Consider the following 72,089-nt stretch of genomic DNA (forward strand, 5'->3'; position numbering starts at 1 on the left):
TCACTTTTAGTATTCACGTTAAAGTTTCATCCTCAAAAAGTGCGTGTTTGTCTCAGGTTTGCCGTGTGTGCCAATGTGATCCTTACGCCGTAAGGGAGTGACGTCACCGCCCACTCAAATCTATTCGGCTCCATTAACCCTTTCCTACCTAACGCACATTTTGGAACGATTGGGTTGAATTCATTCTTCCTATCATTGTACGGTATGTTTGCCTGTGTTGTTTATGTTATTCTAAGCTAATATAGAGTCATGTGAGCATATGATGTAACATATTGTACAATGTTAGTTATGTTAGTTATCAATGTTTAGTGAATGTTCTCTGCTCTCCTTTGCAGAGACCACACACCCACAATCAAACATAGAACACACACAGAACACACAAACACAGAAACACACACACACCAACCCAGATAAATAAATAGAACATTATATACAAATAAAGAGTGGCATGAGCGTGTGCATCGTCTTTATGTTCTGGCCGGACAACCTGATAAGATTGAGGATCCTCTGAATCAGTCAAGTACAGTCCTTTCAAGGAGGTCACAAGTTTGGACGCTACTCCGACACCTCCATTACAGGTGTGATTCAAAAACATGCAGGATACAAGCCCTCGAGGACTGGAGTTTGACACCTATAGTTTAGTTACACAAAGTAATCCATTTCCCATGTTGCCATCGGGCGGCCATCTTAGACCACTGAAGACTCCAACTCCAATCTGCCCTCATGGGCGGCCATCTTGGATATTTTATTAGACGTCTCATTACCTCTCACTACTGCTTCCACCTAGTACGGCATCTGGCTTGGTTAACTCAGCTTGATTCATACGTTTTAGTTTTTTTCAGTTTTTCAACTCTGTATTATTCACATTTCTTCACTGTTTCACATCAATCCACCTCATTCAATCCACCTCATTCAAATGATAAGCTCATTAGCAGGAGTTTAAAACTCCAGTCCTCGAGGGCTGATATCCTGCATGTTTTTGAATCACATCATTCACTTAACATTAGGCCTAATGTCACAGATTCACATTATTCCAGTTCAACTTTTCTCAGTTTGTTAACTATGTAGGATTCATAATTTTTCACAGATTCAAATCATTCTACAGTTCAACTTTTTTTCAGTTTTTCATTCATCTTCAAATTCCACGGTTCAACTTTTTTTCAGTTTTTCAACTTTGTATTCATATTTCTTCACAGATTCACACCATTCAATCGTTCCACATCATTCCACTTTTCAACTCCCAAACCTTCAACGGTTTCACCTTCACACGCAATTTCTTCAGAAATTGCACATTTTCTAGTTATTATTATTTTTTTTTTTTTTTATTCCGACCGTTTTTTAGGTACGTTTCAACTCATTCCCAGTTCATCCAATTCATGCCGTTCAAACTTCATATCATTCCACATATTCATGTTTAGTGCGGGTCTATTTTTCAAGTTTCAACTTTTCATCGTTTTCCTACAATTTAAGTTTTTGTACCGTAAAAATGGCCTAATGTTAAGTGAATGGGCTGGTCTTCGTGCTTTATTTTTAAACTTTAACGTTTTCGATATTTCCCATGTCTCCGTAGCTCATGGGATTTGTGTATCGCGTTCGCACTTCATGTTCGTGGGTTCAATCCCAGGCTGCGTCATTTTTTAGTTGTGTGAGTCTTTTTTAGTTAGTGCGGGTCTATTTTTCAAGTTTCAACTTTTCATCGTTTTCCTACAATTTAAGTTTTTGTACCGTAAAAACGGCCTAATGTTAAGTGATTGGAGCGTTCATCCTACTTCCTTTTAAAGCGTTCACGGTTTCGTCATTTCCCGTGGCTCAGACGTTCTGATGACGTATATCTACTACATGTTCGTGCGTTCGATCCCCGCTGTGTCTTTTCACACATGCAGTGTTTTTTTTCAGTTAATTCAGTATTTTTTTTTTTGTTTCAATTCCTTCCCAGTTCATCCAATTCATGCCGTTCGAACTTCATATCATTCCACATATTCACGTGAAGTGCTTTTTTATTTTTCAAGGTTCAACTATTCATCGTTTTCCTACAATTTACGTTTTTTATACTATTCATATTTAAAGAATTTAGCCTTTTCAAACTGTTCTTACTTTCATTTCATCTTTTCATTCCACAGTTGAACTTTTTTCAGTTTTTTAACTTTGTATTATTCGTAGTTCTTCATAGATTCACGTTCAAAAATACTTCATTCCCTAGTGTGGTCTTACACTGCCCCCCAGTGGCCCAATGGTAGAGTGGTCATCTTCAACATGTCCGTGTCCCGGTTCGGGCAAATCGCGTTTCACGTTTACAGTTCAACTTTCAGCTACAATTCAAGTTTTTGTACCGTAAAAATTGTCTAATGTTAAGTGAATGGTGTTGTTAAGAAGTTTCTGATTATACTTAACGATTTCGTGTTTGAATCGTTCTGTTATTACTATTTACGTATGGACATGTTTCTCCTGTGGTCATGTGATCTTCCTAGCAACCGCCTAGCAACTAATCACAAGTTATGTTTCATTCCTCCACTACCAATCAGGACTCTGTTTACACTATCATAGGTTGTTTTGCTCTTTCACGGGTCAGTCGGCAGGTATCGTTGTAACGGACAGTCATTTTTTCTGCTTTCTATCATTCTGTGGATTATCTAATTCCTTTCATTATTATTCCGTGCGTCCATGAGAATGTAAGTACAGTTTGAATATGTTGTCCGTTCGTGGTTTTGGATACATGTTTACGTTTGCACTGCTTCACTTTGTCCATTAATGTCTAAGTTGTTATTGCACCTAAGTTTGGTATAATTGCTAAAGGCAGATATACTGTACTTTTCATACTTCACTTTTAGTATTCACGTTAAAGTTTCATCCACAAAATGTGCGTGTTTGTCGCAGGTTTGCCGTGTGTGCCAATGTGATCCTTACGCCGTAAGGGAGTGACGTCACCGCCCACTCAAATCTATTCGGCTCCATTAACCCTTTCCTACCTAACGCACATTTTGGAACGATTGGGTTGAATTCATTCTTCCTATCATTGTACGGTATGTTTGCCTGTGTTGTTTATGTTATTCTAAGCTAATATAGAGTCATGTGAGCATATGATGTAACATATTGTACAATGTTAGTTATGTTAGTTATCAATGTTTAGTGAATGTTCTCTGCTCTCCTTTGCAGAGACCACACACCCACAATCAAACATAGAACACACACAGAACACACAAACACAGAAACACACACACACCAACCCAGATAAATAAATAGAACATTATATACAAATAAAGAGTGGCATGAGCGTGTGCATCGTCTTTATGTTCTGGCCGGACAACCTGATAAGATTGAGGATCCTCTGAATCAGTCAAGTACAGTCCTTTCAAGGAGGTCACAAGTTTGGACGCTACTCCGACACCTCCATTACAGGTGTGATTCAAAAACATGCAGGATACAAGCCCTCGAGGACTGGAGTTTGACACCTATAGTTTAGTTACACAAAGTAATCCATTTCCCATGTTGCCATCGGGCGGCCATCTTAGACCACTGAAGACTCCAACTCCGATCTGCCCTCATGGGCGGCCATCTTGGATATTTTATTAGACGTCTCATTACCTCTCACTACTGCTTCCACCTAGTACGGCATCTGGCTTGGTTAACTCAGCTTGATTCATACGTTTTAGTTTTTTTCAGTTTTTCAACTCTGTATTATTCACATTTCTTCACTGTTTCACATCAATCCACCTCATTCAATCCACCTCATTCAAATGATAAGCTCATTAGCAGGAGTTTAAAACTCCAGTCCTCGAGGGCTGATATCCTGCATGTTTTTGAATCACATCATTCACTTAACATTAGGCCTAATGTCACAGATTCACATTATTCCAGTTCAACTTTTCTCAGTTTGTTAACTATGTAGGATTCATAATTTTTCACAGATTCAAATCATTCTACAGTTCAACTTTTTTTCAGTTTTTCATTCATCTTCAAATTCCACGGTTCAACTTTTTTTCAGTTTTTCAACTTTGTATTCATATTTCTTCACAGATTCACACCATTCAATCGTTCCACATCATTCCACTTTTCAACTCCCAAACCTTCAACGGTTTCACCTTCACACGCAATTTCTTCAGAAATTGCACATTTTCTAGTTGTGTGAAGGTGAAACCTTCACACTTATGTTTTTCTCCACCTTTATTGTGTGAAGGTGAAACCTTCACACTTATGCTTTTCTCCACCTTTATTATTATTATTATTTTTTTTATTCCGACCGTTTTTTAGGTACGTTTCAACTCATTCCCAGTTCATCCAATTCATGCCGTTCAAACTTCATATCATTCCACATATTAATGTTTAGTGCGGGTCTATTTTTCAAGTTTCAACTTTTCATCGTTTTCCTACAATTTAAGTTTTTGTACCGTAAAAATGGCCTAATGTTAAGTGAATGGGCTGGTCTTCGTGCTTTATTTTTAAACTTTAACGTTTTCGATTTTTCCCATGTCTCCGTAGCTCATGGGATTTGTGTATCGCATTCGCACTTCATGTTCGTGGGTTCAATCCCAGGCTGCGTCATTTTTTAGTTGTGTGAGTCTTTTTTAGTTAGTGCGGGTCTATTTTTCAAGTTTCAACTTTTCATCGTTTTCCTACAATTTAAGTTTTTGTACCGTAAAAACGGCCTAATGTTAAGTGATTGGAGCGTTCTTCCTACTTCCTTTTAAAGCGTTCACGGTTTCGTCATTTCCCGTGGCTCAGACGTTCTGATGACGTATATCTACTACATGTTCGTGCGTTCGATCCCCGCTGTGTCTTTTCACACATTCAGTGTTTTTTTTCAGTTAATTCAGTATTTTTTTTTTTGGTTTCAATTCCTTCCCAGTTCATCCAATTCATGCCGTTCGAACTTCATATCATTCCACATATTCACGTGAAGTGCTTTTTTATTTTTCAAGGTTCAACTATTCATCGTTTTCCTACAATTTACGTTTTTATACTATTCATATTTAAAGAATTTAGCCTTTTCAAACTGTTCTTACTTTCATTTCATCTTTTCATTCCACAGTTGAACTTTTTTCAGTTTTTGAACTTTGTATTATTCGTAGTTCTTCATAGATTCACGTTCAAAAATACTTCATTCCCTATATTTCAAGCTTTCACAATGTGGTCTTACACTGCCCCCCAGTGGCCCAGTGGTAGAGTTGTCATCTTCAACATGTCCGTGTCCCGGTTCGGGCAAATCGCGTTTCACGTTTACAGTTCAACTTTCAGCTACAATTCAAGTTTTTGTACCGTAAAAATTGTCTAATGTTAAGTGAATGGTGTTGTTAAGAAGTTTCTGATTATACTTAACGATTTCGTGTTTGAATCGTTCTGTTATTACTATTTACGTCTGGACATGTTTCTCCTGTGGTCATGTGATCTTCCTAGCAACCGCCTAGCAACTAATCACAAGTTGTGTTTCATTCCTGCACTACCAATCAGGACTCTGTTTACACTATCATAGGTTGTTTTGCTCTTTCACCGGTAGTCGGCAGGTATCGTTGTAACGGACAGTCATTTTTTCTGCTTTCAATCATTCTGTGGATTATCTCATTCCTTTCATTATTATTCCGTGCGTCCATGAGAATGTAAGTACAGTTTGAATATGTTGTCCGTTCGTGGTTTTGGATACATGTTTACGTTTGCACTGCTTCACTTTGTCCATTAATGTCTTAAGTTGTTATTGCACCTAAGTTTGGTATAATTGCTAAAGGCAAATATACCGTACTTTTCATACTTCACTTTTAGTATTCACGTTAAAGTTTCATCCACAAAATGTGCGTATTTTTTCGCATGTTTGCCGTGTGTGCCAATGTGATCCTTACGCCGTAAGGGAGTGACGTCACCGCCCACTCAAATCTATTCGGCTCCATTAACCCTTTCCTACCTAACGCACATTTTGGAACGATTGGGTTGAATTCATTCTTCCTATCATTGTACGGTATGTTTGCCTGTGTTGTTTATGTTATTCTAAGCTAATATAGAGTCATATGAGCATATGATGTAACATATTGTACAATGTTAGTTATGTTAGTTATCAATGTTTAGTGAATGTTCTCTGCTCTCCTTTGCAGAGACCACACACCCACAATCAAACATAGAACACACACAGAACACACAAACACAGAAACACACACACACCAACCCAGATAAATAAATAGAACATTATATACAAATAAAGAGTGGCATGAGAGTGTGCATCGTCTTTATGTTCTGGCCGGACAACCTGATAAGATTGAGGATCCTCTGAATCAGTCAAGTACAGTCCTTTCAAGGAGGTCACAAGTTTGGACGCTACTCCGACACCTCCATTACAGGTGTGATTCAAAAACATGCAGGATACAAGCCCTCGAAGACTGGAGTTTGACACCTATAGTTTAGTTACACAAAGTAATCCATTTCCCATGTTGCCATCGGGCGGCCATCTTAGACCACTGAAGACTCCAACTCCAATCTGCCCTCATGGGCGGCCATCTTGGACATTTTATTAGACGTCTCATTACCTTTCACTACTGCTTCCACCTAGTACAGCATCTGGCTTGGTTAACTCAGCTTGATTCATACGTTTTAGTTTTTTTCAGTTTTTCAACTCTGTATTATTCACATTTCTTCACTGTTTCACATCAATCCACAATCCACCTCATTCAATCCACCTCATTCAAATGATAAGCTCATTAACAGGAGTTTAAAACTCCAGTCCTCGAGGGCTGATATCTTGCATGTTTTTGAATCACATCATTCACTTAACATTAGGCCTAATGTCACAGATTCACACTATTCCAGTTCAACTTTTCTCAGTTTTTCAACTTTGTAGGATTCATAATTTTTCACAGATTCACATCATTCTCCAGTTCAACTTTTTCAGTTTTTCATTCATCTTCAAATTCCACAGTTCAACTTTTTTACAGTTTTTCAACTTTGTATTCATATTTCTTCACAGATTCACACCATTCAATCGTTCCACATCATTCCACTTTTCAACTCCCAAACCTTCAACGGTTTCACCTTCACACGCAATTTCTTCAGAAATTGCACTTTTTCTAGTTATTATTATTATTTTTTTTATTCCGACCGTTTTTTAGGTACGTTTCAACTCATTCCCAGTTCATCCAATTCATGCCGTTCAAACTTCATATCATTCTACATATTCATGTTTAGTGCGGGTCTATTTTTCAAGTTTCAACTTTTCATCGTTTTCCTACAATTTAAGTTTTTGTACCGTAAAAATGGCCTAATGTTAAGTGAATGGGCTGGTCTTCGTGCTTTATTTTTAAACTTTAACGTTTTCGATATTTCCTATGTCTCGGTGGCGCATGGGATTTGTGTGCGGCATTCGCACTTCATGTTCGTGGGTTCAATCCCAGGCTGCGTCATTTTTTAGTTGTGTGAGTCTTTTTTAGTTAGTGCGGGTCTATTTTTCAAGTTTCAACTTTTAATCGTTTTCCTACAATTTAAGTTTTTGTACCGTAAAAACGGCCTAATGTTAAGTGATTGGAGCGTTCTTCCTACTTCCTTTTAAAGCGTTCACGGTTTCGTCATTTCCCGTGGCTCAGACGTTCTGTTGACGTATATCTACTACATGTTCGTGTGTTCGATCCCCGCTGTGTCTTTTCACACATTCAGTGTTTTTTTTCAGTTCATTCAGTATTTTTTTTTGGTTTCAATTCCTTCCCAGTTCATCCAATTCATGCCGTTCGAACTTCATATCATTCCACATATTCACGTGAAGTGCTTTTTTATTTTTCAAGGTTCAACTATTCATCGTTTTCCTACAATTGACGTTTTTTATACTATTCATATTTAAAGAATTTAGCCTTTTCAAACTGTTCTTACTTTCATTTCATCTTTTCATTCCACAGTTGAACTTTTTTCAGTTTTTTAACTTTGTATTATTCGTAGTTCTTCATAGATTCACGTTCAAAAATACTTCATTCCCTAGTGTGGTCTTACACTGCCCCCCAGTGGCCCAGTGGTAGAGTTGTCATCTTCAACATGTCCGTGTCCCGGTTCGGGCAAATCGCGTTTCACGTTTACAGTTCAACTTTCAGCTACAATTCAAGTTTTTGTACCGTAAAAATTGTCTAATGTTAAGTGAATGGTGTTGTTAAGAAGTTTCTGATTATACTTAACGATTTCGTGTTTGAATCGTTCTGTTATTACTATTTACGTCTGGACATGTTTCTCCTGTGGTCATGTGATCTTCCTAGCAACCGCCTAGCAACTAATCACAAGTTGTGTTTCATTCCTCCACTACCAATCAGGACTCTGTTTACACTATCATAGGTTGTTTTGCTCTTTCACGGGTCAGTCGGCAGGTATCGTTGTAACGGACAGTCATTTTTTCTGCTTTCAATCATTCTGTGGATTATCTCATTCCTTTCATTATTATTCCGTGCGTCCATGAGAATGTAAGTACAGTTTGAATATGTTGTCCGTTCGTGGTTTTGGATACATGTTTACGTTTGCACTGCTTCACTTTGTCCATTAATGTCTTAAGTTGTTATTGCACCTAAGTTTGGTATAATTGCTAAAGGCAAATATACCGTACTTTTCATACTTCACTTTTAGTATTCGCGTTAAAGTTTCATCCACAAAAAGTGCGTGTTTGTCGCATGTTTGCCGTGTGTGCCAATGTGATCTTTCCGCCGTAAGGGAGTGACGTCACCGCCCACTCAAATCTATTCGGCTCCATTAACCCTTTCCTACCTAACGCACATTTTGGAACGATTGGGTTGAATTCATTCTTCCTATCATTGTACGGTATGTTTGCCTGTGTTGTTTATGTTATTCTAAGCTAATATAGAGTCATGTGAGCATATGATGTAACATATTGTACAATGTTAGTTATGTTAGTTATCAATGTTTAGTGAATGTTCTCTGCTCTCCTTTGCAGAGACCACACACCCACAATCAAACATAGAACACACACAGAACACACAAACACAGAAACACACACACACCAACCCAGATAAATAAATAGAACATTATATACAAATAAAGAGTGGCATGAGAGTGTGCATCGTCTTTATGTTCTGGCCGGACAACCTGATAAGATTGAGGATCCTCTGAATCAGTCAAGTACAGTCCTTTCAAGGAGGTCACAAGTTTGGACGCTACTCCGACACCTCCATTACAGGTGTGATTCAAAAACATGCAGGATACAAGCCCTCGAGGACTGGAGTTTGACACCTATAGTTTAGTTACACAAAGTAATCCATTTCCCATGTTGCCATCGGGCGGCCATCTTAGACCACTGAAGACTCCAATTCCAATCTGCCCTCATGGGCGGCCATCTTGGACATTTTATTAGACGTCTCATTACCTGTCACTTCTGCTTCCACCTAGTACAGCATCTGGCTTGGTGAACTCAGCTTGATTCATACATTCAGTTTTTTTCAGTTTTTCAGTTTTCAACTTTGTATTATTCATATTTCAAGCACTAAAAAAACTGAAAAGTTTGCTTAGGGATCATTTTTTAACTCCTGATAATGAGCTAATCATTTGAATGAGGTGGATTTGAATGAGGTGGATTGTGGATTGCTTGAAACAGTGAAGCATTGTGAATAATACAAAGTTGAAAAACTTTGTATTTTCTCTTCTGCTTTTACTTCGGATCATCCACACTTTTTTACGATTCAAACATTCGTTTTTTTTTTCAGTTTCTCAGTTTTTCAACTTTGTCGGATTCATAATTTTTCACAGATTCACTTCATTCTCCAGTTCAACTTTTTCAGTTTTTCATTCATCTTCAAATTCCACAGTTCAACTTTTATTCAGTTTTTCAACTTTGTATTCATATTTCTTCACAGATTCACACCATTCAATCGTTCCACGTAATTCCACTTTTCACCTCCCAAACCTTCAACGGTTTCACCTTCACACGCAATTTCTTCAGAAATTGCACATTTTCTAGTTATTATTATTATTTTTTTTTTTATTCCGACCGTTTTTTAGGTACGTTTCAACTCATTCCCAGTTCATCCAATTCATGCCGTTCAAACTTCATATCATTCTACATATTCATGTTTAGTGCGGGTCTATTTTTCAAGTTTCAACTTTTCATCGTTTTCCTACAATTTAAGTTTTTGTACCGTAAAAATGGCCTAATGTTAAGTGAATGGGCTGGTCTTCGTGCTTTATTTTTAAACCTTAACGTTTTCGATATTTCCAATGTCTCGGTGGCTCATGGGATTTGTGTACGGCATTCGCACTTCATGTTCGTGGGTTCAATCCCAGGCTGCGTCATTTTTTAGTTGTGTGAGTCTTTTTTAGTTAGTGCGGGTCTATTTTTCAAGTTTCAACTTTTCATCGTTTTCCTACAATTTAAGTTTTTGTACCGTAAAAACGGCCTAATGTTACGTGATTGGAGCGTACTTCCTACTTCCTTTTAAAGTGTTCACGGTTTCGTCATTTCCCGTGGCTCAGACGTTCTGTTGACGTATATCTACTACATGTTCGTGCGTTCGGTCCCCGCTGTGTCTTTTCACACATTCAGTGTTTTTTTTCAGTTAATTCAGTATTTTCTTTTGGTTTCAACTCCTTCCCAGTTCATCCAATTCATGCCGTTCGAACTTCACATCATTCCACATATTCACGTGAAGTGCTTTTTTATTTTTCAAGGTTCAACTATTCATCGTTTTCCTACAATTTACGTTTTTTATACTATTCATATTTAAAGAATTTAGCCTTTTCAAACTGTTCTTACTTTCATTTCATCTTTTCATTCCACAGTTGAACTTTTTTCAGTTTTTTAACTTTGTATTATTCGTAGTTCTTCATAGATTCACGTTCAAAAATACTTCATTCCCTATATTTCAAGCTTTCACAGTGTGGTCTTACACTGCCCCACAGTGGCCCAGTGGTAGAGTTGTCATCTTCAACATGTCCGTGTCCCGGTTCGGGCAAATCGCGTTTCACGTTTACAGTTCAACTTTCAGCTACAATTCAAGTTTTTGTACCGTAAAAATTGTCTAATGTTAAGTGAATGGTGTTGTTAAGAAGTTTCTGATTATACTTAACGATTTCGTGTTTGAATCGTTCTGTTATTACTATTTACGTCTGGACATGTTTCTCCTGTGGTCATGTGATCTTCCTAGCAACCGCCTAGCAACTAATCACAAGTTGTGTTTCATTCCTGCACTACCAATCAGGACTCTGTTTACACTATCATAGGTTGTTTTGCTCTTTCACCGGTAGTCGGCAGGTATCGTTGTAACGGACAGTCATTTTTTCTGCTTTCAATCATTCTGTGGATTATCTCATTCCTTTCATTATTATTCCGTGCGTCCATGAGAATGTAAGTACAGTTTGAATATGTTGTCCGTTCGTGGTTTTGGATACATGTTTACGTTTGCACTGCTTCACTTTGTCCATTAATGTCTAAGTTGTTATTGCACCTAAGTTTGGTATAATTGCTAAAGGCAAATATACCGTACTTTTCATACTTCACTTTTAGTATTCGCGTTAAAGTTTCATCCACAAAAAGTGCGTGTTTGTCGCATGTTTGCCGTGTGTGCCAATGTGATCCTTACGCCGTAAGGGAGTGACGTCACCGCCCACTCAAATCTATTCGGCTCCATTAACCCTTTCCTACCTAACGCACATTTTGGAACGATTGGGTTGAATTCATTCTTCCTATCATTGTACGGTATGTTTGCCTGTGTTGTTTATGTTATTCTAAGCTAATATAGAGTCATGTGAGCATATGATGTAACATATTGTACAATGTTAGTTATGTTAGTTATCATGTTTAGTGAATGTTCTCTGCTCTCCTTTGCAGAGACCACACACCCACAATCAAACATAGAACACACACAGAACACACAAACACAGAAACACACACACACCAACCCAGATAAATAAATAGAACATTATATACAAATAAAGAGTGGCATGAGAGTGTGCATCGTCTTTATGTTCTGGCCGGACAACCTGATAAGATTGAGGATCCTCTGAATCAGTCAAGTACAGTCCTTTCAAGGAGGTCACAAGTTTGGACGCTACTCCGACACCTCCATTACAGGTGTGATTCAAAAACATGCAGGATACAAGCCCTCGAGGACTGGAGTTTGACACCTATAGTTTAGTTACACAAAGTAATCCATTTCCCATGTTGCCATCGGGCGGCCATCTTAGACCACTGAAGACTCCAACTCCAATCTGCCCTCATGGGCGGCCATCTTGGACATTTTATTAGACGTCTCATTACCTCTCACTAGTGCTTCCACCTAGTACAGCATCTGGCTTGGTTAACTCAGCTTGATTCATACGTTTTAGTTTTTTTCAGTTTTTCAACTCTGTATTATTCACATTTCTTCACTGTTTCACATCAATCCACAATCCACCTCATTCAATCCACCTCATTCAAATGATAAGCTCATTAACAGGAGTTTAAAACTCCAGTCCTCGAGGGCTGATATCCTGCATGTTTTTGAATCACATCATTCACTTAACATTAGGCCTAATGTCACAGATTCACACTATTCCAGTTCAACTTTTCTCAGTTTTTCAACTTTGTAGGATTCATAATTTTTCACAGATTCACATCATTCTCCAGTTCAACTTTTTCAGTTTTTCATTCATCTTCAAATTCCACAGTTCAACTTTTTTACAGTTTTTCAACTTTGTATTCATATTTCTTCACAGATTCACACCATTCAATCGTTCCACATCATTCCACTTTTCAACTCCCTAAAGAATACTAAAGAATTTAGCCTTTTCAAACTGTTCTTACTTTCATTTCATCTTACTTTTCATTCCACAGTTGAACTTTTTTCAGTTTTTTTAACTTTGTATTATTCGTAATACTTCACAGATTCACGTTCAAACATACTTCATTCCCTTTATTTAAAGCTTTCACAGTGTGGTCTGACACCGCCCCCCAGTGGCCGAGTGTTAGAGTTGTCATCTTCAACATGTCCGTGTCCCGTTCGGGCAAATCGCGTTTCACGTTTACAGTTGTTTTTTCTCTTCTGCTTTTAGTTCGGATCATCCACACTTTTTTTTATAATTCAAACATTCGTTTTTTTTTAGTTTCGAACTTTGTGTTATTCATATTTGTTCACACATTCACATCATTCCACAGTTCAACTTTTTTCAATTTTTCAACTTTGTATTATTCAGATTTCTTCACATTAACATTATTCATCTTTCAGCTACAATTCAAGTTTTTCTATCGTAAAAAATGGCCTAATGTTAAGTGAATGGTGTGATTCAAAAACATGCAGGATACAAGCCCTCGAGGACTGGAGCTTGACACCTACAGTTTAGTTACACAAAGTTCACCATTTCCCATGATGCAATCGGGCGGCCATCTTAGACCACTGAAGACTCCAACTCCCATCTGCCCTCATGGGCGGCCATCTTGGATATTTTCTTAGACGTCTCATGACCTCTCACTTCTGCTTCCACCTCGTACAGCATCTGGCTTGGTGAACTCAGCTTGATTCATACATTCAGTTTTTTTCAGTTTTTCAACTTTGTATTATTCATATTTCAAGCAGTAAAAAAACTGAAAAAGTTTGATTAGGGATCATTTTTAAACTCCTGATAATGGGTTTTCACACATTCAGTGTTTTTTTTCAGTTAATTCCGTATTTTCTTTTGGTTTCAACTCCTTCCCAGTTCATCCAATTCATGCCGTTCAAACTTCATATCATTCCACATATTCACGTGTAGTGCTTTTGTATTTTTCAAGGTTCAACTATTCATCGTTTTCCTACAATTCACGTTTTTTAAACTGTTCATATTTAAAGAATTTAGCCTTTTCAAACTGTTCTTACTTTCATTTCATCTTACTTTTCATTCCACAGTTGAACTTTTCTCAGTTTTTTAAACTTTGTATTATTCGTAAATCTTCACAGATTCACGTTCAAACATAAGTCATTCTCTTTATTTAAAGCTTTCACAGTGTGGTCTGACACCGCCCCCCCCCCGTGGCCCAGTGGTAGAGTTGTCATCTTCAACATGTCCGTGCCCCGGTTCGGGCAAATCGCGTTTCACGTTTACAGTTGTTTTTTCTCTTCTGCTTTTAATTCGGATCATCCACACATTTTATAATTCAAACATTCGTTTTTTTTTTTTCAGTTTTCAACTTTGTGTTATTCATATTTTTTCACACATTCACATCATTCCACAGTTCAACTTTGTATTATTCATATTTCTTCACATTAACATTATTCCACAGTTCAACTTTCAGCTACAATTCAAGTTTTTCTACCGTAAAAATGGCCTGATGTTAAGTGAATGGTATGATTCAAAAACATGCAGGATACAAGCCCTCGAGGACTGGAGTTTGACACCTATAGTTTAGTTACACAAAGTACTCCATTTCCCATGATGCCATCGGGCGGCCATCTTAGACCACCGAAGACTCCAACTCCCATCTGCCCTCATGGGCGGCCATCTTGGATATTTTCTTAGCTGTCTCATTACCTCTCACTACTGCTTCCACCTAGTACAGCATCTGGCTTGGTGAACTCAGCTTGATTCATACATTCAGTTTTTTTCAGTTTTTCAACTTTGTAGTATTCATATTTCAAGCAGTAAAAAAACTGAAAAAGTTTGATTAGGGATCATTTTTAAACTTCTGTTAATGAGCTAATCATTTGAATGAGGTGGATTGTGGATTGATGTGAAACAGTGAAGAAATGTGAATAATACAAAGTTGAAAAACTTTGTATTTTCTCTTCTGCTTTTACTTCGGATCATCCACACTTTTTTATGATTCAAACATTCGTTTTTTTTTCAGTTTCTCACAGATTCACAGTCTTCACAGATTCACATCATTCTACAGTTCAACTTTTTTCAGTTTTTCATTCATCTTCAAATTCCACAGTTCAACTTTTTTTCAGTTTTTCAAGTTTGTATTCATATTTCTTCACAGATTCACACATTCAATCGTTCCACATCATTTCACTTTTCAACTCCCAAACCTTCAACAGTTTCACCTTCACACGCAATTTCTTCAGGAATTGCACATTTTCTAGTTAAACGAGCGGTCCATCGGACCTTAAACGTGCGGTCCATCGGACCTTAAACGAGCGGTCCATCGGACCTTAAACGAACGGTCCATCGGACCTTAAACGGCTGGTCCATTGGACCTTAAACGTACAGTCAATTGGACTTTGAACAAACGGCCTGACTTAAAAAAGAGAAAGTTTAACATCCGGTGCACAGTTACTGATCATTTCTGTGATGTATGAGTGTGGAATGAATGTGGAGTGGTTGTCCTGAGTGACGGGAAATCTAAAACTGGTGAAACGGTCGTGAGTACAAACACCTGGGGATATCCGCTTTTCGAGGTAGAAGCTCGGTATCCGACATGACACCAGGCACGTAGCATTTCTCCCGTGACGAAGGAAACATAGTTAATCATGAGAAGAAAAAAAAAAAAAGTCCTCCGAGGCCGCAACTCGGCCCAAGGAGGCAATATGGGAAAAGGAATGTTGTTGTTTTGTGGATGAATTGAAGGAAAATGTACGTCGGGCAGACAGATAGATAGATAGCAAAGGAAGTACTAAGTATGTGGAAAAACGGAAATTCCAATACGGTTTTTCAGGAGACGTGGATGATTGTGGTGGATTGGAGAAAGTGTTGCGGAAGTTGTCATTGAAGGACAGGGAAAGGATTGAAAACAGTGATGATTAACAGTGGTTTAAATGCAAGGCTTTAGTTGATAGAGCCAAACCGAAACGAGTATAGAAGGTGGCTGAGAAAAAAAGGAAAGCAGATGATGATTTGACCGCAGCCACTAACCTGTCGGCAACTAACACAGCCAGACAGTAAACCCAAATTAACGGTGGAAAACAGACACCAACAATTCGTACCTGAGTTTACCACCATGTTCTTAAACCCAGACACCTGAGGTTTTCAGAGGCGGAGTTGACAACCAGGCAAGACCGTGGCCACGGCAGTAAGACCCTTTTCGGGACTGGGTCTCAGCTCCACATCTGAGTACTGAGGGTTGACATGAAGCCAAAGGAGTGATGCCATTTGAGAAGTTGTGTGCAAAACATGTGTCTTGTACGTGCTTAACAAAGTCCGCATATATGTTGTAAACTGCATGTTGTGTGATGTGGATCTGCGTGTGTATCTGTCAGTTTGCTGGTGTGTAACTATTGGTGTGTTACATGTTTGTATATTAGATTGTTAGAAATAAACAATGATATTTGATGAAATTTGGCTAAAATACATTGTTAGATCGGGCTTGATCTAGTCTGCATGGTTAAAAGTCAAAATGACAAATTTGAGATGGTTTCAAACCTGAGGTTTGTGGGCAGAAACTGGTCCATTCACAGGGTTAATTCTCAGCACACAGGTGAAATGAGAAATATGGAAAAATATATTATGGGATCAGTTGAGACTAAATTAAGAATTAGGATGTTTTCAAATGCTAGATTAACTGGCAATGAATAATTAATGGTTGATACACAAATAAAATACACAAAGTTGTTGTGTTATATGTGAGGCTATGCCAGGGGTGGATAGCCAGATGACGTTGAATTATAAATGTTGTGTTTTCATAGCTTAATAACATGTAGGCATGTTGTCGTATGATAGCAAGTTTTGGAGACTGTGGTATGAAAATGAGAAGTGATTGTGAGTGTAAGCCTGTGAAGCTTGCTCTGTTGAAATTTTCACACAGTTTGCTGCATGTGTTGCTGTTATTGTTGTTGTCACAGTTGTGAGAATTGTCGTTTTTGCTAAAGTTGATTTTGTTGTTGTTGCTTTTGTTGTTCTTCAAAGTGGAAAATATTTTAAATTGGCAAATTGATAGAGACCACTGAATTTGTTAGAACAAAGCTGAAGAAAAATTTCAAATAGCAAAATCGATAAAAGAGAAAAAGTTGAATCTGGAATTGTTTGGAGAGATTAGCATGATAGGATCAGATCTTACAGTAAAATAGATTCAACTGTGCAAAATGAGGATGAACCAGTTGATATGTTAATTGTTTGATATAGTATAGTTTGCAAGAGTTTTCTAAAAACAAATCACGTTCAAAAATCAAATCATTATGGTAGATAATGGATAAACAGGCTGAAAATATTGACAGCAGCTGAAAAAATGCAAGGCTAAATGGAACTATACTACAAACAAAAATGTAGATGTGAGTGACCTCCAACACTCAGAGATTAGATAAATCGAGTACTCAGCTGAGAGTGGAGTAGAAGAAGAAAAGTAGAAGAATGTAGGGGAGAAAACAGACATTCTGGTGTGATGGAGAAGAGGAAGTGCATTGTGTTGGAAACAGGAATTGTGGTAGCGGAAAAGAAGGATGTAAGAGAGAGTTGAAAGACAAAATTGAATGCATTAGAATGTTGGCGTTGTGGCAAGAAAGATTTTCGGCAAGTGGAAACAAATGGAAGAAGGTTGGCAGAACTAATGAGATAAGGATGGCAGAATTGTTACTGACAGACAAAAGGAGGCCATTGCAAAAGCCCAAAAACACAGACTAAAAGACAAATGATGTCATTTTTGAGGCTGAATAATTATTGTAACATATGGATTCAAAAAATTGTTTTGAATTGACTAGGCCACTGTTTGATCTCAGTTATGAAAAAAGCTGACGAGGCATTTGACAGCGTGAAATTGGTATTGGTTTAATTCATCCGTATTGACACTACCGGATTACAGCAAACCATTTGAGCAAAGAGTGACCGCTAAACAGGGATTCATGACTTCAGTTTTGTTGCAGAAGCATGACGGGAAACTGAGGCCAGTCAAATTTTACTCTGAGGAATTGGATGCAGTTGCTGGGCCAACCCCTGAAGGCGTTCAGGTGGTGCTGGCCGCAGCATTGGCAGTGGAGGCTTCAGTGGAGGTTGTGTTGTTTCACCCCCTCACGTTGAGGGTTCCCTATGTATTTGTTTTGTTGCTGGACCCCCCCCCCCCAAAATGACACTCTTATCGCCTGCATGACATTTATATTGCACCGCGTTACTTGTATCACAGGGACACATTATAATTGTTAGATGTGGAGCATCAAACCCAGCGACACTTTTGCCCACACCTGTAGACGGCACCCCACACGACTGTGGAAGCCACGCCCAAATTTCCACCAAACCAAGACCTGACCTGAATGACACCCCTCTCCCGACTGGAGAAGTTGTGTTTTTTCTTGACGGTTCAGCTAGCAAAGGGGAAGACGGCCGCAAAAGGGTGGGATATGTATTAAATTTTGTTTTGAGGAACATTAAAATCGACATGTTAATTGCAAGCAGATGAATTGGCCGTGCTAATCAAAGCGTGTGAAATTTTTGAAAGCAAAGATGTTACAATATGGACAGACAGCGAGTATGGCATGTGTTTTATCATCTTTGGGCTAACTGCGGCTTCCAAATCTTAACAAGAAAAGAAATGACCAAATTACAGCAGGAAACCGATTAGGCAAACAAAGCAGCCAAAGAAACAGTCATAGGTGTGCCCACAGTTGCCAAAGCACAAGACAGCCGCGTTGAAAACACTACATGATGAACAAGACACACAGACCATCTTGATATCAAGGAAAACATCAGCTCCTAAACTGTAGCAGCAAAAATGGCTAAATAAAGGAGCATAACAAGATGTTGAGGAAAAAAGTAGATTGGCGGTTAGAAAACCATGGTTACTAAAATTTTCATTTGAATGAGCAGCAAAGTTGACACATGAGCTTGGCCATGTGTCAACAGGGGGGAATATGTATGATCAGTTGTATATGGATTCACCTTTTATACTCAAAATGTTTGTGTTTTTTGTAAATGTTGTGATACCTGTTTTTGCAATAATGCGCAAGTTTATTTGTGACCACATAGAGGCAAATTTCTAGAACCACCCGAAGCATTTCATATGATATATATGGATGAGAGTAATTAGAAGTGACAATTGATTACATTTTGTGAAAAAAGCTGTTACAAAAGTTAGAGAACTGTTGAATATCAGGAGGGCTTGTTGAAAGAACGAATGGGACAGTCAAGGCCATACGCATAAAAACAATGCAAGTGATAAAGAGACAGCGACCAGATTGCATTCTTATTGTGGCCACAGAAATGAGATTTGTTCCGCTGAAGAAAAAACTTTATCACCATTTGAAATAGTATATGGAGGACCATATGGACTAGCAGACTTAACCCATGACCAGCCACCTAGTGGATGTTCTTTTCCAGTTCACATGAAAAGACTGTTTGGCACAAGGGAGATGCATAAGCACAATGACTGGCCAGTGTGTTCTATCCCACAGAAAACCCGGGTCCAGATCGGAGACCATGTGTTCCTCAAGGTGCTGACGACCTCGTTGGGACAGTGAATGCTGGGATGGCCCGTTCCAGATGATCGCAGCGACACCAACTGCGGTGAAAGTTGAAGGACGCGACGGGTGGATCCGCCAGTCGCAGTGCAAGATCCTTCGACCCCCTGCTGACGGGCCTAGAGACGGCAGTCCCTCGAAGTGAGGATCAGCACCCCCGAGTGCACGGACGGTGCACCAACGAAAGACCACAGTGGGAGAAAGGGTTTTTGTGGTAAACACACCCCTCTCAGGAGAATGGCCTGTCCGCCAGCACTCCTCCGAGCAGCATGCTGCTTGATGCTGGGCGGCGCTCTTGTGTCCGGACGACCAACAACGCCTACCTCAGACAGACAGCGTTTGCCCACCAGCGTCATGGGCAACCTCCAGCTCCAGACGGACATCACGGGAACAGCGATAAACGCTACGTTTGTTTCAGTGTTGAGAACTCCACCCATTGGTCCAAATGCAACACTGACAAACCACCAGTCCCAATCACCAGACAAACTTCCGTCTTTTTTTGATGTGATTGGCAAGCCTTGGAGCATTCCTGACAAAGACAAATTGATTGACAAAGCAAATGCAGCGGGTTCGCATTTGCCATATTTGGTGCTCTATTTCCAGTGACTGTGTACAAACACACCGATTTTTTTTCAATGATGTCAATCATAAAGTATACTCGTCGACTGATATAACGGACGCACCTTATAATTATACCTTATAACGCACACAGCTTCACAACTACATGCTACTTCACTTATGACTATTCAAAACAGACAGGCACTCGACATGACTGGCAGAAAAGGGTGGCGTGTGCAAGCTTTTGCCATCAGGTGAATGTTGCGCATTTATTCCTTCACACACTTTGTCTAATGGCTCGTTGTCTGAGACACTGACACTGCTCAGGGAGTGCAGACTGAGGACTCTTAAGTATGGAGGGAGTTGAAGCTCAACCCCTTCCTGCAGTGGTTGCAGGACTTCTTAGGCAAATAGAAGGGTGTGGCTGTAGCCATTGCTTCTGTCATCATCTGCATTCTCTTGCTGTCATGTCTGCATAACCTGCCGTGTGCCCTTGTGTAAGACCTGTGCCACCAAAATCATGGATGCTGTTGGGGTTAGCAACGCAAGTGACCGTGACCATGACTGACTATCAACCTATTGACTCTGACGACGATTCAACAACTGTCTGAACCATTCAAGATGCACCTACGGAAAAGATTTTAGACATAGGATGTTGATATGGTTTGTGATGTGTATATACATGTATTGGACCAAAAGGAGCTTTAGCTTTTGCTTTTTCTATTTTTCCTTGTAACAAGCTCTTGCTTGGGAAGGGTTTCTACCTTTTTCCTACTGGGTTTTTGGGTAGTTTTCTTCCCACTCAAGCAATAGCTTTCGACATCGTTTGATGTGTTTTAATAATGATAATCAGGGGGGATATGTGAAGGGAATCATATATTAGGTTGTTATCATTATGTGCTTATTTCATTGTTACCCATTTATGCAATCCTAGTTCATCTTGACCCTGTCCTTAGATAGAGCTGTTGACGCACGAAAGTGTGAGCCGGGACCTTGGCCCAGCTGCCGGTGGCGCCCGGCTGGCTCTTTTGTTGTGTCTTGTAATCTGCTATGCTTTTGCTCAATAAAAGCCAGGGGGGGGACGGCTGGGCAGTGAAATTAGCGTTGGAAGACCCACAAGTTCATTTGCCCAAGCTTTTTCCCCTATGCCCGGCATAAAAAAGTCAATCTTGGCTGGTCTGAGTTACTCTTTTTGCTGTTTAAGCAGCTAGGCTTGTCCTAGTCTTCTTTTCTGAGATTTCTCTGACAGATACCTCCTTTTGTGTTCAACCTATACTAGTCGTTCCAACTTAAGGTGCTTCCCATAATTGGTAAGTCTGCTTAGTACACCCATTCATGAAAAATGTTCAATTTTTTTCCCCATTGTTTTACCCATAATTCCTTCATTGTTCTCACCAACATTTTGTAATCATCTATCTTCGCCATTCTTCATCTGATTCTGACCATTCAAACTTTAATCGATCCCGACAATTCATTGGGTGTCTCAATTTTCCTCTTCCCATGATTCCAAATTTTCCCACAATTCCACATTTTGGAATCGTTGGAATCATAACGAACCAATTCATTTTCAATTAGGTCATTCTTTGTGTGTGCGTTCAGCCTTTGTGGAAGACTTTAGCCACACAAAGTACTCCATTTCCCATGAGGTTGTCAGGCGTCCATCTCGGACACTTGACTACATACACTGAGACTCCATTTACCAACAACCATCAGAGGCAGCCATCTTGGACATCTGATTAGACGTCTCAAGAGCGCTCAGCCCCACTTCTACCCAGGATGGCAGCCATCTTGGTTAACTCAGAACAATAAAAACGACTCTCTCCAAATGTTGAACATCCAAACTATTAAATATAATCCCCCAAAATTCAGAATTTGAACATTTATAGTACTTTTTTCTTTTAACTTCTATACTATACTTCATATTTGAAACTTGTTTCTTCATTATATTTTCTAATAATTACCATACCTTTATATTAAGGGATTCATTTAATTTGATTTTGGACTGCATTTTTTTTGTCCCCCCCTCTCTCTTTCTCTCTCTCTCTCTCTCTCTCTCCTCTCTCTCTCACTCTTTCCAATTTTCTATTTTTTAGAGCGAAATTGCATCATCAAGACCTTGAATGACTGGCAACTAGTGATGTGAGAGGAAGCCCTCTGAACCTTGGAAACTATCAACTAATTGAAACCACACGTACCAACACTTCATTATGTTTTATTTACTATATGGTGCCATCAAAACTTCAATTAAGGCAATTAAGCCAGCAAAGCTATACTGTAGTGTCATTTTATTTTCTAATGCTATTTTTGACTAATTAATAGGCAGCAACCTGTTTGGGGTGAATTGACACGGTTTGTTATAAAGACGTGTGCAATTGCTCGAGAACCAGTGCCAATAAATGAGAAAAATTATGTTTTTGCCGTTGCTAACGCCACAAGCTCTGTGGGGAAATCCATCGCGTTTTGCAGCGCTCTTTATGCTTTATACCAAGTTTTGTGCTCTCATTGTAGTATTTTTTTGTTGTTGAGAAGTTACATGTTTACTGTGTGCCAAGGTGTCAGTTTGGACGATGTTTGTCTTCCCGCTCGTGATGGACTACAGACAGTCGAAGTTCCGCCTCATGAGCTGTAACTCAGAAAGCAGTTCTCAAGTCACTGCACCGAGGCGTGGTTTGGTCGCATGACATCTAGATACATAATATTTTGTACTACATGATATTTTACACTATCATCACCAGTAATTTAAGTAAAAGTAAACAGAATAGGAATTTCATCGTGAAGTATTAATTTGCATATGACTATAAAACTCACTCGTATGCTCGAAAGTCCACGTCGATCGGTTAAATGTTTTTCATTGAACGTAAGGAGTTGTGTCGTTTTTCAGATCGATGTTTCATTTTGTTTCCTAATCGATTGATTGCATTGCATAATAAGACAGAAACAGAGATAATTTTATAGATATTTAAAGATAAATAAATCAGAAAGACATATAACTATATGGATATTTATATATAGTGAAAGAAATATATCGACAGACAAATGTATAGACTTATATGTACAGTATATATTATGAATTTGTTACAAGTCCCAAAGGCCTGGGATATCGTCTAATAATTAGCACCTGAAATTACAGGTAATAGGGAGGAAGATGAAGACACGACGCGGAGTGGTTGTCATATCCTAATTTCCTCTCGACTCGAGTATTGTTGTTATTAATATGATCATCTTTTTCCCCCAAATACATTGTCTTGCAACAGTAATGCTCTTTTGCGTCACCCACGTTGTTAAAAGTAGCGGTTAATCAAGTAATGACATCAGCAACCGCATAACGTCCATTTTCCCCGACGCTTTACATTAACATATGGCGCACAAATGTCACGGATGTCGAAACTGCTCACGTGACAGTTGAAATGACAGCTTTTTTTTTTTTCTTTTTCAGTTCTTTGTTGCTGATACAAAGCAACCGACGTTATGCGGTTTCCTGCATTGTCAGAAGTATTAAATTACTGTAATTTTCATTTACGTGCATGCATTTTTAAACCACCACGCGACCAGAAGAGAGCGTGAAGACGACAGGAAACTATTAAGAGCATAAAGCAGTTGCAGCGATGTCGGGCGGGTGTTGAGGCAAAAGAAATAATCATAAAATGAGACATTATCCCACTTCGTGGTTATCCATTTGACAAGAGAATTGTCACTGCAAAGGCAGAGAAGATTGGGTTTTGACAAGTGGAGCTGCATTTGTGGCGATGTCGTTTAGCAAATGACATCCAAATCTTCGTGCGAACTACAGTACTGTACTTGAGTTAGTACAGTTCAGGAAGCGTGGAACATCACATATTTTATTACCGACCCACGCTTTTAACACTTGCCGCTCTACTGTTTTACACTTTCATGTCTTTGTTCATTTTGCCCATCATTTTTGGCAACAAATCTAAATAATATATTGTTACAAATGTTTTCGCGTAGCTACAGTGCAAAGACGCTTCGAAAAAAAAGTTTTCAAGACTTTCCAAGAGTCAGCGAAGGCAACATCAAAACGTCACTATGTGCACGTTCTTCCTGTTCCGGTTCATTGTCCCCGGGCAATGTGAGAGGTAAGTGAAGTACTTATAAGCTGTTGCGATATTAATATTGGGATATGCTCTATCTACACTGCCCTAACTTACTGTAAACAGTAACGTTTATGTTCTATAAGCACTTTGTTGTTATTGTAATGAGTCAATATTAATTGAACTTTGCTATGTTTTTAATGCGATATGCTACGATGTTGAAGCCACGTGTGCTACAGGTGCTAATTTGATGACGCATTTTACTCGTTATGCTCCATTTTTCATCGGTTTGCACTCAGCAAGTAACTTCGCAGTGTGTTGCCTTGTGTGCCAAGTTTCTGCCATGCCTTGGGGAAATTTCTACAAAATGTCATTAACTTTATTTTAGTTTATTTTTATTATCATTTTAACTTATCAAGCCATGACGCCTCGTTTATCTACTGCTGGTTTTAAAAAAAGTGCAATAAATACACGATTGACAAAAAATGATGAATAATTGGGATTTAAATAGTGACCAAAATAATTGTGATAATTATTTTGGACATTATCGTGCAGCCTTTTGATGATGAGTGTCTTATTGTGTAAATGTTTTAATTTATCTGGCAACGTTACAAAAACAAAAAGTGCATCAAGATTAAAACCTTCAATGTATTTTTGTGTAGATTGTGTCACGTGTTCATCATTCTACTGAGCACAGGTGTGTACAATTGGATTGGAATTTCATCCACACAATCTTAAAAAAAAATACTTGCCATTGGTATTGATGAACTGAACAGTTAAATGTTGTCTCTGTTACCATCAGACCAAAAAAAACAAAAAACTTTATTTCGACTGAAAAAAATATCTTGTGTAATTTCACAAAGTGGCCCAAAAATGTAGATATGATGATGATATTGATGTGTGTCTTATTGTAAAAATGTATAATTTATATCACTTAGGTTTAAAAAAGGTGTTTGAAGGTGAAGCGCTCCCAATGTATCAATAATGTAGTTCTGCTCTGTATGGTTTGTGTCACATGCTCATAAAGGAATGTACGGAGTGACTGAAGAGGCCATCTGTGTGTCTTGAATTGATTGGCTCTTTTTAAAGTACCTAAACATGTCTGTCGGTACTGATCATCCTTCACATTGTCTGTGATGTAAGTTAAAGATTGCATCAACTGGTCCAAGACAGATACTAAATGCTTTCAATTCCATATGAAACTTAATGCATGTAGTAGTGCTACACGTATTGCACGTGACCGTATCAAGGTGAGGTTTTTTACAATACATTGTGCATTTCTAGTAAAAACACACATCTGTATTTTGAGTAAAATATTATGCAAGTTATATCTTAGTCCTTTGCGTCTGCAGAATTAGCTGTAGGACTTCTGACCTGCTTTATGAAAACAAGATATTGCTCCTACATTAATGTGTGTTAAATATACAGTAGAGATGGGTTGATGACGACTTGTTGATTTGAAAACAGTCAAAGGTAAAACCTCTTAGAAATTTTAGGATTTTGAAGTTTTTACTATCAAATTTTAAAGTTTTTAAGCCTTGCCACCGTCTGATAAAGAAGAAAACAGCAATGTAGTCAACAGTCAATTCTGCCAACCCTCATAAAATAGCCACATTAAGGACATCTTGTGATCAAATTGTCATAGCACTTAGTTTACATTCTATAACATTCACTCTTCCATTTATGTCTGCCTAATTTATCTGACCAAGGGTACTGACAAGTAGGCAGATTGTCAGTGGGTTTTCACCTTTATTTTCAGTGATTGTCTAATTGCATACCAGACTTCATATTTTGGGGAAATTATTTTAGAAAAACATTTAAAAAAGGTGAAAATTAACATTTTTAATTCATTACTGACATGGTTACGAGATGTGTATTGTATCAACGTTAAGGTCTGCTTACAAGCTAAAGTATTTCTGTACTCTCACTGGCGATGTGATTTATGCAATTGCAAATGCACTTGCTAAAGTACCTGGAGGTCTGTAGTTCTTGATAACACATCATTTTTGAGCCCATAGATACAGTTGCCTTTGCATTGGATGGTGATGCCCATTCAAGATTGCATCAGTTGGTGAACGTCAAAGAAAAGCATACAATTACAGAACAATGAAACTAGATGCATGTTTATGTGATACATATATTGTATGTGACCTTATCATAATGAGTATTTTGTGCAAATATATTGCGCAGCCCTAGTAAACAATCTAAATATGTGTTTTGAGTGAAATGTTCCAGAGTTCATGTCTGTGTTGCTTTATGTGTCTACAGAGCCTGCTGTTGAATCCAGTTTTTCTCCCAACTTGAGGTGTGTGCAAATTACTTAACCATGTTCTGAACAGACTGTTGTGGCAACTATGGTGATGTGCCATACAAAGGTCATGCGGTATTCAAAAAAGACATTGTTCATGTTGAATGAGTGTTATGTTTGAATGTACACACTAAGCATTTTTTCAAATGACCACACATACGGTGCAGAAAGCGCGATTATGTTAGTCCACTCTGTTTACCTGTTATTCAACCTCTTGTGCAGAGGTGTCAAACTCATTTTTGTCGCGGGCCATTTTGTAGCGAGAACTTCCTTCATTGGGGCGATATATTGATGAAACCAAGTCGATTTTAAATGGTCTCATAGTATTTTTACTGTTCACAGCAAATTGATGGCTTAGTTGTTTTGAAACTAGAAGTAAAGCAGTCTAGTACGTTTATTTATTGTTTACATTACTGTAACAGAACAAACCTAAAAATTTCAACTTTATTTTTCATTATACATGACAAGCCAAAGTTTTGGAACAGAGTTTAGCAAGGGTCATGGAAACTTACACGATTTGCTTTCGCGGGCCACATAATATGACGTGACGGGCCGGATTTGGCCCCCGGGCCTTGAGTTTGACACCTGTGCTCTTGTGTATAAGTGATGTACAATAAGATTAGTGTTCACACACTTGAAACATCCATTCATTTCTGTAGCTGATTTTGTGTCAGGCATCGACTGATAATAGATTCTGATGGTATGATAACCTTGCGCAAAAATATCACAGTAGCAAATTTACACCTCTATTTATTTCCTTTGAATACCAATCATATTTTATTTTTTACAAAAATTAATTGCATATTCAGTAAATTGAGAAATATGTACCATGTTTAATACAAAAATTAAATGCATAAATATTTTAATATGGCAGTGTTTGCTTTTAGTTCCCCATCAGTGGTAAGCTATTAAGAGGCTCCACCGCACTGTCATTAATGTTCACTGTGAGGCAAGTTAAAAAAAAATTATCCTGTATAATGAAATTTGTTTTCTAGAAAGCTATCAGCTCTAAACCTTAAAATCATACAATAAGCAATTTTGTTTTATTGACTTCATCATAAATTCACTGTTTGGATCACAAATGATCATTTGTCGTTGCCTTATTGAAGTCGTGGAAGGCGTGGTGTCAATGTTTTACATTGTTAGCAATCTTAAATTTCCCAAAAGTGGGCGATATAATCAAAATTCAGCATATATATTAGTTTACACACGCAAACGTGCCATTTTTTCCAACATGTTGTTTGTTTTATCATTCTTTTTTTTACCTTGCCCACAAGGTAAAAACAAAACAAAAAAAAACTAGAGCTGCAAGCAGCTATAACGGGCCCTCGCAGACATGAGCACGTTGAAGGATGAACAGTTCCGAGGTATGGACAAATTTGGGTATGAATGTATTTGTGCATATGCAGGCGAACTGTAGAGGTCAATGTTCTAGAAAAGGTAACATTTTTATTGTCTGTGGTGATTCTGAGGTGATTCTAGCACTACGATGGAATATATGTTTGTTGATGTCTGAAGGAATTGACTTTCAATCTACGTGTGAAGTCGTGAAAAGATGAGATCATCTGGGACAAACTGCATCAGCATTTACTGTTACGATAAATGGATGAGCACTGCTGAATAGGCCACGGCCATGATCAAGACATCGTAATATTTGATGGAAGCCACCAGGTGGCGCCCGCACTACGAGCAAAAAAAGTGTGTTTGGCATTGTACTCCCAAAATGAAATTTAAAGAAGATCATCTTGGTCCAATTACATTAAGTTTTACCGGTCTGGCTAGACATCGGACTTTGAGGCAATGTAAAGGCCAGGCCCAAATTTGAAGTAATGAAACTTGAGATTCATAATGTTCGCTTTGTCTCAATATTCTCCTGATAAATTTTCTGTGAATTTGCTGAAAGCAGCAAAGCAGAGAACATGAAAGTGTAAAAACTATCTCTTTTGTCAGGCACCAGGTGTCGCTATTGGTACCATTAAATTGCTCAAACAGGATTAGCACAGTGCAAAAACTGAAATATTAAGCTTTTTAACACTTTTGGCATAGGAAGTATGATTCAAGTATTTTGAAGGCCCGCCCCCATCATATATGTTAGCCGACCTTGATGAAATTTTGCCCAATGGTGTTACTCTGTCAGGTAATGGAGCACCTCAAATGTGAAGTTGATCGGGTCCAGGGTTTTGGTACCGAAAAATGTACAAAATCTGGCCAAATGCTACATTCAACAATTGATAACTCTGGTTCTGTACATCCTAACATATGGCGCTCTATGATGTTTTTGTAGGTCTTGAGGTCTTACATATACATATAAAATTTCGTAGCTCTAGGTCAAACGGGTCAGAACTGACTCTTATTTTATGATCACCTGGGCTCAATTACAGTAAGTTTAGATGACTTGAGCAAACTCCGTATTTGGGGTTGCATACAGACCACCCACTTTATCACAAAGTCATAAAATTTGGATACCTTTAATCTCTAAGTCTCGATGCTATTCGGACAAATCTTCAGTACATTTACTCTGACGGGCTTAGCACAACACATGAAAGTTTAAAAATTCACATTTTTGTCTGTGACTAGGTGGCGCTATCATTAAGTTGATAATCAACCATGCATGTATTTTAAAGCTATGATGAGTAAAATATCTGTAAAGTTTCAGATTTTTTAAAACTTGCACATTGGAGGTATTAGGGTTTTTGTTGCTCATGGCGAATGAAATTTGAGTTTAAAACACGTATTTTGAAGCCCCACCCCCATCATTTATGTTGGCCGATCTTCACAAAATTTTTCCCAAATGTTCCCCTATGTTAGATAATGGGGCACGCCAAATGTAAAGTTGATCGGGTCAAGGGTTTCAGTACCGAAAAATGTAGAAAATCGGGCCAAATTCTACATTCAACTATTGATAACTCTGGTTCTGTACATCCTAACATATGCTGCTCTATAATGTTTTTGTAGGTCTTGAGGTCCTACATATGCATAAAAAATTTCGTAGCTCGAGGTCAAACAGGAAAGAAGGGGCTGCCGTTTGAAGGATCATCTGGGCTAAATTACAGCAAGTTTTGCTGATTTGGGCAAACTCTGACTTTGAGGTGGCATACAGACCATCACCCTAATCACAAAGCCGTGAAATTTGAAAACCCATTTTATCTAAGTCTCGATGCTATTTGTACAAATTTTCAGTCCATTTACTCTTTTGGGCTTTGCACGATACATGAAAGTTTAAAAAATGACATTTTTGTCTGTAACTAGGTGGTGCTGTGAATAATTTTAAAATTTATCATGCAGATTTTTTAAGGACATAACTAGTAAATTTTCTGTAAAGTGTCAGATTTTTTGAAGCTTGCACATTGGAGTTATTAAGGTTTTTGTTGCTCTTGGCGAAGGAAATTTGACACAAATAATTTAAAGCCCCGCCCCCATCATATATGTTGGCCGATCTTCACGAAATTTCACCCAAACGTGGCCCTAAGCGTGATATTGGAGCACGCCAAATTTAAAGTTGATCGGCTTAATTGTTTAGGAGCTATTAAGACGAATTTGCTACCTGCAAACATCCAAAAATGGTCCAAAAAGGCACATAAAAAAATTCATAGCTCTGGTTCTGTACATCCTAGAATATGGTGTTCTATAACTTTTTTGTAGGTCTTGAGGTGCTATATATGCCTAAAAATTTCAAAGCTCTAGGTGAAACTGGCCGTGACCCCGGAGAAGTGTTCGACTCTAGGTGGCGCTAAAAATCATTTTTTTAGATTTTATGTATGAAAACACCAAAATACCTAATTTTACAGCAGGCCCAATGAGTGTGCAAATTTTGGTGACTTTTCGTGCATGTTTAGGCCCTCACATTTGCGATTTACTTTGGAGAATGATAATAATAACTAGAGCTGCAAGCAGCTATAAAGGGCCCTCGCAGACCTGTGCACGTTGGGGTATGAACAGGTCGGGGTATGAACAAGGACTATGAACGATGAAAAAGTAGTTGTAGATGACTTCAGTGCAAGACTCTTACCAAATATGTAATTTTTAGAAAAGGTGGGACAATGTGGGTGGAGTTACTGCAGCTTTTATTGTTCAAATTTTGTGACTTTCAATGCCATATAGGCCACACCCACTGTCGAAACATCGTACTGATTTGTGGAGGGCATAAGGCATGGCCACTGGCTTTTCAGAAAACATTTAAGGGATATCACTTCAAGGGGCTCAGCAGAGTACATAAAAACGTTAAGGATTTGCTATAATTTTTGCTGCCACTAGGTGGCGCTCGTACTATGATAAAAAATAGGCTTGTAGGTGTGTTTCACATTGGACTCCCATCCCATATATGAAGTTTTGCAAACATCAGATCATCTAGGTCCAATTACAGCAACTTTTACCGTTTTGGCGAGACATCAGACTTTGAGTTTGCATAGAGGCCACGCCCTTTAATGAAAAGTCATAAAAGTTGAGAACCTTAATGTTCCAATGTGTCATAGCTTTTCTGACCATTTTTGAGTTCATTTAGTCAAACAGGCATTTCACAGTACATAAAAGTATAAAAAATGAGATTTTTGTCCGCCACTGGGTGGCGCTGTAAATGATTTGAAAGTTTATCACATAGCTGTAATATTGCATTACTTTTAAAGGCCCAGGAAAGTTTCAGATGGTTTGAAGCTGTCATAGCTGAGTTATTAAGATTTTTGTCACTCTTGGCGAAGGGAGTATTAAACATAATTTGAAGCTCCGCCCCCATCTTTTATGTCAAGAGATCTTCACGATATTTGGACTATGTGTGCCCCTCAGTTGGATAATGATTCATGCCAAAGTTGAAGGTAATGGGGTGAATCGTTCAAGAGAAAAAGGCACTAGTTTGAGACCAGCTAATGTCTAAGAATGGGACAAAACTGCACATTAAAAAAATTCATAACAATTTTTCTGTACATCCTAGCACATCTTTTCTATTGACTTTTTTGTAGGTCTTACAGTCCTTCATTTGCCTACAAAGTTTCATAGCTGTAGGTCAAACCAAACAGGATTGTTTGTAATCTTTCGACTAATGACATTTTTTGCAGCCACTAGGTGGCGCTAACTTTAAACTGGAATACATTTTTGTCGATATGTTCAGGAGAATATTTTCATCCAATGTGTGAAATTGTGAGAAGATCAGATCATCTGGGTCAAATTACAGCAAATTTTACTGGACAGATAAAGCTTTGGAATGAAAATGGTCGGAGAGGCCACGCCCATTATCGAAACTTCGTAAAATTTGGTGGAGGTCAGCAGGGCTGTCTAGAGGCTTTTCAGACTTAATTTCAGCGATATTTCTTCAAAAGGCTCAGCTAAACACATAAAAACGTTTAAAAAATGCTATATTTTTGGCTGCCACTAGGTGGCGCTCGCACTATAACAAAAAATACGTTGATAGGTGTATTCCGCATTGGAAACCCATCAAATATATGAAGTTTAGAAAAGATAAGACTATCTGGGAACAAACACAGCAACTTTGTTCGTTTTGGCGAGACATCAGACTGACATTTTTGTTTGCCACTAGATGGCCTTATAAGCAATTGAAGATTTTTTTAAACACTTTTGTTAAGGGCTTGAGTTTCCATGTGTCTGTGAAGTTTCAGATTTTTCCAAGCTTGTAAAGCTGAGTTATAAAGGTTTGTTTCACATGTGGCAAAGTAATCATCAAAGGCATAATATAAAGCCCCGCCCCCAACATATTTGTTGGCGGATCGTCACAAAAATTTGAACAATTGTGCCTCACAGTCAGATAAAACATCACAGCAAATTTGAATTCGATCGGGTCAAGCGTTTGGGAGAAAAAAGGAGCAGTTCGGGACCTGCAAATGAGCAAAAACGGGCCAAAAGTGCACATTCAAAAATTCATTACTCTCTTTCTGTACATCTGAGCATATGGCTCGCGCTGATTTTTTTGTAGGGCTCGAGGTCCTACATAAGGCTACAAATTTTTGGAGCTCTAGGTCAAACGGGCCGGGAGTGAGAGGCTATTTTCCACTCATAAGGCCATTTTGGGGCCAATTACAGCCACTTTTTTCGTTTTGGCGAGTCATCTGACTTTGAGGTGGCGTGCAGACTACGCCCATTATCGAAATGTCGTAAAATTTTAAAACCTTAATATTCCATGTCTTAATGATATTCTGACCAATTTTCATTTGTTTTACTCAAACAGACTGAGCACAATACATGAAAGTGTAAAAAATAACATTTTAATCAACCACTAGGCGGCGCTAGTAGGTATTTAAAAAAACTTTTTTCAAAGGTGTTAAAGACGTAAGTTTCCATGTATCTATGAAGTTTTAGATTTTTTTAAGCTAGTACAACAAAGTTATTAAGGTTTATGTCACTCTTGGCGAAGGAAAAATTGAACACATAATTTGAAGCCACGCCCCTATCATATATGTCAGCGGATCTGCAGCAAATTTTGCCCACTTGTGCCCCTATGTGTGAATATGGACCACAGCAAATTTGAAGGCGATTGAGTAAAGCGTTTAGGAGAAACAAGGAGCAGTTTGGGACCTGCAAACGTGCAAAAATGGGCCAAAAATGCACATTCAAAAATTCATAACTCTTTTTCTGTACATCTGAGCACATGGCTCGCGCTGACTTTTTTGTAGGTCTCAAGGTCCTACATATGCCTAAAAATTTTCGTAGCTCTCGGTCAAACGGGCCGGGACCAGGTGCACTTTTTCGACCTTAGGTGGCGCTGCAGAGCCATTTTTTTTGCATTTTTTTGGGAAACACAAAAATTTCAAATTTTTCACCGGGCCCCACATGTGCAAATTTTGGTGACTTTTCGTGCATGTTTAGGCCCTCAAAAATGGAAAAGCGCTGCACAGTAAATAATAATAATCCGGAGAAAAACAAGAGGGCTCTCGCAGCGGTAGCTGCTCGGGCCCTAATAATCCGGAGAAAAACAAGAGGGCTCTCGCAGCGGTAGCTGCTCGGGCCCTAATAATAATAATAATAATCTGGGGAGGAACAATAGGGACCTCGCAGTGGTCACTGCTCGGGCCCTAATAATAATAATAATAATAATAATAATCTGGGGAGGAACAATAGGGACCTCGCAGTGGTCACTGCTCGGGCCCTAATAATCTGGGGAGGAACAATAGGGACCTTGCAGTGGTCACTGCTCGGGCCCTAACAACTGCAATTGCCTTTGAATTGTTTTCAAAGGCAGCTTGTCGGGACAACTATGCAAGAAGCCTATCATAAACTTCCCTGTTCCAAGAAAGAAAAGAAAAAAAAGACACTAATTACTGGTTATAAACAGCATTAGCCATTATTGAAACCTTAAGTTTCTTCCACTCCATCTACTCCATAATATACTCAGAATGTACAGTAAGTCTATTCATTTATTAGTAATTCATTAGTAGTGCCCCTATTGCTCTGTTACTGCATTTTTTTATTTTGTTTTATTGTCTACTTAATTCTTTGCTTGATTATGTAATGTAGTCTGGTCGGGGAAGTGTACAGAATAAGAATTTCAGTGTGGTATTACTTAACCTTTTCACACTGCAGTTAACTGTCAACATGGTTTTTGGCCCATGCCTAGTACGAGCACTACTATTTAGCAGCTACATCACCGTGTGGTATGGTGCCTGCACCGTGTCCTGTCGTCACACTCCTTGTGCAAGCAGCTGACAGGATAATCATATACATAAGCATAACCTTTCCTACTCTACTGGACATCTACAACACGTGTCTCACCCGCAAAGCTGTTAGGATCGCGGGGGGTCCCTCCCCTTCCTGCCTGACCCACAGCCTCTTCAGCCTGCTGCCAATTGGGAAGAAAACTGCATGGCCCCTAAGCCCAGACCAGCAGGATCAAAAACGGTTTTCTCCAGAGACTCAACTCCCTGCCTGTGACTGCAACACTTGATTATTCTACATATTCCTATTGACCTTTCCTTTTCGTCATTGTTCATTATGCTATAATACTTTGTATGGGGCTTGAAAGGAAATATTTTTTTTTCTGCACTGTATTGTGTTCATATGGCAGGTTTGAGAAAGTGATATATAATAATTGTACAAAAAACATGCTTTTAATTCACGAGTTTATGTAGGGTGTTTACCTGACAAACTTCCTGCTTTTTATCCATCGAAAACGGAGGTGGGCAAACCTTTTGACTTGACGGTCACTGCAGCGACTAATCCAGTGACCAAGTTTAGCCGTTCAGGTGGGTGCGGGAAGGGAGATTTTTTACGTGCAGCAATGAAATGGTGAGTAAATGATGTGCTCGAATCCAGATCTTATCCTTGTGATGTTTCCAATTATTAGTCATGCATAGCATTGAGCGCTTGAATTGTTTGGTGGCGTGGTATGGTGTTTTCCTTGCGTTCTTTGCGTTGTAGTGGTGTGGTAAAAACCGTATGACCTCCGTGCTGCCAACACACCTGTCCTTAAATAAGTTCCCAATTATCTCCTCAACCCTACCCGCGCACCTATACCCCAGACACAGTGACCACTTATGCAACAACAATTACATAAAGAAACAATGGCTCCTCCAGTCACAAAGGGTTCTAAAATTTGACAAAACGGCCGCTCTAATTTTGGAACATTAAACACTTCATTATTGATTCTATAAATTGTTTGATTTTGTAAATGTAATAGTTTAACACACTGCTGAATTTGTTATCTAAACATAATAGTAATATAAATAAAAATTAAAATGAAAAGAAATAGACAAATAGTAAAAAAAAATCCTAGGAATAATATAGGAAAAATGAAAGATGAAAATGTGATATTTCATTAGATAATTAAAGAGAAAAATTCAAGCAGTCAAGTCCCATGCATTTAACTATTAAAATCATTTAACAACTGAAAATTGAATTAACAAAATTAAGTTGTTGTCCCCCCCTCAATTCTGATAGTTACTATTTTAATGTACTAATAGTTCTGCTATCCTTCATGATATTAATATTATTCTCCTGATAATTTCTTCACGTTCCCTAGGACAGATTAAAAAATCTAGCATATGGCCTCGCCTGATCTAGAATGATGCTACATTTGAATGTAAAGGGTTTTATGGGTTTCAATATTCTGGCACTTTTGTCTTGTACATGAAATGCATTATGCTTATGAACTTGCCTGTCGGATTATTTAAACGTGTTTTTTTTTCTTTCAGAAGATCTTCTTTACCTGACCCCAAACACCCCTCTTTGTTGCTGCTCTACCTTTTTGTCTCTTCCTTCTTTCTATCTCACCCCATCAGATTAAAAGCATTGCCGAGGAAGAGCAAAAAATCTCAAGCGGTAAAGTCTTGCTGGCAGCGACGTTGTGGCTCCCAAGCAACTCTTGCACGCTCTGATTTTTGTTCTACCGAAGCACCCATATCAGAGATGAATACATGCCTGGGTGTGTCACCCATATCAGAGATCAATACATGCCTGAATGAGGCAATATCAGAGATTAATACATGCTTGGGTCAGTCGCCCATATCAGAGATCAATACATGCCTAAGTGAGGCACCTATATCAGAGATTGATGCATGCCTGAATGAGGCATCCTTTTCAGAGACTGGTAACCGTGCAGGTGAAGCACACGTTGAAAGTGGTGATGGATTGGCACCTGTCCGACCTAAGGTAACATATGTGTTGGCCTCTCACAGCCAAGCCCATCGCAGATATGGCAAATGGAGAAACAGCCAGTGTGTGGCTAACTCTGTTATATTTCTGGCATTCCTGCAGGAGTTAGATCACCTGACCAGCTCACATCTTGATCTTGTTCTCAAACGGGGCCATGAACTGTATGTAAGTGTTATTACTAAGTTGCAGCAGAAGGTCGCTTTGTTCATGATTTCTTGACTACCGATGAACTTCCAGAAATTGTAAGTGGGTTTTCAAAACAGCACATGTTAATAAAGAGTCTTTCATTGTGTGGCATGTTGACCTCTTTTTGTGGTGATGTGTATTATCTGAATCTTCGTGATAGACTTCAATGCTTGACTGCAGAGGTAAACTTTGCTCTTTTGATTATGCAATCACTGTGCATAGCTGTCTTTCGAGACCGTAAAGGCAGGTTTGGGATTTTTGATCCGTATAGCAGAGGATGTGATGGCCTCCCTGTTCAAGATGGCAAAGCTGTTATGATGCTTTTTACATGCTTGAATGATCTGATAGACACATTGATTAAGTCTTTCACAATATCGAACGCCAATTGTGATTCTCGTTACGAGATGATACCCGGTATTTTTGCATCTGTAGATGTCACTGCTGATGATCATGAGATGGTGCCTTGTGCAGAGCGTCCTCCACCGATGGCGCAATAGGAATGTGTCAACACAAGCCAAGCGGTTGCTGAGACCATTACAAGTTCTCGTACGAAAGAGCCAGCGCCTAATGCTGCAAAACAATGCACTGATCTGACGAACGACAACAATAAGGTGCTTTGCCCAACATCAGGTAAAGTGCTGCAAGATTTGTCAAAAATGAGTAGAGCAAGAAAAAGAAAATTCCAAAGATGCATAAAGGCACAGGAAAAGATGAATGTTAACTCTGGAAACATACTACAGCGGAAAACTAAGAACATGAAACAAAAAGAAAAGTACAGTCAAAATGCAGAATTAAGACAACGTAAAAAGTGTTATATCACAACTCGCTATCGACAAGACCTAAGTTATAGTTTAAAACAAAAGTACTACATCAGACAGCGTTACATGATCGACCAGCTCTATAGGAGGAAATCCCTTTCCCTCATTTCACATCGTTATAGGACAGATAATTGCTTCAGGATCCGACAGCGCTCCTACATTACACAACAATATTGTACTGATCTTGCATTTAAAGATAGACAACGTTGCTACATTAAACAACGATATAGTAATCTTGCATTTAAAGATAGACAACGTTGCTACATTAAACAACGATATCGTACTGATCTTGCATTTAAAGATAGACAACGTTGCTACACTAAACAACGATATCGTAATGATCTTGCATTTAAAGATAGACAACGTTGCTACATTAAACAATGATATCGTACTGATCTTGCATTTAAAGATAGACAACGTTGCTACACTAAACAACGATATCGTAATGATCTTGCATTTAAAGATAGACAACGTTGCTACATTAAACAATGATATCGTACTGATCTTGCATTTAAAGATAGACAACGTTGTTACACTAAACAACGATATCGTAATGATCTTGCATTTAAAGATAGACAACGTTGCTACATTAAACAACGATATCGTACTGATCTTGCATTTAAAGATAGATAACATTGCTACACTAAACAATGATACAGTAATGATCTTGTTGTGGCGGACACTAGGACCATGTCTCTCACCCAGTAGGCATGATGCTATGATCCTTTGATGCTTTGAACCTGTTTGCTTTGTCTTTGCTGTTTTGGACGTTGTTGTATCAGTTTTGTGATGGCATGCGAAGAGTAAAGATCTCCACTAGCACAGCAACGTGTGGTTTCTTCGCCTCGCCACATTGGTGACCCCGGACGTTAGAATGGGTGACCCCGGATGGGTCATCTTGCCATATTATTATCCCAGACATTAGAAAGTTTCGTCAGGCTGTTGGAGATGTAGTTTTGCCACATGGGTGACCCCGGACGTCAGAATGTTTCAGCGAGGAATCGCCGTAGACGTCCCACTTCGTGGCATCCCTCCATCAGCCTACTATACGTCAGGTAATGCAGCAAGCTGGTACCACGTCAGCCAGCCAGCACCCCGACAAGGGTCCTCTCACCCGTCGCCCAGTCCCTTGGCGCACCAGGGATCGAGCCAGCCAGCAACAGGCTGGTACGGGCGCTGGTGAGAACGGCTGTGCAGTCCAATTTCGGATTCCCTGGCCGTCGACCGGGATCTTCCAGCCAGGCGGCCTCATCTACTACCGATGTCCGTCCGGCCTCAGCAGTAGGCCTCCAGCCACCATCATTCAGCCGCCCCTCCGATTCACCATGCCCGCAGGTATGGTCCGAGTATGGTTCATGCCCAGGCACAGACTGGGACGCAACCGCGACCGGCCGTCCCTCGGAAGCCACTGTGCCTGCCAGCATGCAGGTCAGCACTGCCACTCCGGCTCCTGCGGAACTTCAGAACATCCCTTTGCCAACGCGACCTCATGGTTTTCACGCTGAGCGTCTCACCCTTACTCCTGTCGCACCTGGGGCCCTGGTGTCACATACACTGTCCAGGACCGGACTGAGACTCAGGGTGCCAGACTGGTGAATACCCTGTGGGGTTTTCCGTTATGCCTTTCTGGGTGTTCGGGAGGGAGCTGTGTGGCGGACATTAGGACCGTGTCTCTCACCCAATAGGCATGATGGTATGATCCTTTGATGCTTTGAACCTGTTGGCTTTGTCTTTGCTGTTTTGGACTTTGTTGTATCAGTTTTGTGATGGCATGCGAAGAGTAAAGATCTCCACTAGCACAGCAACGTGTGGTTTCTTCGTCTCGCCACATTGTGTTTAAAAACAGGCAGTGCTCCTATGTCACAAACCGATACCAAAATTACCCTGAATTCAGAGCCAAACACAAGGAAATCATGAGACTGGCAACGAAAACTAAGTGTGATTTATTAAGAACTAATGCGTTGCACAACTAAGATTTTGAAAAAATACAAAGTCATAAACCAACTATTTAAAGAGAGAATCAGTTGTGAAATCACTAAAGCTATTGAGCTCTTCAAAAGACAAATTAAATTTGGACCCACATTTGTCTGCTCTGTGTGTCACAGAGCATTATTTCCTAACCAAGTGCACCCTTGTAAGCGCAGTACTTATAAGAAAAATAAACATACTATTGAAAGTTGCCTCACAGGAAAGTACTGTATGTTCATATTTGTAATCATGAATGTGAACCATCATGCAAAGTACCAGAGGAAAGAAAACAAGAGTGGATTTGTCACACTTGCTTTGAGCATCTTAAAAATGGCAAAATGCCAGCTCTAGCGGTTGCTAATAACCTCCAACTCGCAGATATTCCAAATGAGCTTTGTGGTTTAAACATATTAGAGAGGCATCTCATATAAAAATATGTGGTATTCACCAAAATTATTCCTCTTCCGAAAGGTCAGCAACGAGCCATTCGAGGAAATGTGTGTGTTCCATCAGAAGTGCAAGAGACAGTAAACGTCTTGCCACAACCCAGAAGTGAATCACAAGTTTTGCGAGTGAAACTGAAGCGACGGCTTTGCTACAAAGGTCATCAGGTATTTCAAACTGTCACTTGGCTTGTGGCCTATATATGAAGCAAGCGTCCCGCAGTGTGGTTTTTGTACAAACCTGTGACAATGCGCTGAAAAAGAGTTATCCCCTCTCATATCTTGAGGGCAAAACGCAGGAGTCCGTTGAATTGTGGATGACCGGCTTGCCGGAAAAGTATAAATGCAGACCTCAAACGGAGGAATTTGAAGCAATGTGCTTGGTTGATTTTGCTTCAACCTGCAGAATCGTGTATGGCAAGCAAGCAAAAGGCAAAAATGTTTTCCCCCTGCTAAATGACATGGGTTATGTCCAAAATAGAACAGGTAAACACGCTGTCATCAAATACTGTAAATTCTCACAGGAAAAAAAGCCGGAGGAATTTTACTGCACGTTGCTAAAGCTGTACCTGCCTCATTGTGCCGACTGCCAGTTGAAGTCCAGACACTATCCTACATACAATTTGTTTTACAATCATGCCTTTGTACAGTTGCCAGCCGCTGAGCATCCAGAGCCCGTTGTGCAAATTGTCGACCGGAACAGAGAGAAGTATGAGAAGCACAGCAAAGATGTTGACAACACCATCCGAGAGGTGGAGGAAAGCGGAATGGTCTTCAACGAGTGGTGTCAGCTAGCGCCGGAAAGCGAACTGCGAAGACTCGAGTGCATCGAGGAAATCAATGCAAGAGATGATCCCGGCGATGCTGTGGAGGAAAATATACCAGACTACAACATCAGGTCAGAGGTATCGGAAATGTCTATCGCGACGGAAGCCGCTCGCATCGATCCGGCTGTATTGCGTGACATGTATCGGAACCTTAACCGAAAGCAATCGTGTGCTTTCTACCTGGTCAGAGATTGGTGCATACGACGCGTGTGTGGCTTAAAACCACGGCAGTTCTTCTATTACATCAATGGTGGCGCCGGAACGGGAAAGTCACATTTAATCAAATGTATTCACGCAGAGGCTACAAAAATACTGCGCAGACTGCCTGAGACTGGCTGAGGAAGCGGACATTTCCAAACAGGGTTCACTGGCACAGCGGCCTTCAACATTTCAGGTGTGACTTTGCACTGCCTGCTGAAACTGCCAAGAAGCCTCAAACCCCCGTATCATGGCCTGGGCAACAAACTGGACAAAGTGAGAGCGGAGCTATCGCTTGCTGAAATTCTCATTATCGATGAGATTTCCATGGTGTCGAAAAACCTCTTTGCATATGTTGACGCCAGGTTGAAGCAAATCAAAGGAATCAATTTACCATTTGGTGGCATGTCGTCGTCGGGGATTTCTACCAGCTACCTCCTGTGAGACAGTCCAAACCTTTAGGTGTTTACGATCCCACCAGGCTGGACCACTGGCGCGACAGCTTCCAAATTATCACTTTGACTGAAATCATGAGGCAGAAGGATGACGTTCCATTTGCCGAACTGCTGAACCGACTTCGCGTCAAAGAGAAGTCCCGTGCGCTGTCGGAAGTGGACAGAGCTTTGCTGGCTATGACCTACACTGCTCCAGAGAACTGCCCAAAGGAAGCTCTGCATGTTTTCGCCACAAACAAACAGGTAAATGACCATAACTCTCAGATGCTGAATCTGCTTCATGAGGAAATTGTGACTATTGATGCCGATGACTACAAGAAAGATCAAAGGACTGGCAGAATGGCGAGACAAGCCGCCCCTGTCCAAGGGGCGAAGAATGAGTTGCCGGACTTGATAAAGGTGGCCATTCGTGCTCGTGTTATGGTAACCCGCAATGTTGATGTTCAGGCAGGTTTGTGCAACGGCTCATTTGCGAGAGTTGTCAAATTGGTGCATTATGCCAACAATGCACGCGTTCAGAAACTTGGGCTGGAGCTTGACGCTGCGACAAAGGCGAGTGCTGCTCATAACATTGTTTACATCGACAGACTGGAGGAAAAGTTGAAACGGCCAGGAGTCGTGCGTTTGCAGTTCCCCATTAAGCTTGCTTTTGCTTGCACGGTCCACAAAGTACAAGGTATAACCACATCTGAAGCGGTGGTGTCTCTGAAAGGTGTCTTTGAGCACGGCATGGCGTACGTGGCTCTGAGCTGAGTGACGTCTCTCAGTGGGCTCCATATGCTGCATATGGACGAGAGAAGGATTCACACCAACCCCGAAATAACCTCTGCTCTTGCTACGATGACAGAAGCTTCCTTGGACCACGTGATGCCTCTCCTTCATGTCATGCCCACACTAGATCCGACCATCAACCTGGTCGTTTTCCATCACAACACCAAAGGGCTGCTTTGTCATGCGCAGGATATCAAATGTCACCACGAGCTGCACTTTGCTGACATTTTGTGCTTGACAGAAACACACCTCCAGGGGTTGGCGGATGCTAGAAATGTCGTCTTGGAAGGCTACACGGTGTATCGCCGGAACCGAAGTGTCTCACATTTAAATTGTCCTGACTTGGCAACGAAACGTGGCGGCGGTGTAGGTATTTGGGTGAAAGGACACATTCCGGCACACGAAACGATCTACATCCAGGGTGTCACTGATATTGAATTTGTTGTGGTCAAACTTGAACCTTCCATTGATTTGTTCATTGCTGCTGTGTACAGGCCTCCGGGGCAGAGTCTGCGCTCTTTTTTGCCAAACTTGGAAAGTTTGTTGTACTCTCTGGAAATGATGGACCATCATCAGATCCTGGTATGCGGAGATTTCAATGAAGATGCGCTGTCAGACTCACACAAGCCCATTATGGAACTGTTTTTCTCTAAGGGTTACACACAGCTCATAAATACAAGTACCACTGACAAGAACACACTCCTTGACCTCATATTTGTCTCCTGACCTCAGTGTGCTGTTCATTCAGGTGTCCTGCGAACATACTACAGCTATCACAATCCTGTCCTCTGTGTTTTACACACTGAAAGGTGAGTCATGTACAAATTGCACATTAAGCGTTGTCCCTGTCATGTTATGGCGCCCTGAGGTTAAAATGTGATGGGATGAAATCCGGGGTGAGGATGGTCTTGCGTGTGTGCGAGAAGGTGAGTAGGAGGTGAGGTGAGAGTCAAATTTCGAGACAAAGTAACAAAAAAAAAATGGGTCAAGTCGATGGGAGAGAGTGGTGGGATTATATGTTGACATGGGATGAAATCTGATGTCAAAATGGGTTTAGCATGTGTGTGAGGTGAGTGGAAGGAGAGGAGGTGAGAGATAAAACACAAACGAGTAAATATAAAGATCTTTAAGACGGAGGGTCAAGTTGATGGGAGAGTTTAGTGGGATTATCACCTTTTGGTTTGTAAACCATTTTGACAGTCACAATCATCAGCATAAGTTGAGACCAGAAAACAGACAAGGTAAGTCGGTCACTAATAGATTCTTTTGTCTACTGTACATGTTATAATTTACTCTCTTCTTAAAACAGGTCTATCATTTTGGAGAAATGGTTGTTCATCTCAGAATGGAGAGCATAGGTATGTGTCTACGGATGGATTGTACGTGAGTTACATAATCTTATGTCATCCCAATGTAGAAAATGAAATGGTTAGGATATTTAAATATAAATATAATGTAAGACAGAGCCAAAACCCATCTCGCCTCTGCAGCATGCCAATTTCTACTCGACATTATTGTATTCCCGTTTTTCTCACATGATAGAAGAATGGGTGCCCAAATACTTACATCATGGAGCACTGACTTGAAAACCAAGGTGGCAGCCAAGCAGGACTTTTCTTCATTCCAGTGTAGTTACCGTGAACTATGTCAGTGAAACCCAATTGTAGTTTTGTCCAACTTTTGGAGCATTCGTTCTCACCACCATCTATTTTGTTTATATTTTGTAGATCTAAGTGGTCCACATGTTGTCTGTGGCTCCACGTGTTCCATTTGTCCAAAGGAAAGCTGGAAGCTCGCCAATGATTTTGATGACACGTTATCATGCTTGTTCAATGACAGCTTCCCTCTGGATTAAACCAAGTCTGTTTTCTGCTCTCTTCAGTCTGCCTTCTTATATTGGTAGGAAAAAGTACTACTTACTTTTTTCCTACCAAAGAACTACCAGAACTAATCTGTCTTCCTGAAGCCATTAAATGTTGTAAATATATTTCCTTTCTATTTTTAAAAGGCTCTTTGTTTAGGAGCAAGAGTGATTCAGAGCAGAGTGTAAATGTGAGTGTATTCATGTCACTCTACTTGATTGGGCATAAATGTGATTTACTAATTTACCGTATTATAGAAAATGAAAAGATAATGATCTCAGCATCATGTAAGTCTGGTCCTGTGTTCTCCTTTTCCCCCAAAAGACAAAAAAATTAAAAGTAAAAATGAAGAAAAAAAAAAATCAGGTGCCACAAGACGAAGACCACAGACAACCAAGCACCACTTCTGCTGATTACTTTGTAAGTAGCCAATTAGAGTAGCCAAGTGTCCATTAACCGGTGTTTTCAAAGCAGCATTATCTTTTACAGCTTTCGTCCTCACCACCCTCTTCATGTTTTCATCATGCAACTTCCTGACGAGTTTACAAGGTCCATGACACTATCCTATCCTTAGGATGCAATTTCTTTTTCTATTCTTACACTGTTGTCCGTGCATTGAAAAGAACAGTCCTAGTCACCTAATCCAATTTACATGATCTGTATCCATAGATACATTTTTGCCATCATCCGTGTGCTCTACAAAGGTTGCCATATGAAATACCTATTCACTCATGTATTTCTTTGTTTACATACATTTGTATGTACCATTCTCATGAATTTCTGTTAAATCTTTGAGATCAAACAAGCAATTTGTTATTGCTTGTGTCAACGTTTACCCTAGCAAATTCTATCCATCCATTATCTCTCGGCACTTAGCTGTCTTCAGGCAGTGGGTGGGGGACACGCTCAACTGTTTGCCAGCAAATCGCAGCCCTTGCAAATTATGGAATGATAACAAATCTGCTCTAAAATCTCACCACAGTCGTTGATACAATGTTTCATGTAACATGTTAATATTCTATAACATACTGTAAATCTCTTACTCTGACACATGTGGCTACAAGTACTGCATCATATCACTAAACAATTTATATTTATATGATGTCTCCTTTTTCAATGGTTTGCACTTTCAATTTTTGACAGGCTTGTTTGATCTTAGAGATTTGTTTCTGTTCATTTAATGTAATTGTTTTTCCTTAAGTCTTTGTGCACCTGTTCACCGACCATTTTATGATTACTTCTTTATTAAGAAATCTTAAAGCAGTCATTGTGAAATGAAATTCTGTCTTTCCACTGCATGATACTCCCTCTACTAAAACACTGTAATGGACTATAATGCAGCACTTATATTTTAGGTGTAAAGTGTATAAAATTTAAATGTATAGTCATTCAACAGGAAACTCGTTGAAACTACAGAAAACAAGACATTGCACACCATCTTCCACTGTTTTTAAGCCTGTTCTACCAACCAGTTTCCATCAAACCTTCTTAGCGATTATTTTTCAGCCTTTATATCAAACATCCAGTTCAGCGTCATTAAGCCCTACTTTGATTAAGGGTTTAAGCTGCCAGCATACTTGAATGCCTCATAGTTAAAAATAAATAAATAAAAAGTGTCATCCAGTGGAAACACATTTGCTGCTATAGGACCAACATTCTTCTTGTTCATACACTTATTTATTTAAATTTCTTATCAACTATTATCAACTATTTCATCTTTATTTTTATTTTTTTATTATTTTATTTTTATTTTTATTTTATTATTATTTTTTATTATTTTATTTTAGCGCAGTTTGTGTGATGGAATTCTATCTTTTCACTGTATGACACCTCTTAAAACACTAATAGACTCTATGATGCAGCACTTCTGTTTTATTTTCAAGATGGCATTTCTTTGCGTCGTCACAAAACGGGTAATACAACACTAAAAATAAAAAAATTGTACACCTTCTTCCACTTTGTTCAAACATTCTACCAATCAATATTGCTTTAACCATCTTAGTAATTACTTTTCAAATTGTATATTCAGCATCCATCTCCACACCATTGAGTGTTTTACAGTAAAAAAGTGTCATACAGTGGAAACACCTTTGATGCGATACAGCCAGGTTTTTATATGTCACAAAGACATTGCATTCTCTGGGTATTCTAAAGGTATCAACTTTCAGAGCTGTTTTTTTTTTCCTTTCTGCTTTTACCTGATGCATTTCAGGCAAAGTCCTTGTATCGCTCTGTAACTTTATTCCAACAAAAAGTTGGATGAAAATGAATCACTCTTTGTCCCCTTTCCCTTCTTCAAACCTGGTAAGACAACATGGTACAACACCTGGACTGCTCACACTAAAAGAACCTTGGCTGAAGCAGTCAGTCTGACTGGGATCTCGCAGCTCTTCATCTTGAGTACTGAGCCCTGGCTTTGTGTGTAACTCAAAGCTCTACCGTCTATTCACATTACACCTCACAACTCCAGCAACACCTTTGTGAATTTAAACACATACAATGTGTCTAATTGATGTCATACCTCTGACAATATACAGCACTCCTATACACAAACATGTGAACCTGTGTAAACATTTTGTCCCCCAGCCGGCTTGACTTCCTTTTGCTGAAAAACTCTTACTTTTTTTCTGAAATGTGGGTGATGCAGATTGTTTCCTTGCATAGAAAACTGTTCACCCCCCCCCCCCCCCCCCCCCCCCCCCCCCCCAATCGAGTTTGAGGTTTGAATAATGCATGATCCTGCTGCTCATTGACTGTTGGCTTGATCACAGTATTAAATACTGTTCAGGAATCTAGATTTTGATCCTAGTACATGTTATGTTGTGTATGCCTTTCTGTTTGCCTCTTTTTCTATACAGCTTCCTCCTGTCATAAATGTTTTTGCCATTGAACACTGTCTTTCTTTTAATTCATAAATATTTTGAAATAAAATTCTCCATATTTTCTCTGACATTAGATCCGTTTTTATTTCCCAGTACTTTCAGTGCTATGTATTTGAACGTGTGTATCTATCTATCTATCTATCTATCTATCTATCTATCTATCTATCTATCTATCTATCTATCTATCTATCGTCTCTCTCTCTCTCTCTCTCTCTCTCTCTCTCTCTATATATATATATAATATATATATATATTTATTTCCATCCTATCATCCTTAAGATAGCTTGTGTTTCCAGGTTGCAAGAGGTCTCCCTTCAGAACAAAAGAGAAAGCCCTGTCCGTTGTCAGTGAACCTACACAGCTCTTTTCTGTACACGGACTTGCACGCACACACACACACACACACTTGCATTCCACAGTAGGACTAGATGCCCCAAAAGGGTATAAGAACTGAATGTTGAAGGTGAAACGTTGCCATTTTCTGCTCCGACCTGTGGCAGGACTGGCCCGAGGCCTCGTGTACTTTCCCACTCTGTCTGGATTAAATCAATTGTTTCACTATGTTGTGGTATGGGCGATCTTTCAACAAAAACGAACACGCTAGGAACTAGGTTAAGGCAAGAAGCTTTTTCTAGATTCCTTCACCAGGAACAAATATGTGTACAAAACGTAAAGCAAGGAGTCTGTAATCAACACGACTAAAAAAAATAATAATAAAAAAAAGCATGTCCAAGATAAAATAGAGCAAACAAAATAAAATACAATTAATGCAAACTCTAAATGAATTCACACACATTTTTAACAATACAGTAAATGAATTAAAGTGTTTTCTATACTAAATAATGTTACAAGTGCGGCTGATTATTCTCCACATATGCTCAGAGATGAACAAACTGGCACATACCATTTACCTGCTCATTTGCTCACTTTTTTGTCATAAATGTACTGAAAATACTCGTTTTTCATTTGGGCAACATTTTTTATACATATTATATATTTTGGTACTGCATTTTCCTTTGAAATGATAATGTATCTTGCTTTACCTTTTTTTTTGCTTCATCTTATTTTATACTATAAAAGCTATACAAATTATAGCAAGCTTGAAAGCGTAGCAGTTATCCACGTTATATTTTGTAAAAAATAAAAAAGGCATGTTCCCTAAAAATCCAAACTTAGTAAATGTAAAAAGGGAAAAAAAAGACAAAGGCGGAAGTGGATTCTAACTCAATTCCCTGAACTGAGGAGGATGTGCTAACCACTGCAACGCTAAACACCCCAGAGAAAACTGAAATCCGCAAAGTAGGACTCCTCTCCCACCCCCCAAGAATTTTCATGCCTGTGTATGCGGGTAACAGAGTTTTTTAAAAGTGAAAAGTATTATACTTTAGATTTTTGATACAAAGATTATTGCAATACACATATTTACTTAAATCTTAAATTATTAAACCTACAGTAGTTAAGCATCCTTCCCGATTCTGTTCTTTGTCTGTTGTCACGGCCAAAGTCGCTCTCGGATTAACGGCCATCACACTTCAAGCTTGAGTGGAGCCTCTACCTGAACAAACATGATAACAAGCAGAATTTGCACATGATATTTCAATTCATTACAAAAGCTAACAGGATTCCAAAGCTTTCTTTCATCCTCACTGCTTTCCTTCAGCCGCGCTTGCATCCAAGTACTGTCCTCAACTGACTGGGCAGGCAATCTATCAATAAGCTCACAGGCACTCCTGCAACACATGTGATTGGCTTCCTTCTCGACAGGGGTTGTAATCCACTCCTGCCCTCAATGGTCGATGGTTGCAAGCTAACGATTCTCGTTATCATGTTTGGTCAGCTACAGGCCCCACCCCGAGGGCAACTCCCACTACCTTGGTGTTCCCTAACTATAGCCAAGGAATGGATAAAGAAGGGGCACAGGTAATGAATGAGGTTTATCAATTTAACATTTATGCAAACTTGTATACGGAATAATGCAATGTGAATCCAGCCTAAGTAAGGCTTGACAGTTGAGAACTTTTTATTGATTTTTTATTTTTATTTTACAGGTGCTGCTACAGTTGAAATGATGGAAGAATTGGTTAAAAAAAAAAAAAAAAAAAAAAGATCCTCTTCACACCACCAAAATAGAGGTCCAGAGAGATGGCCTCACATACCATCAGTGAATTGAACATGTAATGCACATTTACAAATGAAGTATATCAAAATAAGTTCTGCCCTTTTCCATTCATGTACAGTACAATCTTTATAGTTTATCCTTGTACAGTCACGGGAAGCTTGCTCCCATTATGTGGTCTCACCATTGTTTTTTGTAAAAGTGTGTATTATGAGCATGTTGACTTTTACACCCAGTGGAGTTACACCTTGACCCTAACCTGCATTTCTTTAAAAAAAAAAAAAAAAAAAAACACTTCTTTGAAGAATCCTATTTAGTTTTTTGGGGGGATTGATTGATCAACAACTTGCTCATCGAGCTGTGCACACTGACCCCTTGCTACTTTGCACCCTTTGAGTGGCTGTAGTCTCACAGAGAGCTGCGCCCGGAAGTCTAATTAGCCATGGCTGTGGCAAACATGATAACAATCACAATTTAAATTTGAAACATTTGAAACTTCAATTTATAACAAAATAAATACAAGTATGAGATTTCCAAAGGTCTGGTGAAGCCTCTTCCCCCTCCCAAAATTTGCGCGTGTGTGCGGAGGGGGGGATACTTCGCGGTTTTTCACTTATCACGGGAAGGCTCTGGTCCCCATCAAATGTGAAAAATGAGGGATCACTGTGTATTGGTTCTGTAGGACAATTGTACAAAGAGAAGAAGCTTTTTAGCTGAAAACGAGCCACCAAACCAAAACCTAACCCTTCCCCTACAGACATTTTCTTGTTCTTTCCATTTTATCTAACATGGTTTACAATTTAAAGAACAATAAATACATGTCTTTATCCAAGGGTCGATGGGTCGATAGAAGATACATCCCATGTTTTTATTGTTTTTCAAAAACCAAAGAAATCCCATGGATTGCACGGTCAAGAGGACTGTTGCCAATTAGGGAATTTTTTTGTGATACTGGTAGTGTCTCCTGGTGGTCTGAATGAGATGCTATGGAGCCACATACAATTCTCCAAATAGGCATTTGTGACACCTTAAAAACTCAATAATTCAAAAACAAAATTTTAAAATCTCAAAATTTTGTAAAGGTTTACCTGAGATGTTTCGGTGTTATCTCTCGCCTTCTTCTTCAGTGTCCTTAAGAAGGCGAACGATAATGCCGAAACATGTCACATGTCGGTGTCAGAGAAATCTCAGAAAAGAAGACTAGGACAAGCCTAGCTGCTTAAACAGCAAAAAGAGTAACTCAGACCAGCCAAGATTGACTTTTCTATGCCGGCATAGGGAAAAAAGCTTGGGCAAATGTAACTCGTGGGTCTTCCAACGCTAGTTTTCCACTGCCCAGCCGTCCCCCCCTGGCTTTTATTGAGTAGAAGCATAGCAGATTACAAGACACAACAAAAGAGCCAGCCGGGCGCCACCGGCAGCTGGGCCAAGGTCCCGGCTCACACTTTCGTGCGTCAACAGTTCTATCTAAGGACAGGGTCAAGATGAACTAGGATTGCATAAATGGGTAACAATGAACTAAGCACATAATGATAACAACCTAATATATGATTCCCTTCACAGTCGGCTAAAATACAGTAAATTCATAGATTAAGTGTTTATATGTTAGTTGACTGACTTTAAGATTGTTGTTGATTTATTATTCAACAGATACTACATGATACACCATACATGAGCCAAAATAAATGTGAATTTCAAAGTGATGACTTGCGTCCTCTTTCACCGGAGTCTTGGTGCAGATAACCAGTCCTGAGAACACATTCTCAACAAACTAAGTAATATTAGTTATTTAATGAATATACAATAATGTTAATAATGTTAATAAGGATAATGTAATGTTAAATAATAGGAGAGAGGAAATAAAATAGGCAAAAAAATAATTTAAAAAAAGGATTGTTTATGGTTACTGCGGCTATATTGGGGCGTACATAGAAATCCAGGAACTGATACCCTACTTTGCGGGTTTCAGACTTCGCGGGGGGTTGACAGCCCCCATTAACCGCGAAATAGGGGGAATCACTGTATAATCGAAGGATTGCAGCCAAACCCAGTTGATTCGCCTAATACCTAAATAACAATCAAAGACAGCCATACGCTAGGATGTAGAGAAAAAGAGTTACAGATTTTTTAATTTGCAATTTTGATGCATTTAGGGCCTTTCGGTGAATTAGCATACTATACATGAAGGGTTCGGTGACCGCTTAGAGAGGGCTGTATATGTGTCTGAGTGAGACTCCCTACGGGTCCGCTTTGAGAGCGCTGCATAAGCAGCATAGTGAGCGGTCACTGAGAGATTGTGATAGCAATAGAGTTGGGAAATAACCCCCACATTTGTGTTGCTGCTGAAAAAGTTATTTAAAATAACTTGCGTTCTGATTTTATTTATTTATTTATTTTTTGAACAAAAAGAGAAGAACCTACCTCTGACTTGTAGGAAGAAAAGCTTAGTCCTTACAAACAGCTCTATTATTATTTCAGTTCTTGTAGTTGTAAGTAACATGTTGAAGATTGTTGAGAAAAAATGCAATTTCAAATTGGTCTAATTCTTCAACATGACACATTTCCAAATTACCAATAGCGACACCTAGTGGCAGACAAAAAAGTTCATTTTTACACATTCATGTTCTGTGCTATGCCGGTTTCAGCAAAATTCACTCAAAATTAGTCAGGAGAATATTGCGACAGGGAACATGAATCTCAAGTTTTATGACTCCAAATTTGGTCGTGGTCTCAAAACCCAATGTCTGGCCAGACCGGTAAAACTTAATGTAATTGGACGAAGATGATCTTTTCGAAATTTCATTTCATGGGAGTACTAAACACAGTTTTTTCCTGGTCGTGTGGGCGTCACCTGGTGGCAGCAAAAAAATACATTTTCATTTATATGTACCTTGTTGAGCCTGTCAAAGTAATATAACTTAATTTTTTTCAGACAGGCCTTCAACACGCCTAATTTCCTCCACCAAATGTTAAGATGTTATGATCATGGCCATGGCCTATACAGCAGTGCTCATTACGGCAATTTATTGTTACAGTAAATGCTGATGTAGTTTGACCCAGATGATCTCATCTTGTCACGACTTCACACGTTGAATGAAAGTAATTTCCTAGAGACATCAACAAAAAACATTTAAATAAATATGGAGGGTTAAAACATTGATGTTTTCTTGTATTTCACAACATATATTGAAGCTGTGTGGGGAATTCTATCGTGTTTTGTAGCGTTTTTATGCTTCAAAGAGATATTATTGTCATGCCAAGATGTGTGCGCTCATTGTAGTTTATTTTATTTATAAAAAATATGTTTAGTGTGTGCCAAAGTGTCAGGTTGTACATTTTATGTGTAGTATTAAGGTTTTTTTTTTTAATGTCCCGGATTCTGCAGTTAGAAGTACAGTCGGCCCCCGGTTTACGAACACCCTCTTTTACGAACATTTCGACTTACGAGCGTGAACTGCGGAGTTTTTTGTCCCCCACTTACGCACAAACCTTCCGTCTTACGAACAATATGGCATGCCGGCCACTATATTCGTACATTTTTTTTCGCTTTGCTCCGTCATTTAAATCAGAAGCTGACGGTCATTGTGGCAACGTTGAACGCTATTGCTCTTACAATGTCACAGTCACTCTCAGTCACGGTGTCAGTCACGGAGTCAGTCACGGAGATGCTATTGGCCGGCGTCATGTCAATCACAGAAATGCCGATATGCTACTGGCCGAACGCCTTTATCTAGCTTGATGGCACAGCTGGTCGGGAATGAAGGAAGAAGAGAAAATGAGTGAAAAATGGAAGGAAGGAATGTTGTGAAGACTTTGAAAACTTTATCTGTTAGACATGGCTTCTAAAATTGCAAGTGGCGGTAAAAGAAGAAGTAAGAGGATGATGACAATAGAAACCAAGCAGGAGATATTAAAAATACGAAGGAGGCGCATGCATAGTTAACCTTGCTCGTGAGTATGGACGGAACCGCTCGGCAATCTTCTAAGGGCAAGACTTTCCTTGCCGGGGGACGGACCTCGCTCGACAACAAAATGGAGAGGCTTCTTCTATTATGGATTAAAGAGAAGGAAATCGCCGGTGATATGTTTTAGTTTGAGAAAAGTTTTTGTTTAAGAAAATAAATAAATAAATTCTGCGGGTTGGTTTCTGCTCACCTCCCTCTCCACTCGGCTCAAGTCATGTCGCCCCAGAGGAAAATGTCATTTATCCGTTGTATATGAATGTTATTTAAATTAACTGTACAGTAGATTATCGTACAAATTTTAAATATGTGTGTAAATTTGTGATGGTTTTAACTATAATTTCATCACGCGTTGCCAGTCAATGTGTATGTACAATTGACCTCGCTTTGCTACATCAATGAAGTCTTCTGCTCATGAATGACACGGTAACGCTGATATGCTATTGCTCTTACAATGTCACAGTCACTGTTTCAGTCACGGTGTCAGTCACGGAGATGCCGATATGCTATTAGTCGAACGCCTTCATCTAGCTTGATGGCACAGCTGGTCGGGACGGAAGGAAAGAGAGAAAATCAGTCAAAAACGGAAGGAAGGATTGACAGGTTTGACTTGCCAGGGGATCCTGGGTAACAATTAGCATCCCTGAAAACAAAGGTGATGGGGGTATAAGGACACAACTCGGGCCTTGCCTACACATAGGTGTTCTTGCAAACGGGCATTAAATGTTTCCGTTTTGTCCTATTTGCTATATGTGGCCGGGTTTTTTGGTTTTTGTTGTTGTTGTTTTTTTTAATCATAATCTAATGTTTCAAAACCTCCAGCCTAAATGGAGATTTGCCCTAGCTTCCGGTTTCGTGGACACGCGTGCTCAGCTTCAACGGGGATTTGCGTCATCGCGCTATTCTTTTTCCCAAGGAAGACCGGAGACTGGTGACCTCAGAGGGAAAGTTCTTTCGAACTGGACAGAATTTGTGACATTTCTGCCGCCTAATGACTTGGCATTGCTTGTACATGTATTTGAAACCGCACTATGTGGTTTCATATAGGTGAGACTTTTTTTTTTTAAATAAACAAACGACGACGATACATGTAGACGACAGGGCGTGGTTGTTATTCCCTTATTTCCTCTCATTATCACGTAAGAAATCATCTCTTTTCCCAAATACATTGTCTTTACATCATTATCAGAAATAACTTTCGTCAGTTGCCATAATGTATGCTTTCAATCAACATTAATTAAATAGACATTCACAATTTATTTGTGTCATACCACATATATTGTATCAATATTTGCTGACCAAAATTACTCCGTTTGGAGCTTTTGTTCTTTTGCCTCTTTTGCCTTGTCAATAAAGTAATGACTATCAGCTGTCACTCAAGCTCATTAACATGTCACACACACATATGTCATGGATGTCGAAACTGTCAAGCGACACTGGACATGACGTCTCCATTTTTATTTTTCAATTATTTATTGCTGAAACAAAGCAGTGAATCATCCTGCTTCCTCATATGACTCGTTTTTATTTGCGTGCATTTTTGTGTTGCTTTTATGATGGCACGACCAAAAGAGAGCATGAAGACGACATGGAAACTGTTAGGAGCATAATGCAGTTGCATGTCAGGCGGGTGTGGTGACAAAAGAAATAACGATAAAACGATACTATGGAGGACCAAAAGTGCCAAAATTCAATAAATAAATGTACCATTCAAACATTAAATATAAGTGTCATTAAATAATTTAATGTGTCATTAATTAATTAAAAGTGACATTAATTAAATAAATGTTTAAATAATTAATTTAAACGTTTCATTGAATTAATAAAACATTTATTTCATTATGACACATTTCATTCTTTAATGACACATTTATTTAATTACTGACACAATTATTTAATTAAGATAGATAGATAGATAGATAGATAGATAGATAGATAGATAGATAGATAGATAGATAGATAGATAGATAGATAGATAGATAGATAGATAGATAGATAGATAGATAGATAGATAGATACTTTATTCATCCCCGTAGGGAAATTCACATTTCCAGCAGTATCCTCAAGTCGAGATATAAAATATGAGAAATAAAATACACAAGATACACATAAGTCCAGTACAGAAGTATACTTAAGGTGCTTGTTAACAGTGTAAACAGAATAGTGTGAATCGTTGGAGTCTAGTGCAAGTATAATTAAGGTGCTTGTATAAAGTGAATAGTGCAGTGCAGAGTATGAGGTTTAGAGTTTAATGTGAGCTTTTACTGCCCCGGGTGGAGTTGAAGAGCCTCATGGCATGGGGGAGGAATGATCTCCTCAGCCTGTCCGTGGAGCAGGACAGTGACAGCAATCTGTCACTGAAGCAGCTCCTCTGTCTGTGGATGATGCTGTGTAGTGGATGTGTTGGATTGTCCATGATTGATAGCAGCTTGTTTAGCGCTCGTCGCTCAGCCACAATTGTCAGACTTAATTAATGACATTTATTTAATCAATGACACATTAAATTATTTAATGACACATTTATTTAATTAATGACACATTTAATTATTTAATGACACTTATATTTAATGATACGCTGTTGCTAGGTTTCATCCTTTGCTTATCTGTCAAGCTCGCTCGTCAAAGTTTAATGGGCGGGTCCTAACACCTGATTGGTTACCCGCTCTTCAAGCCAAAACAAATTAATTTCAGAGAAGATTGACTTAGAGGATGAATGTACTCCAATACGTTGGATGGCACGATAACATTTACATTTATTTGAATGGTCAGACCAAACGACTAAACCCATGGTTGTCTGTCTCAAGGAATATCAAGAAAAATCCTATTGATAATAATAATAATAATAATAATAATAATAATAATAATAATAATAATAATAATAACAACAACAACATTTGTTCAGCTGAGCGCTTGTTATACCGATTCTTTGCCGGGTTTATTTTCTACATCAATATCATCGTCATCTTACGCCCGGTAGGAGGCGGAAAATGCTCCTAGATTGGTAGTCATCCCTAATTATAATTAGTCGACGGCGAACAAGAAAAAGTTCAAGACCGAATACATCATGTGCACGTGCTTGTCCCATTGTTTTGAGAAGTGAAAAATGGCAAAACGTTGCACAGAGTTACATAGAGAGGCATCAAATTTAATCGAAGAAGCACTTCACAAAACTCAGCCTCCCATGGCGGCTCAGTTGCAGCAGCAGAGACCTGCTACTCCCTCAAGAACACCCGTCCAAGGTAAGCCAAATATCCATTATTATTTCACGTTTGAATTCGTTTTAAAAATATATATGTATTTGGTTGTTTCATTACGACTATCAATTAGGCGAGCATAACGCTCGGTAATTTTGCCGAATGCTGTTCGTTTGCTGGCAGAACCACACCAGTTTGAAAATAAAGGTGCGACATATTTCTCTGTTGCAGCCGAGGTAGCAAGACTTTTTGCGCCATATACTGTAATTCCGCTGGAGCGAATAGAGTTAAAAGGCCGAGAAGACCAGCATTTCAAATCGGCTAAACAAGTCTGACCACCAGGCAGATAAAGTTCCAGATATGACCTTGAAAGCTCACCTTCTTGCTGCCGGACTTGGGGAGCAAAAATTAACATTTTCAGGTCAGTAGTTACCATAGCGATACCAAATCCCCCCCACCCAAGAAAAAAAAATAAACAACAAACAACAATATTGCAAATGTATTCAAAATTTCATTCAAAGTCAATCACATGATAAATTAATATCTGACTCCAGCTTAATGTCCATAACATGAATAATGTTTTTTATGTGCTCAGTTGTGAGTGGGCATGAGTAAAGTATGGTTGTCACATCTGAACTGTTTGAAGTATTTCCAAAGCTCCAAAACTGAGGAGGTTTTGAACTTTTAAAGATAGCGGGATTTACTCGCAGCAGAAACCTTGGATTGATTCCGTGTCCAAGCTCTGGATACACACTTGCCTACCTGAAAGAGCCATCAACGATGATCGGACAGGCTACAATTTACATATGTCCACTTCAGCAGGATCTACCATTCCAGCCTTACGTATATTTACAGAGACTCATGTTCAATAGTCAAAGCAATGTTTACTGTTCATTTATAATCATTATTTAAAACTATTTTGTTGTCGTTAGGAGCACTCACAACAGGCCTCTGGACCAGAAGTCCCCTGCCTCAGTTGTGAAAAGGCAGTTCCCTTTTCAGGAATGAAGGTATACAGACTGAGCTGCAATGGTTGGGTGCTTTTTACCATTCTGCAAGATTAGTATATATTATTTTTGTTCCGAAACAAATGTCTCAAGAGTGTCGAGCACACAATCAAGATAATAGGAAGATATTTTGTACATTTCAAGGACATCAACAGAGGAATCAAAAACACATCAAGAGGCAGGCCAAAGTGAAAATGACAGAGAGACAGCCTCAGTCAATGACTGTTCCAGAGAGGCCTGAAACATCAGCGGAGAGTGCAGTCATACCAGGAGTGACTAACACTGAGGCACTGAACCATACGGACACAGAAGAAGGTTTATATCATCACAATAGAATTCCTCTCCAGTTGTGTGTAAAAGAGTCTCATTGAAAAATAACATATGTAGACAAATCTATACTAGCACTATAACACAACTATAGTGTATGTTAAAAATATTGTTTTTCAGAATGTTACATTCAACAAATGGTTGGGTTAAATAAAAAAGCCAACTATAAGTCAAAAAAGGACTGACCCAGTATTTAGGCCAATTTGATATAATTTTCTGAGTTGTTTTGCACAAAAGTAATTTCGAGAACTTAGTCATTCAATGATACACAAGACAGCCTCAAATGGACTTTGGTAAATGGACTTTCACTTATATAGCGCTTTTCTACCTTAGGTACTCAAAGCGCTTTACACTAACTAGTCATTTACCTACTGATGACGCAGCATCAGGAACAACCGGGGGTTCAGTGTCTTGCTCAAGGACACTTAGACATGGTCTTGATGGTCGGGGGATCGAACCCACGGCCTTTCGGCTGGGAGACGACCACTCTACCACTAAGCCATGCCGCCCCTAATCTGGGTTGTTTTAACCAAACCTGAAAATGTGATCAAATAAATATTGGAATTAGTCTTTTTTTTTCCCTTGCTCATAAGTTATTTTGAACCTATTGGTTTGAAAGCTAATTCCTTCCTTTTTTAACTTGGCATTTCATTAATTAATATGAATCATATATTTATGGATAACGAGTAGATATCTGTTTCATGTAACTTGCAAACTCACAACACGTCTCTCTGACATCTATTACTTTATTTTCATTTTTATTTATTTCTAGAATGGGAGCTTATTAAGGAACCAGCTCAAGCTACCAAGGTTTACATAGAGAGTTTGTGAAGGAAACATGCATTTGGGAAACCACTGAGAATGAAGATAGATGCAAGGGACTCTGAGGAGGACAGGGAACGAGAAATGTTTAAATGATAAAAGTTATTGAATGCACTGATCAGGAGGTTTAAGTGACACAAATTCTGTATCAGTGAAACTACACAAATACCATGCAGTTTTTGGCATCTGTTTTATTATCCATCTTTTAAACATTTTTGTATCACTCATCTGAGTGTGAAGAACACAGCATTGATGTTATCCATTCTGTGTACCAGTGACGAGAGTTCATGTATCTTCATTAAAGATACTTAAAGTTCAATTTCTGGAAGTACTGCAGCTGTCAAAAGGTAGCTTCAACCTGAAAGGACGAGGAATATGATCAATTTTGAATTTATAACCGGTGACATGAGGTATTTAGCAGTGATGGGAAAAGAAGGCTTTAAGATGCTTCATGACCCAGTTGTATTTTTTTTTTACTCCTTCTAATGGTACTCTGTTCAACATAGGCTTTGAAACTTCCTGTTTTGAACAGACAATGGAAGCTCCAGCCTTAGTTTTTGAACTACTTATTTTATTTTACTTCCACTAGGTACATCATGCTGACATTTTTAAACCTCTTTCTTTAAGCCAACAGTGGCCATTTAGACTTCTTAAAATGACATAACCTGGGGTGCTGCTTTCTGTGTGTGATAGGCCATTCTCAAAGGTTTTGTCCCCTCTCATAATGAATTCTATATCAAAAAGGTACAACTCTTTCTTTAACCTCAGTAGGATCTGCCATCGGGCCTTGCTCTCTGTAACGTCTCCAGAGTTGTTGTGGTGATTGGTTCCTTTCAGTTCTAAGGCCATGACAGTTCCAAGCATCTTGGAAAGAGTTCAGGCTTTGCTGAATTTGTGGAAGGAAGATCCGGTGCAGTCCAAAAAGATGAACTTCGTTGTCTGGATTCAGTGTTCCCTTTGCTTCAAGTGAAGTGAAGATCTGATAGAAGAGGTCCAGGGAATGCTGATAAACGTCTCTCCATATCCTTTCAATTCTGTGCTTAGGATAAAATTGGCAATGTATCAAATTATTTCTTAGTGACATTATAAAGAAATACACTCATCTGGTGATATTGTGATCCAAATGTGTATTTACCGCTGGTTATGGACACTTCTGCCTGTGATGTGTGAATTCCTGTCAGTATCCCTGCTCCTGATCATGAACTCTGCCACATCTGCATTCTCTCCCCCTTTATCAGATCTGACTCTTGAAGGCAGCCCATACTGATTAACAGCAGCTATGAAACTTTCTATGTAAGACTGTACAAGCTCTGTTATTGCCAGCCACAGTCAAATAGACCACTAAACGACTGAATCCATCCACCCCGCCAAGGACAACAAATCTCCACCTGTCAGGCAGTTGTGAACAGACAAAAAAAAAGTTTATGGTAAAGCATATCGTATTCAATATTAACTACAGAAAGATGTACAGATTACTGAATACGATCACTGACCTGATTAGTATATGGTTCCCATCTATATGCCATAAAGAATTTGGGCCTGGAACAGAATACTGTCGTCGTCTTGAAACATGCAACCTGAGCCGTCTCATTTGAATTCCCTCTGCATCGACTCTGCGTAAAGACTATTGCAGCCTTGAGATTGACAGAAGGAAAATAAAATTGACCTCTGGGATTTCTTAAGGTATCCTTTTTTGAAGCAATGGTCAGGTTATAAGTAACAAATATACAGTCATGTGTGTAAAACAGTTTCAGTGCAGCAAAGCCAAAGCCTTCAAAATAAAAGTTATTCAACACACGACAGAAACAAATCAAGTTGCTAACTTAAATTTCAGCAGATTGCAGATAAAATCCCAGATGCATGAAATCAGCTAGGCTCCCTAATTGATTTCAAAGAAGCAATACTTTAAAACGAATTAAAACATTGCTCATATCGTTTTACTCACTTGGAACACGCACACCTCTTGCATTCAGATGGCCACGCATGAACTTGTAGCCGGAATTTGGATGTGGACTTCACTTACAATGCGGTCCAGTTCCTTGTCGTTCATCGTTGAAGAGAGATCTCTCTATCTACACAAAATACATTACCGATAATAAAGAAATATGGCACTAAACGTGGATGAGATCGCTGAATAAGTTGACAACTTGTGAATGTAGTACACTTACCTCAAACTGGCTTGCTTCATGAGTCTCCTGACTGTCCTCTTTGAGACTCCGAACGTCGCTGCAATTTGACTTGTTGATAATCCACAAAGTACGTAATTTTCCAGAACTGCAATTGGTATATCAAACGCCAAACGTCCCGATCCATTTGTGTGTCGTGCTCGGGGACCTGTGAACCTCTACTGTACTTCCTCTAAAATTGCAGTCACTCTTGGGTCAATGTCGGAAACGGAAAGTGCAGAAATAAGTCCAGCAACTTCAATAAATTCCTTCACTTTTCGTTGAGTAAAATCGTTTTCTACAGGCCCTGCCTCCACATTTTCAGCAAGGTCTGAAATATCTCGACCTAACTGTCGTGAAAGATCACGAAGGTCCTCTGTCATCGCATCCGCCATGTTTCCAACCTCTTCAGGTCGAAGTAATGGATTGGACATGATTTGAGTTAACGGGCTTTGGGCCCGCCCACTAAATTGACGAGGGAGGTTGACAGATTGCCGAATGACAGATAGAGAAATAGCTGAAAACTGGCCGTGTTTCATACTTTGCTAAACTGTCAACCTCTCCCGTCAAATTTGATGGGTGGGCGGGTCCTAACATCTGATTGGTTACCCTTGCAAGACAAAGCAGGGTAACCAATCAGGTGTAGGACCCGCCCATTAAACTATGACGCGAGAGCTTGACAGATAAGTAAAGGATGAAACGTAGCAACAGCGTGTCATTAAATATAAGTGTCAATAAATAATTAAATGTGTCATTAATTAAATAAATGTGTCATTACATAATTAAATGTGTCATTAATTAAATAAATGTGTCATAAAATAATTAAATGTCATTAATGAAATAAATGTTTAATTATTTCAATGAAACGTTTAAATTATTTAAACATTTATTTAATTAATGACACTTTTAATTAATTAATGACACTTTTAATTATTTAATGACACTTATATTTAATGATTGAATGGTACATTTATTTATTGAATTTTGGCACTTTTGGTCCTCCATACGATACATCGTCCCACTTGGTGATTTTTTTTGACAAGAGAATTGTAGTTGCCGTACTCGGCCCAGTCATGGATGTCGACGCTGCTCACGCGATAGTTGAAATGACAGCTTATTTTTTCTTTCTTTTTTTTCTAAATTCTTTATTACTGATACAATGCAGTACATGGCAATAAATATTTCACGATCCTGTGGGCTACAAACCATCAGATTCAGTACAACACAACATTAAACAAATACTGTAGATTAAAAAAGCGAACTCCCTGTGTCAGTTTGTGGTAGAGGACTGTTTAGGAAGAGTGGGACATCACAGCTCTAATTTCGGACCCGCGCTCATAACATTTACGGCCCTATTGATTCACAAGTTCAAGTCTTAGTTCAATTTGCCCCTCACTACCGGCAACAAATCTAAATAATATATTGTTAAAAATTTTTTTTGCATAGCAACACTCCAAAGACGTTTCCAAAATAAACTTCGTTTCCAAGTGTCAGCGAAAGTAACCCAAGGGCTGACCTCCGTGCACTTGCTCTTCCGGTTTAGCTCTTCCCGTGGGTACCGTGAAGTAAGTAAGTTGTCTAAACTGTTGCGATATTAATATTTGTAATTGTTGTCATATTTAGTCATTATTACTTCAACTTTGTTCGCTAAGTTTTTTCGTCCTATAGTATGCCGACACGTGTGCTACGTGTGCTAATTTGATGACGCATTTGACTAGTTATGTTGCGGTAATATAATGTAGTAACCTGATTGCTTACTTAATGCAATACATCGACCGCCACCATCTTCTACTTTTATGAATAAAACGTTGTTTTCATTATCATTTATTTTAATCATTATTTCATTATTTTTCGTTACGCAATAATGAACAACAACACTAAGTTAGTGGTGTACTTAGTTGTCGTAAAAATAAATGTTGTAATTAACTTTACTTTCTCCAATTAGTGGTGTACTTAGTTGGTGTTAAAAAAAGTAGCCTCTATGTTCTTCCATCACTTTGTTTTCACTATTTTGAGTATTATTAATTACATTATAATTTGTTCATTACGTGTTTGTTCGCTAGTATACTAATGCTACGTGTGCTGTGAAATATATTCAAATTCAGCTATCACTAAATTCCCCTAGAATTTCCCCCACTATTGTTATTATTGTTATTATCGTTATTATTATTTTCACATGCTTGCTTATCTAACGTAATTTTGCTGCCATTATCGTTATCTACAATCTTCTATTTACAGATGTAATTGTATGGCTTTAATAAATATCAGCAAGACAAAATGTAGACGTTCTTTCTCATTCATTATTAATTACTTACACATCCTTAAGTAATTTGCTGTAAAAACGATTAAACCTAATTATAAAATATTTCGTTCGGTGGAATGTACAGCACATAACTAAATGAAAAAACAGTGCAAAATTAAATGACACAACCATAATTTTATAGAAGAAGTGACGGTTGAACAAAAATCGTCAATACCCTAACTTGTCATCGTTGTCATTGTGCCAATTCAATTGTCGTCTTAAACACATGTGATATTAGATATGCATGTTTAATTTTGTGAAAGATATTTTTTAAAAAGTCTTGCTGCCTTGAACTCAATGTCTGAAGTATTTCTGACAACTGTGAGTAGAAACGGAGAACAACTTAAGTAAAGTTGGCAAGATATTGGCAGATTCGGACTTTCGCGATCAGTACCTCTCAGACAAAACGTCGTCGAAACACCAAAGTCGCCTTTATACCTCCTTCATAACACGGACTACCAGCTACAATGTCAAAAAAAGACATTTGTAAAATATTTAAACCGTTTCTTTCGGTGAAAAGACGCAATTGATCTCTATGAGCAGCAGAGGCTGGGTGAGCGCGCAAGGGACCGTCTGCAAAATACTAGATGAGGAGGGGGAAAAAACAATAACGCCACAATTTGTGATTATGAATTCAACGAACACATCAAAGACATTAACATAATCATATTGAGACAGTGCTTTTGGATAAAAAAAAGCGTTTGTTTAATTTTGGACAATGTTTGTACTTAAAAATCATTAATAAACTGAATATCCATCTATAGCTCCAATACTGTTTAATATAAGGAGTCCAAAATCACTGGGCACATTCATGACATTTTCATGATCACACTACAACACTCGTTTTTTAAATAAATTATTTTGATAAATTTGGGGGATTTATTTTAAATGCTTGTTAATCATTTATACCCTCAAATGAATCAGTGGCTCCCCTTTTTGAGTTGGGGTAAACACTCCTAAATCACTACACCATCAATGAAGTACTCCCAATTATCCAACAACTGCTGGTTTTCTAATAAATTCCTTTGCCTAATTTTAAGAATTTTTTTAAATGCATATTGACCATAATTTGCCAATATATTGATCAATAGCTCTGCTGTCGGTTGAGTTAGAGACTCCAAAATTACCACACAAATCAGTGACATCCCTCCCCTTATGCTACATCCTCTGGTTTTCAAATAAATCCCTCTGCCCAATTTTAAGGATTTTATTTATGATTATTGTTCAATATTTAACCATATATTGATCAATAGCTCTGCTGTTGGTTGTGTTAGGGACTCCAAAATCACCACACACATCAGTGGCATCCCTCCCCTTAGGCTACATTTACTGATTTTGAAATAAAGCCCTCTTCCTATTTTTAAGAATTTTTTTTAATTTATTGATCAATATGTATCAATATATTGATCAATAGCTCTGCTGTTGGTTGGGTTAGGGACTCCAAAATGACCACACACATCAGTGGCATCCCTACCCTTAGGCTACATTCTCTGGTTTTTAAATAAATCTCTTTGCCTAATTTTAAGGAATATTTTATCATTATTGATCAATATTTACCCATAAATTGATCAATAACTCGGCTGTTGATTGATTTAGGGACTCCAAAATCACCAAACACATCAGTGACATCCCTTCCCTTATGCTACATCCTCTGGATTTCAAATAAATCCCTTTGCTTGATTTTAAGGAATATTTTATCATTATTGATCAATATTTAACCATATATTGATCAATAGCTCTGCTGTTGGTTGGGTTAGGGATTCCAAAATCACCACACACATCAGTGACATCTTTCTTCTTACGCTACATTGCCTGGTTTTCAAATAAGTCCCTCTGCCTAATTTTAAGGATTTTTTTATGATTACTGATCAATATATACACATATATTGATCAATAGCTCTGAGTTTGGTAGGGTTAAAGACTCCAAAGTCACCCCAAACATCAGTGACATCCCTCCCCTTATGCTACATCCTCTGGTTTTCAAATAAATCCCTCTGCCTAATTTTAAGGATTTTATTTATGATTATTGATCAATATTTAACCATATATTGATCAATAGCTCTGCTGTTGGTTGTGTTAGGGACTCCAAAATCACCACACACATCAGTGGCATCCCTCCCCTTAGGCTACATTTACTGATTTTGAAATAAAGCCCTCTTCCTATTTTTAAGAATTTTTTTTAATTTATTGATCAATATGTATCAATATATTGATCAATAGCTCTGCTGTTGGTTGTGTTAGGGACTCCAAAATGACCACACACATCAGTGACACCCCTCCCCCTATGCTACATTTGCTGGTTTTCTAATAAATCCCTCTGCCAAATTTTAAGGATTTTATTTATGATTATTGATCAATATTTAACCATATATTGATCAATAGCTCTGCTGTTGGTTGGGTTAGGGACTCCAAAATCACCACACACATCAGTGGCATCCTTACCCTTAGGCTACATTCTCTGGTTTTCAAATAATTCCCTTTGCCTAAATTTAAGGAATATTTTGTCATTATTGATCAATATTTACCCATATATTGATCAATAGCTCGGCTGTTAATTGGGTTAGGGACTCCAAAATCACCACACACATCAGTGACACCCCTCCCCCTATGCTACATTCGCTGGTTTTCTAATAAATCCCTCTGCCAAATTTTAAGGATTTTTTTTATGATTACTGATCAATATTTACCAATATATTGATCAATAGCTCTGAGTTTGGTTGCGTTAAAGACTCCAAAATCACCCCACACATCAGTGACATCCCTCCCCTTATGCTACATCCTCTTGTTTTCAAATAAATCCCTCTGCCTAATTTTAAGGATTTTTTTATGATTATTGATCAATAATTAACCATATATTGATCAATAGCTCTGCTGTTGGTTGGGCTAGGGACTACAAAATCACCACACACATCAGTGGCATCCCTCCTATTAGGCTACATTTCCTGGTTTTGAAAATAGACCCTCTGCCTAATTTTAAGGAATATTTTATCATTATTGGTCAATATTTACCCATATATTGATCAATAGCTCTGCTGTTGGTTGGGTTAGGGACTCCAAAGTCACCCCACACATCAATGACATCTCTCTCCTTATGCTACATTCTCTGGTTTTCAAATATATCCCTCTGCCTAATTTTAAGGATTTTTTTTATGATTATTGATCAATAATTACCCATATATTGATCAATAGCTCTGCTGTTGGTTGGGTTAGGGACTCCAAAATCACCAAACACATCGGTGGTATCCCATCCCTTATGCTACATTCCCTGGTTTTCAGATTAATCTCTTTGCCTAATTTTAAGATTTTTTTTTACTATTATTGATCAATATTTACAAATATATTGATCAGTAGCTCTGAGTTTGGTTGAGTTAAGGACCCCAAAATCACCACACACATCGATGACATCCCTCTCCTTATGCTACATCCTCTGGTTTTCATATATATCCCTCTGCCTAATTTTAAGATATTTTTTATGATTAATGATCAATATTTACCCATATATTGATCAATAGCTCTGCTGTTGATTGGGTTAGGGACTCCAAACTCACCAAACACATTAGTGACATCCCTCCCCCTATGCTACATTCGCTGGTTTAAAAAAAAAAACCTCTGCCAAATTTTAAGGATTTTTTTATGATTACTGATCAATATTTACCAATATATTGATCAATAGCTCTGAGTTTGGTTTGGTTAGGGACTCCAAAATCACCACACACATCAGTGGCATCTCTCCCATTAGGCTACATTCTCTGGTTTTCAAATAAATCTCTTTGCCAGATTTTAAGGATTTTTTTTATATTATTGATTAATATTTACCCATATATTGATCAATAGCTCTGCTGTTGGTCAGGTTAGAGACTCCAAAATCAACACACACATCAGTGGCATCCCTAGCCTTATGCTACATTCTCTGGTTTTCAAATAATTCCCTCTGCCTATTTTTAAAGAATATTTTATTATTATTAATCAATATTTACACATATATTGATCAATAGCTCGGCTGTTGGTTGGGTTAGGGACTACAAAATCACCACACACATCAGTGGCATCCCTCCCATTAGGCTACATTTCCTGGTTTTGAAATTAGTCCCTCTGCCTAATTTTAAGGATTTTTTTATGATTATGGATCAATATTTACCCATATATTGATCAATAGCTCTGCTGTTGAGTGGGTTAGGGACTCCAAAATCACCAAACACATTAGGGACATCCCTACCCTTATGCTACAACCTCTGGTTTTCAAATAAATCCCTCTGCCTTATTTTAAGGATTTTTTTATGATTATTGATCAATATGTATCAATATATTGATCAATAACTTTGCTGTTAGTTGAGTTAGAGACTCCAAATTCCCCAAAAACATCAATGACATTCCTCCCTTCATGCTACATTCTTTAGTTTTCAAATAAATCCCTCTGCCTATTTTTAAGGATTTTTTTTTTTATTAATATTGAGCAATATTTACTCATATACTGATCAATAGCTTTGCTGTTGGTTGGGTTAGGGACTCCAAAATCACCAAACACATCGGTGGTATCCCACCCCTTTATGCTACATTCCCCGGTTTTAAGATTAATCTCTTTGTCTAATTTTAAGGAATTATTTACTATTATTGATCAATATTTACTAATATATTGATCAATAGCTCTGAGTTTGGTGGGGTAAGGGACCCCAAAATCATCACACACATCAGTGACACCCCTCCCCTTATGCTACATTCTTTGGTTTTCAAAAAAATCCCTCTGCCTAATTTTAAGAGTTTTATTTATGATTATTGATCAATATTTACCCATCCTTAAAATCCTTAAAATTAGGCAGAGGGATTTATTTGAAAACCAGAGCTTGTAGCATAAGGGTAGGGATGTCACTAATGTGTTTTGTGATTTTGGAGTCCCTAACCCAACCAACAGCAGAGCTATTGATCAATATATGGGTAAATATTGATCAATAATGATAAAATATTCCTTAAAATTAGGCAAAGGGATTTATTTGAAAACCAGAGGATGTAGCATAAGAGGAGTGATGTCACTAATGTGTTAGGTGAGTTTGGAGTCCCTAACCCAATCAACAACAGAGCTATTGATCAATATATGGATAAATATTGATCAATAACCATAAAAAAAATCCTTAAAACTTGGAAAAGAGATTTATTTGAAAACCAGAGAATGTAGCATAAGGGGAAGGTTGTCACCGAGTTGTGTGGTGTTTTTGGAATCTCTAACCCAACCAACAGCAGAGCTATTGATCAATATATGGGTAATTATTGATCAAGAATCATAAAAAAATCCTTAAAATTAGGCAGAGGGATTTTTTTGTAAACCAGAGGATGTAGCATAAGGGGAGGGATGTCGCTGATGTGTGGGGTGACTTTGGAGTCCCTAACCCAACCAACAGCAGAGCTATTGATCAATATATGGGTAAATATTGATCAATAACCATAAAAAATTCCTTAAAATTAGGCAGAGGGATTTTTTTTGAAAACCAGAAATTGTAGCCTAAGGGTGAGGATGCCACTAATGTGTTTGGTGATTTTGGAATCCCTAACCCAATCAACAGCAGAGCTATTGATCAATATATGGGTAATTATTGATCAATAATCATAAAAAAATCCTTAAAATTAGGCAGAGGGATTTATTTGTAAACCAGAGGATGTAGCATAAGGGGATGGATGTCACTGATGTGTGGGGTGACTTTGGAGTCCCTAACCCAACCAACAGCAGAGCTATTGATCAATATATGGGTAAATATTGATCAATAATGATCAAATATTCCTTAAAATTAGGCAGAGGGACTTATTTCAAAACCAGGAAATGTAGCCTCATGGGAGGGATGCCACTGATGTGTGTGGTGATTTTGTAGTCCCTAACCCAACCAACAGCAGAGCTATTGATCAATATATGGGTAATTATTGATCAATAATCATAAAAAAATCCTTAAAATTAGGCAGAGGGATATATTTGAAAACCAGAGGATGTAGCATAAGGAGAGGGATGTCATCGATGTGTGTGGTGATTTTGGAATCCCTAACCCAACCAAACTCAGAGCTATTGATCAATATATGTGTAAATATTGATCAATAGTCATAAAAAAAATCCTTAAAATTAGGCAGAGGGTATTATTTGAAATCCAGAGAATGTAGCCTAAGGGGAGGTAAGCCACTGTTGTGTGCCGTGATTTTGGAGTCTCTAACCCAACCAACAGCAGAGCTATTGATCAATATATTGATAAATATTGATCAATAAACAAAAAAAATCCTTAAAATTAGGCAGAGGGATTTATTTGAAAACCAGAGGATGTAGCATAAGGGTAGGGATGTCCCTAATGTGTTTGGTGAGTTTGGAGTCCCTAACCCAATCAACAGCAGAGCTATTGATCAATATATGGGTAAATATTGACCAATAATCATAAAGCAATCCTTAAAATTAGGCAGAGGGATTTATTTGAAAACCAGAGGATGTAGCATCAGGGTAGGGATGAACCTAATGTGTTTGGTGAGTTTGGAGTCCCTAACCCAATCAACAGCAGAGCTATTGATCAATATATGGGTAAATATTGATCAATAATCATAAAAAAAATCCTTAAAATTAGGCAGAGGGATTTATTTGAAAACCAGAGGTTGTAGCATAAGGGTAGGGATGTCACTAATGTGTTTGGTGGGTTTGGAGTCCCTAACCCAATCAACAGCAGAGCTATTGATCAATATATGGGTAATTATTGATCAATAACTATAAAAAATTCCTTAAAATTAGGCAGAGGGCTTTATTTGAAAACCAGAGGATGTAGCCTAAGGGTAAGGATGCCACTGATGTGTGTGGTGATTTTGGAGTCCCTAACCCAACCAACAGCAGAGCTATTGATCAATATATGGGTCATTATTGATCAATAATCATAAAAAAATCCTTAAAATTAGGCAGAGGGATTTATTTGAAAACCAGAGGTTGTAGCATAAGGGTAGGAATGTCACTAATGTGTTTGGTGAGTTTGGAGTCCCTAACCCAATCAACAGCAGAGCTATTGATCAATATATGGGTAATTATTGATCAATAACTATAAAAAATTCCTTAAAATTAGGCAGAGGGCTTTATTTGAAAACCAGAGGATGTAGCCTAAGGGTAAGGATGCCACTGATGTGTGTGGTGATTTTGGAGTCCCTAACCCAACCAACAGCAGAGCTATTGATCAATATATGGGTAATTATTGATCAATAATCATAAAAAACATCCTTAAAATTAGGCAGAGGGATTTTTTTGAAAACCAGAGGATGTAGCATAAGGGGAGGGGTGTCACTGATGTGTGGGGTGACTTTGGAGTCTTTAACCCAACCAAACTCAGAGCTATTGATCAATATATTGGTAAATATTGATCAGTAATCATAAAAAAATCCTTAAAATTTTGCAGAGGGATTTATTTGAAAACCTAAGAATGTAGCATAAGGCGTGGGGTGTCACTGTTGTCTGTGGTGATTTTGGAGTCCCTAACTCAACCAACAGCAGAGCTATTGATCAATATATTGGTAAATTATGGTCAATATGCATTTAAAAAATCCTTAAAATTAGGCAAAGGAATTTATTAGAAAACCAGCAGTTGTTGCATAATTGGGAGTACTTTATTGATGGTTGTAGTGATTTAGGAGGGTTTACCCCAACTCAAAAAGGGGAGCCACTGATTCTTTTTGAGGGTATAAATGATTAACAAGCATTTAAAATAAAGCCCCAAAATTTATCAAAAGAATTCATTTAAAAAACGAGTGTCGTAGTGCGATCATGAAAATGTCATGAATGCCCAGTGATTTTGGACTCCTTATATTAAACAATATTGGAGCTATAGATGAATATACAGTTTATTAATGATTTTTAAGTACACAAATTATCCAAAATTAAACAAACGCTTTTTTTATTCAAAAGCACTGTCCCAATATGATTATGTTAATGTCTTTGATTTGTTCGTTGAATTCATAATCACAAATTGTGGCGTTATTGTTTTTTTCCCCCTCCTCATCTAGTAATTTGCAGACTGTCCCTTGCGCGCTCGCCCAGCCTCTGCTGCTCATAGAGCTCAATTGCGTCTTTTCACCGAAAGAAACGGTTTAAATATTTTACAAATGTCTTTTTTTGACATTGTAGCTGGTAGTCTGTGTTACGAAGGAGGCATAAAGGCGACTTTGGTGTTTCGACGACGTTTTATCTGAGAGGTATTGATCGCGAAAGTCCGAATCTGCCAATATCTTGCCAACTTTACTTAAGTCGGAGAACAGCACATATCTGTCAGGCTCATCTTAACTGTCTTGTTTGTCACCGGACTTCAAATGTAATAGCCATATATGAAGAAGACAAAAGAACGTTGGTCAAATCATTCTAATAAGGCTTTTTGGGATAATGGGGTTGAGTAGCTATTAGATTATAATTTTTTTAAATGTAATTCCGGTGTGTTTCTCAAAAATATATGCATATTTTAAAAATACTCTTCATAGCACTTTTTTGCATACATGCCACTTTCAAAATCGTTTTTTTTTTTAAATTTTTTTTTAAATGCGTCATGTAATCCCGGAGTACATATAACTGTTAGGCATCTCCTTTTTAGCAGTTGAACGCTTGACTTTGCGACAAATATTAGATATATTAGATATAAGTAGGTTCCAGTCAGTGTCTCGTTTTTTGCTCTTGAAGTCTTGTACATCATCCCCCCACACACACACACACACACACACACATAAGCACACACACATATTCACACATCCATCAGCATGCTGTTTTTGGCATTAGTAGGGGTATGCGAAACATGTTACAGTGTATACATTAACAGCTAAATAAAAGACAGTAAATAAAAAGTACATTTAATTATTTCTCTGTTGGCTAATTGTTAGATTTTTGGTAAGTGGACTTTTTGGCATTGGTATGGATAACCTGAATTTCATTATTGTTAATTTTATAAATTAGTAAAATATATTTTTTGAAACTATTGGAGAAAACCTTAAATAAACTAATGTGAAAATGAACATGTTTTATTCATACCAAAAAGGTTAAAAGATGTGTATTGCATAAACGTTAAGGTCTGCTTAGAAGCTAAAATTTGTCTTTAATGTTGACGGCGATGTGATTTGTGCAATTGCAAATGCTCTCGCTAAAGTACCTGGATGTCTGTAGTTCCTGATGGCACACCATTTTTGAACTGATAGGTACAGCTCACCTTTGCATTAGATGGTGATGTCCGTTCAAGAATGCATCACTTGCTTAACATCAAATAAAACCATACAGTTACAGTACATATGAAACTGTATATAGCTAACACCAACAGATGATTTTGTGCAAAAAATCTTCATATGTGTTTTGAGGATGCATCACTTGGTTAACATCAAATAAAAGCATACAATTACAGTACATATGAAACTGTATATAACTAACACCAACAGATGATTTACTGCGACTGTCTTGTGTGGATGAACGTTTTGCCAGAGACATTAACTACTTGTTCTTTGCTCAGTTTGTGACTGAAATCCACCAGGCCACATCAAGCATAAGAATACAGCTACGTAAAGGTAAACCTTTTACCAGAGACAGTCGGCAAATAAACAATGCTATGTTGCAGGACAAACGGGAAGTTGAAAAACTGATACACAGCAAAGACGCCGTCCGCTTCATGGTCCCGTTAAGGGGCACCCCGGCCTTTTGGGAGAAATGTCTCAAGGACCTTTTTGCCATGATTCGGCAGCTAGGCACACCCACGTTCTTCTGCACATTCTCCACTGTTGAAATGCGTTGGGAAGAAGTCATCACCGCCATCAAAGCGCAAAAAGGTGAACGGGTGATTTTCGCTCACCACGACTGGGCCACAAAGTGTGAAATTCTCCGCAGCAATACGATGACAACGATGCGCATGTTTGACAAACGTGTGGAAGCTCTGTTCTCCGGCGCAACCCATTGGAAAAGTGGTCGACTACTTTTACAGATTGGAGTCTCAGCACAGAGGAAGTCTGCACATCCATTGCATCATTTG

The 72,089-nt window shown here is 38.6% G+C and overlaps 2 protein-coding genes and 1 pseudogene across 45 annotated transcripts in view; 2 read left to right on the forward strand and 1 right to left on the reverse strand.

Moving 5' to 3' along the window:
• The first annotated feature begins 2,470 nt into the window (after positions 1–2,470).
• On the forward strand, positions 2,471–43,510 carry LOC148420568 (uncharacterized). Of its 20 annotated transcripts, none has more exons than XM_088421217.1 (14): positions 24,555–24,590; positions 26,162–26,198; positions 35,333–35,789; positions 35,895–38,489; positions 39,236–39,375; positions 39,858–40,112; positions 40,333–40,508; positions 40,598–40,930; positions 41,953–42,040; positions 42,207–42,267; positions 42,768–42,816; positions 43,001–43,104; positions 43,186–43,357; positions 43,467–43,510. In XM_088421217.1, exons 8-13 carry the CDS (start codon positions 40,908–40,910, stop codon positions 43,311–43,313), a joined length of 453 nt encoding a protein of 150 aa, XP_088277343.1. In that variant the 5' UTR covers positions 24,555–24,590; positions 26,162–26,198; positions 35,333–35,789; positions 35,895–38,489; positions 39,236–39,375; positions 39,858–40,112; positions 40,333–40,508; positions 40,598–40,907; the 3' UTR covers positions 43,314–43,357; positions 43,467–43,510. The 20 variants fall into 20 exon arrangements, 17 of the variants coding, with proteins under 17 accessions (XP_088277332.1, XP_088277337.1, XP_088277330.1 ...); XM_088421213.1 differs by having other exon boundaries at positions 35,895–37,851; positions 37,922–38,489; positions 40,598–42,040; XM_088421202.1 differs by having other exon boundaries at positions 35,895–35,957; positions 36,411–38,489; positions 40,598–42,040.
• Positions 43,511–54,864: 11,354 nt separating this feature from the next.
• LOC148420569 (uncharacterized) overlaps positions 54,865–72,089 on the forward strand; it is a 24,639-nt gene continuing 7,414 nt past the window's right edge. For 18 of the 24 annotated variants that reach the window (XM_088421238.1, XM_088421241.1, XM_088421243.1 and 15 more), the window contains exons 1-2: positions 61,289–61,360; positions 71,682–72,089. The exon at positions 71,682–72,089 is cut by the window's right edge and continues 688 nt beyond it. The gene's annotated coding sequence lies outside the window, so the exon portion shown is untranslated. Of the gene's footprint in view, positions 55,520–55,705; positions 55,896–55,959; positions 56,797–61,288; positions 61,365–71,681 lie in introns of those variants that run through there. The other 6 variants (XM_088421221.1, XM_088421222.1, XM_088421223.1 and 3 more) reach the window with 6 other exon arrangements.
• Positions 57,535–59,257, reverse strand: LOC148420570 (uncharacterized; annotated as a pseudogene). Its single transcript, XR_015866381.1, has 3 exons — positions 59,124–59,257; positions 58,766–59,018; positions 57,535–58,664 (listed from the first exon to the last, which is right to left on the reverse strand). The product of XR_015866381.1 is annotated as an uncharacterized LOC148420570 (transcript).

This window comes from Hippichthys cyanospilos, chromosome 8 (assembly GCF_059441005.1).
Source record: "Hippichthys cyanospilos isolate Australia breed blue-spotted pipefish chromosome 8, RoL_Hcya_1.0, whole genome shotgun sequence".
Classification (NCBI taxonomy): Eukaryota; Metazoa; Chordata; class Actinopteri; order Syngnathiformes; family Syngnathidae; genus Hippichthys; species Hippichthys cyanospilos.

Bases quoted from the DNA above. Each gene is read 5' to 3' on its own strand.
- LOC148420568 (XM_088421206.1), top strand. From the start codon at position 41,465: ATGCTGCATATGGACGAGAGAAGGATTCACACCAACCCCGAAATAACC. The intron at 42,268-42,767 runs GTGAGTCATGTA...TTCTTAAAACAG, and splicing joins TGTGTTTTACACACTGAAAG to GTCTATCATTTTGGAGAAAT. The intron at 42,817-43,000 runs GTATGTGTCTAC...CTCACATGATAG, and splicing joins TCTCAGAATGGAGAGCATAG to AAGAATGGGTGCCCAAATAC.